This window comes from Rousettus aegyptiacus, unplaced genomic scaffold (genome assembly GCF_014176215.1).
Source record: "Rousettus aegyptiacus isolate mRouAeg1 unplaced genomic scaffold, mRouAeg1.p scaffold_m13_p_14, whole genome shotgun sequence".
NCBI classification, from domain to species: Eukaryota; Metazoa; Chordata; class Mammalia; order Chiroptera; family Pteropodidae; genus Rousettus; species Rousettus aegyptiacus.
In genome coordinates, this window is record NW_023416289.1 from 38201903 (window position 1) to 38273991 (window position 72089).

Here is a 72089-nt window from a genome sequence, read left to right on the forward strand (position 1 = left end):
AGAGATGTGAAACAGGTTGGCTCTGTGCCCACATGTGATGGGTGAGAATCAGTAGGAATATCTCAGCTGCAGAAATCCCTTCTGAATATTGAGGGGTCCCAGCCCCATACCAGTCTTGCCAGCTTGGAGCACCAGTGCCAGGAATATCAGCCTTACAACATCTGGCTCTGAAAATCGGCTAAGATTCATTCCATTTGTCTAGGTGAAACAGAAGATGGCTGGAAACCCAAGCATCCTCTTAAAGGGCCTGAGCACAGACTTTCTCACTTTCAGGCACTCGCCCTGGGCAGTGGGGAAAGGAGAGCAGCTAGGGAGGTGCCAAAGATATACAAGGAGAGACTGAGTTGTGTGACTTCAGTGAGAGGGCTGGAGGGACAGCTGCTATTTTCCCTGTGTTGAGCCTTCCTCCAGCGTAGAAGGGAAGCCAATGCCATCTGTCCTGTGTTGAGCCCTCTGGATTCATGGCACATCTGAATTTTCATTGGTCTGGTGAGCCATGCTCACTCTACTCTAGTGACTCCCTGGGACTCCACCCATACCACTTGTGTAATGCTAGAGGCTTTTTCACATCTGGCAGACAGCCATTGTTGCCCCATACTACAGTTTTTCTTGGACAACTCTCAGGGGTTCATGGGCCCTTAGGAGGGTGGTGGCTGTCCTAGGTGGCTCTGAGGCTTTTGCAGAATGATCCCAGGCTCAAAATAGGCACCAAATCTGAATCTACATTAGCCTATTGAACATGACTTACCCCATGCTGATGACTCCCTGAAACCCTGCCCAACTCCCAGACCACCCATATCACCTGAGGCTCTTTTAGCCAGCTAAGCCTTATAAACAATTGGCAGGCAGCAGCAGGCCTAGGTGTTCCCTGGGCTTTTTTTTGTGCTGACCCAAGCTTGGTACTGGTGACGACTCATCTTTATTTACAGTGTGGCCTCTCCCACACACCTCAAGGCCCACCAGGCAGTGACCAACTGCGGATTGTTTGAAGCATCTACCACGTAGCCCCAAACCAGTCACAGGCAGTGGCTGACCTTGGCCTGCACAGGAGCCCCTTCCAATAGGACTCAGAACCAGCACACTTAGCAGCTAGCTTCAAACCATAAAAGAACACCACAAGATTAGCTCCACTAGTGGCATACCCAAAGGGTTGTCTTGGCAGGCACCTGAGCCCACTGGGGCAAATCCAGCTTTGTGGGATCAGCCCCCTCACAGCAGCTCATATGCTGTAGCTGTGACCAGTCCTCACAGCCAGTAAGCCTGAGAGTCAATCCCATCTGCTGATGTGTCAACACAATCAAGGCTCAACTAAAACAGTAGGGAACACACAACCTACACAAGGAGCACTCCTGGAGCATTGAGCCCAAGTGACCAGGGAGACTGCATCACTGGGTCCCACAGGATACCTAATACACATAAGACTGCTCTGCCAAGACTAGGAGATATAGCAGATCTACCTAATACATAGAAATAAACACAGAGAGGCAGCCAAAATAAAGAAACAAACAAAAAATGTCCCAAATCAAAGACAGGAGAAAACTCCAGTAAAAGAACTAAACAAAATTAAGGTATGAAATCTACCAGACACAGAGTTCAAAACAATAGTTATAAGGATACTTAAGGAATGTAGTGAGAACATCCACAAAGAGATAGCAACCTTAAAAAAGGATATAGAAACCATAAAAAATAACCAGTCAGAAATGAATACAATAGCTGAAACAAAGAATACACTGGAAGGATGCAACAACAGATTATATAAAGTAGAGGATCAAATCAGAGGTTTGGAAGACAAGGTAGCAAAAAACACCCAATTGAAACAGCAAAAAGGAAAAAGAACTTAAAAAATGAGGATAGTTTAAGGGACCTCTGGGGCAAGACAAAAAGCATAACACCAGAATGAAAAGAAAGAGAAGAGGGATTGAGAACCTATTTGAAGAAATAATGACTGAAAATTTCCCTAACCTGGAGAAGGAAATAGACATACAAGTCAGGGAGCTCAGAGAGTCCTACTAAACAAGGTGAACCCAAAGAAGCCCACACCAAGACACATCATAATTAAAATGTGAAAGGTTAGAGACAAAGAGAGAATCTTAAAAGCAGCAAGAGAAATGCGTTAGTTATCTACAAGGGAGAGCACATAATTCTATCAGCTGATTTCTCAACTGAAACTTTGCAGGCCAAAAGGGACCAGCAGGGAATATTCAAAGTGAGGAAAAGCAAGGAACTACAACCAAAACTACTCTAAGTAAAACAAAGCTATCATTCAGAATCAAAGGACAGATAAAGAGCTTCCCAAATAAGAAAAAGCTAAAGGAATTCATTACCACTAAACCACCATTACTGGAAATGTTAAAGAGATTTCTTCAAGGAGGAGAAATAAATTTCAAAAGAAACATAAATATGAATAATAAAACGGCAACAACTATGTACCTATCAATAATCACTTTAAATGTAAATGAAGTAAATGTTCCAGTCAAAAGACATAGGGTAGCTGAATGGATAAGAACAAGATCCATACATATGCTGTCTACAAGAGACCTACTTAGAATTAATAGATACACACAGACTGAAAATAAAGGGATGGAAAAAGATGCCACACAAATGGAACCCCTCCCCCCCCCAAAAAAAAAGCTGGGGTAGCAATACTAATATCAGAAAAAATAGACTTTAAAACAAAAGCTATATATAGTGATAAAGGGGTCAATCCAACAAGAGAATATAACCCTTAGAAACATTTATGCACCAAACACAGAAGCACCTACATACATAGAGCAAATATTAACCAACATAAAGGGAGAGATCGACAGCAATATAGTCATAGTAGGGGACTTTAAGACTCTATTGACATCAATGAATCATCTTCCAGACGGAAAATCAACATGGACTCAGCAGCCTTAAATGACACATTAAATCAGAAGGATTTAATTGATGTTTTTGAGCATTTCTCCCCAAAGCAGCAGAATATACATTCTTTTCAAGTGCACATGGAACATTTTCCAAGATAGACCACAAAACAAGTCCCAATAAATTTAAGAAGACTGAAATCATACCAAGCTTCTTTTCTGATCACAATGGTATGAAATCAGAAATCAACAACAACAACAACATAAACTGAAAAACACAAAAATACATGGAAACTAAATAACATGCTACTAAACAATGAATGGGTAAACACTGAAATCAAAAGATACATTGAGACAAAGATACATGGCTGAAGTAGTCCTAAAAGGGAAATTCATAGCAATACAGGTCTACCACCAAAAAAAAAGAAAAATCTCAAATAAGCAATCTAACCTTACACCTAAAGGAACTAGAAAAAAAAAAACAAAGCCCAAAGTTATTAGAAGGAAGGAAATAATAAAGATCAGAGTGGAAATTTAAAAAATAGAGCCTAAAAACACAATACAAAAGATCAATAAAACCAAGAACTGGTCCTCTGAAAAGATAAACAACATTGATAAAGCTTTAACAAGACTAATCAAAAATAAAAGAGAGGACCCAAATAAATAAAATCAGAAATGGAAGAAGAGAAGTGAGAAAAAACATAACAGAAATACAAAGAATTAAAAAAAATACTATCAACAATTATATGTTAACAAATTCAACAATCTGGAAGAAATGGCTACACTCCCAGAAATGTACAATCTTCTAAGAATAAATCAAAGAGACACAGACTGATTGCTACTAATAAAATCAATTCAGTAATCAAAAAACTTTCCACAAACAAGTCTTCGACCAGATGGCTTCACAGGGAATTTTACCAAACATTCAAAGAATTAACGCCTATCCTTCCAATCTATTGCAAAAAAATTCAAGAGGATGGAAGGCTCACAACCTCATTTTTGAGGCCACCATTACTCTGATTCCAAAACCAGACAAAGATATTACAAAAAAAAATATATCGTAGGCCATTGTCCTTCATGAACATAGATGCAAAAATTCTCAACAAAATATTAGCAAACCAAATTCAGCAATACATTAAAAATATCCTACCCATGATCAAGTGGCATTTATTCCTGGAATACGAGGCTTGTTGAATATCCAGAAATCAATTAACGTGATATACCACAGAAACAAAATGAAAGATAAAAATTATATAATAATATCAATAGATGCACAAAAAGCATTTGAGAAAATCCAGCATCAATTTATAATAAAAATTGTCAGCAAAGTGGAAACAGAGGAAACATACCTCTACATAATATAGTCAGTCCATTTATGACAAACACATAGCTAACATCATACTCAATGGTAAAAACTTAAAGGATTTTCCATACATTCAGGAATGAGACAAGAATATCCACTTTCACCACTTCTACCGACATAGTATTGGAAGTCCTAGCCACAGCAATCAGACAAGAAAAAGAAATAAAAGGCATCTGAATTAGAAAGGAAGAAGTAAAACTGTCATTATTTGCAGATGACATATAGAGAATCCTAAATATTCCACCAAAAAACTATTAGAGCAAATGAATTCAGTAAATTAACATGATAAAAATTATAGTCAGAAGTCGGTTGCATTTCTAACACCAATAATGAATTATCAGAAAGAGAAATTAAGAAAATAATCCCACTTACAATTGCATAAAAAAAAATACCTAGGAATAAATTTAACCAAAGGGACAAAAGACTTTCACTTGGGAGATTATAAGACACTGAAGGAAGAAATTGAAGAAGATACAAATAAATGGAAGCATATACTGTCCTAATGGGTAGGAAGAATCAACATTGTTAAAATGTCCATACTACCCAATACAATCTATAGATTTAATGTAATTCCTATCAAAATACCAATGGCATTTTTCACAGAAATTGAACAAATAATCCTAAAATTTATATGGAGCCAAAAAAGACCCTGAATAGCCTCAGCAATCTTAAGAAAATAGTACAAAGTTAGAGGTATCATGCTACCTGATTATCAAACTATATTACCAGGATATAGTAATCAAAACGGCATGGTGCTGGAATAAAAACAGACATGGATCAATAGAACAGAATAGAGAGAACAGAAATAAACACCTATAGGGTCAATTAATCTATGGAAAAGGAGGCAAGAATATACAATGGGATTAAGACAATTTATTAAATAAATGGTGTTGGGAAAACTGGACAGATACATGCAAAACAAAAAAAGAAAGATAAGAAACTAGACCATCTTCTTACACCATATACAAAAATAAACTCGAAATGGTTTAACGGCTTAAATGTAAGATCCAAAACCATAAAACTCCTAGAAGAAAACATAAGCAGTTAAATCTCTGACATTGCTTTTAGTTAACATTTTTCTGACATGTTGCCTTGGGCAAAGGAAACAGAAGGGGAAATAAACAAATAGGACCATATTATACCAAAAAGCTTTTGCACAGCAAGAGAAATCATCAACGAAACAGAAAAATAACCTGCCAAATGGGAGAAGGTACTCTCCAATGACATATCAAATAAGGGGTTAATATCCCAAATTTATAAAGAACTCGCACAACTTGACACCAAAGAGCTGACAATGGACAGAAGATTTAAGTAAACATATCTCTAAAGAGGACATACAGATGCTAACAGACACATGAAAAGATGCTCAATGCATCAGGAAAATGCAAGTTAAAACCACAATGAGATATCACCCAAAACCTGTCAAAATGTCTATCATCAACAAACAAGTAAGCAAGAATGTGGCGAAAAAGGGAACCTTCTTGCACTGTTGGTGGGATTGCAAACTGGTGCAGTCACTAAGGAAAACGGTATAGAGGTTCCTCGAAAGATTAAAAATACAACTACCATATGACTCAGCAATTCCAGTTCTTGGTATTTATCTGAAGAAACTCAAAACACTAATTTGAAAAGATATATGTGTTCATTGCAGCATTATTTACAATAGCCAAGGTATGGAAGCAACCTAAGAGCCCATCAATGGATGACAGAATAAAGAAATTGTGTTACATGTATATAATGGAACATTAGCCATAAAAGAGAATGAAATTTTACCATTTGCAACATGGATGGAACTGGAAAGTTTTACGCTAAGTGAAATAAATCAGACAAAGAAAAATACCAATCGATCTCACTTATATGGAATCTAAAGAACAAAATTAAAAAAAAAAAAACTAGCAACAGACTCATAGATGCAGGGAACAAGCTGGTGGTTGCCAGATGGGAGGATGGTTGAGTCTCTGAGCGAGAAACTAATACAATATTGTATGTTCACTGTATTTTAATAAAAATTATTAATAAAAAGGAAATAAATCTTTGCTGGATTTCTGAAAGCACTCAGAAACAGAAAACAAAAAGATAGGTTAAAAGATCTAATTTAATTTCCAAGTTGAAAATACTCTTCCAAATAACTGAGACTAAAGGCTTTAAAAATTAGCATTGCAATTATATTTAGTAATTAATGACAAGCACATCACAGAATGCCATTCAGTGTGTCTCAAAGGTATCTGGATTATTTAATCTGAGAAAGTATGGATTAGGATAACAAATTTAAAGAAAAATTAATTTATATTTACGCAAGCACAAATTTTTATTTTTTTAAAGCAATGTCTTAGCCTTCCCCTACGGTATTGTCTCCGTCTCGCAAGTGAACGGGGGACAGAAATGGAAATTATGTTCTGGTTTAAAGTTAGTATGAATTTTTAGACTTCGCATTTCACATTCTAGTTTCCAAAACCTGCACAGACAACTCCAGACCTTGCTTGATTAAATGAGGAACTGTAACTGCCTGAGTCAGGAGTTCCAGAGCCAACCACCACCCTCCACGGTCACCACCCACAACGACCTTCACCCCCAGGTCCCAGCGCTCCTCCCTCCTCGCTCCCAGGACTCTCACACCTATCCCCTGGCCTAGATAATTTTCACCCAAACCGTTTTCACCTTGTTAAGGGGAAACATCTCCATTTGCAATATAAGTGACCCACGCACCTATAACTCTGTACCTAGCCCGGCGCCAAAGGCCACCAGACAGATTCAAAGAAACCCCAAAGCGGAAAATAATTTCCTGCGCAGGAAGACAAAGAAATCTGGGATGGGGACCCAGCGCCAGCCCCTACCCGCCCAAACCCCGCCCAGACCCCGCCCATACGTGGATCACGGCCCCACCTCCAACTGTCCTCGACTAGTGTCTCCGAGGCATCGCTCTTGACACTCTCCTGTACGTTTTGCAGGCCCGGAAGCGGATAGCTCAGAGAAACGGAGACAGTGAGGTGAGGAGGCTGGGTTTTTCTGATTCAAACCTGCACTTCGCTATCCTCAGGGCTCCATCCACCACACTCGGGTTTGAGGGCACCCCGTGAATTAAACCTGAACCCGCTCGTCCCGCCAGCTGTTCTTCCCTTTGGATTATCGCAGGGACGCCATAAGGCCTCACAGACTGCTTGTGCACTCTGAGAGTCTGCGTTGGAATCCGGTTAAAATCGCTCTGAGGTAGGTATTAGACCCAACCTTTGTGCCTTCCGTCCACGTAGGCACTGACTGCCTACCCCGTGGTTTTCCTGCTAGAAATCTTTCTCGGAGTCTGGACTCAACTCCCTCTAGCCCAACCATAGGGCGAAGTCTCTCAGGAGGTGGATACATGCCCTCCCCTCCCTCTTCCAGGAGAGCGGGAGGGGAAACAGATGGAGAATGAGGCAGAAATATATGGACATAGAGGCTCAATAGAAAGTTTCGGGAGAAGGAAGGGCAAGGATTGATACAGGTTGCAACTGTGGGGCCTGTGGGCAGAAAAGGGGCTTATAAGGGAAGCAACCTCACAGGGTGATCTGATTATAAACGCCTAACTGGGCAGGTCTCGTTGAGTAATCAAGCCCCAGGCAGATAACTTCTTTAGTAAAAGTGAAACCAGAAAGAAACTAAGTCTGGGCTCCTGCTACCTGCTCCACTCATAGCTAGAAGCCTAACACAGGTGTTGGGCTAAATAGAATAATTGTTTGTTAGAGGGTTGCAACTCCCAGGAGACACCTGACGATTATTGCTCCAAAAGCCTCGCTCCCCCCAGTGTCTTGGGACTACCGTTTATATAGGGAAATCAGTAGTCATGGAAACTAAGGGAGTGAGGGCGACTAACGCCATCTACCTTGGCTTTTTAGTCTGGGCTTGTTTCCAGGCCACCTGGAGGGGAGGCAAGAAGAACTGAGTGTCTGGTCCTGGAGTCAACCTCTGCGTCATCGTTTGACGTTCCTTGGCAAAACTAACTCAGGGGAGTAACTAACTGCTTTCCCAAGCGAGAGCAAAATGTGCTGCTTAGTTGGAGCAGATAGCGTTTTTGAGAACAGCAAGCCAGCTGCCTTCTCTAGAGGAGCAGGCAAATAACGTCCATGCGAGCGGCTGAAGGACCATAGTGCCCACAGGAAACAGCAGAAAATGTCCTTGGGAGCGGGTATTACCCAGAGTCCTTTGTTTATTGTCTTCCTTGGGGCTGCTGACCAAACAGCCCTTTTTGTCTTCTGAGGTCAAGGAAGGGCTGTGCTTGGGTTAACCCGACATTCTATTCCAACATAACTTCTTTATGTCACATTCTTCCTCTCAGGTCTTCCAGATAGGGGGTCCTTGTATCAGGTGCTTCTTCAATAGGATTATCTTCGCTTTAAGCCCTGTCCATTGTTAACACCCCTGAGAAAGGTCTCTTTTTAATCACCCTCTTTCTTAAAGCCTGACCATCCTCAAGAGAACACATAATCGTGTAAACTATCTTGTAATCCAATCCCCACTTTGCTTTCTCTCACCTTCATGTAATCTTCCTCACTTTCCTTAATTCCAAATGCATATAAGCATCAGCAAACTGTCACTTTTTGGGGATGCATTTTTTTAAGTCTTGAGATCTTGCTTCCAGGTATTTCCTCTGTTTGGCTCAAATACATTTTTATAAAAACTTAATACAGGTTTGGAAGTTCTTACATAAACAAGAATATACACGATCTATAATGAAGGTTCAGGGCCCTTCGGTGCCATTCAAAGGTATATACACTGGACTCTCTTAGCATATTTGTTTTTGTTATTATTTGTCTAAGATTTTAATATTTCTTTTTTTCCTAATATGACATTTGTATTTATTACTTTTGTTTTGACCTCTGCTTGGTGTCATAATTGGTAGTGACCATATTGAACTTTCTTTGAGCCTTATAATCCTGGAACAAGCAAAGTTTAAATTCTCCCAACCCCTTGTGTTCACAGAAACAGCATACTGTAAAGTAGCACTCTTTCTGATTACCCTGGTAGGACTTGGGGATAATCCCCTTGTTTACCTGGAACACACCCAGACCCAAACACAAATTCCCATTTTTTGTCTTATAAATAATTAGCTGAACTTTTTGTCCCCACTGATCAATCCGAACAAAATCTTTGTATAACGACTTATAAAAACTTTAGTTAATCTCCTCAGGTCACTGAACTGTGGGTCACCCTTGAGCAGTGTAATTAGGAAATACCTTTCCTCTTAACAGTCTTTCCTAAGACTAGGGGCCCTCAGGGTAAAACACTCCCTGATCTACTGTAGATCATCTACCTGCTCATCCAGTCCCCCACCCCCTGCTCCTTCCAGTCTTGTCAACCCCTCCCTATAAAAAAAAAAAGCGCCCTTTTCTGTCTGAACTTAGACCCTGTAGGTCTTGAGATCATACCATTCTCTCTAGTGTAATAATCTTTTGTATAAAGCCTCTCTTTGCAACAGTCTTTTTGTTTTATTTGATAGGGGTAAATATTATGTGTTCTGAAAGGAAACAGAGTTTGCCACCCAAAATATGCCTTTTGAAATAGCGATTTTAAACTAGTTATTAAGGAACAAAAGACTCTGAAAGAACCATTGACCCTCCCTCTTTATCTGCTTAAATTTACATAGAGGATCTGCTCTGGTAATGGAAATATCCTCAGAGATAACTATAATTCAGTATAAACAAGTGTGTGATAAGAAGAATCTGTCAAGGCCCATTTGCTCACAGTCCTCTCTATCCTAGTTTTAAAGATGGTCCAGTAAACATGTATTTACCAAAATTTGTTTTTCCTTCTCCATGTGAATTATCTTCCTGCCTTTTTAAGTCCCAAACCACAACCCTGCCCTCCTTCACCTTTGATCCAGAATGGTATATAAATGCCAACTGCCCAGTACCTGTTTGAGTCTCCTATCTTATGGCACCCTGGCATGTACATCCATAATAAACTAGTGACATTTTCTTCTGTTAATCTGTCTCTATAAAATTTGGGTATTAGCCAAGCCAGAAGAAGTTAGAAGGTGGTAGGGAAATTATTTTGGGGACCCTCCCCCCAGTTCCATGTGTGCTTAAAACATATAGTCTCTATTTTTGATAAAGTTTAATTCAGTAGGTCAAACTAGTTCCCGTTTTTGAAAACTTTGGAATCTTTTAAATAATATTTAATAATATGCATGTTTTATAATATTACAGGCAGACATATGTCAAAGAAAACTGCTATGATTGAGGAAACATTTGTGTGAATGTTCATTTCACTCCCCTGTAAATTTTACAAACAACAGAACTCCCCATAAACAAAATGGATTCATGACTTTCACCTATAATTGACTTCCCTCCCACTATTCTGAGTTTGATGAAAAGTTCCAGTCACTTACTTACCTCATAGTAAACATGGGAGTCCATGCTGATTCCTTTCCTGCCAAAATGGGTGGTTGGCAATATTTTATAATACCGTATAATCTACTTAAGCCGCCATTTAAAGACCCCCAAATCTATCTCTAACACTATTTTTTAAAAGAAAATGTGCGGTAAACAAATTCATGGTATGATAATGGCATTGAATTCCAGTTACATCTGGGTGAACTGTAGAGTTAAAACAGGATGCATGTTATAAATGTAATCCAGTTAAATCTATCAAAGTGGTTCCCTAGTTTCACTGCTTGAAAGAATCCTTTGCAGTGTCAAAATCAACATTTACAACTGAGGTGGGAAAAATCTGATTCATTCTTCGCAGATAAGAAAATGTCACAGTTACACATATTAGAAAAAACCTCAAATATAATTAATATACAAATGCACTTTTGACTATGACCGTTTTTAACCTGTTAAAACGTAGACATCTTAGCGTTCAATTTAAGTGGCCCACAGAACTCTAAGCTTTTACTTTCAACTGTTGAAAACATCAATTTAAAATAGGCAGGAAGCAGCCCTGCTCCACAAGGATACTAAAGCCCAACGTGAGCCCAAATCAGAAGGTAGTGGGCGCCTTGAGAGGGAGGCGGAGGCGGAGGCGGAGGGGAGTTCAGGCCCACCCTGGCTCTGACTCTGCAACAGCCTCGCCGGGTCTCCGCCCGGGCCTGGCCGCTAAGCCCCGCCCACTACCCCACACAGAGTGGGGTCCGGAAGCGCTCTGCCCCTAACCCCTCCTTTTCCTGTCGGCAGACCCGGAAGCGGCTAGAGCAGGTTGAAGGTCGTAGAGGCTTCGGTAGTTTCGGTTTCTTTGGTTTGAACCTAAGTGTCCGCAGTCCTACACACTGAAGCCTGGGCGTAGCCGAGGCTCCTACAGAGGTAAGTCCTAGCGTCCCGCTGAGATGTCTGGAGACCTGAGCGCTTCGCCGCCGGGTGGAGGGTCCACGTTCGTTTCCTGTTAAACTTTCTGAAGCTTCCTTGCCTGTGGTCTTTCCACCTTCGGTCCACTAGAAACAGCTTGCTGCGTTGTTTTCCTGCTTTAAACCCTTCGCTGGCCAGCCTTCTCAACCCTCGCGATTTTGTTTTGGGAGATGGATTCAAATCCTTTGCAGCTCTACCCCTAGCTTCGGCCCCTAGAGGTCCTGAGTCCTCCCTGGCCTGGTATTCTGAAGACGCCCCTCGCCCCCAAGGTACCCCCCCCCCATTTAATAAGAGGCCCGATGCCCAGTAAGGACTTTCAGTGGGGTGGGATTTAGGAGGGAAGAAAATGGGGTGTCACAAGAACACGTCACCTCCTCCACGCCGGGAGGGGCTTTGTGGAAGCAGTAACTACGAAGGAGAGGCCAGGAGAGCGGCAGAACGAAGGTGTGAGGGCGATCACAGGTGACAGAGAAGCAGACAAGTGCGAGGGAGAAATGGTCAATGAGGTGGTCCACAAAGAGATGGCAAAACTGAGGATGTGGGGTATGGAGGGGGGACTTTTAAAGAGGTAGGGTGAAAGAGTCGGGAAAGTAGCAAGAAGAGAAAGAAATATAGAGAAAAGGTAGAGAGGGGCCTGGGAGAGGGGGCCTTGGTTAGCAGGAGTGGGGGCCACACAGGGCAAGGCACTACAGTCGGAGAGCGTGGTTAGGGGAAAAAGTTGGAGGAGCCGAGTGCTGAAACAAAATGGGGGTAGAGATGACCTCAGAGGGAGACGTGACACAGCTTAGCCAACTGGGAGTGTCAGTGAGTCGGAGCGGAAGGTCTGTGAAAGGACAGGCAGAATATAAACGTGGAACAGACTGGACACAGGGATTGGGGGGAGGAGAGATGCAGAAAGATTAGGGAGAAGGAGCAACTGAAGGTGAAACAGGTTTCAAGAGTTTCACGGAATAGGTGTGTAGGGAAAGGAATAGAAAAAAGGGTTCGAGAAAGTGGAGAAAACAGTGAAAGAAAACAATGGAGAGAAACAGAAGAGAGAGACATAAACAGATTGATAGAAATGCATAGTAGCTGAAGAAGAAGGGGAACCCAGATCTGATGACTGGTGAGTTGATGAATGTGGATGATTAAGTTGTGATATATTGACTTGTGGCTTTAAAATCTATTTAATTTAAAATTTTCTAAGTTGTTTTAATTATACATAGGAGAATGAGAATTACAAAACTCCATTTTATAAGGCTTGTGCCTTTTATAATTATTTGTATCAGCAAATAGCTTCCGTTTACAACCCTTACTTGGCCAGAGGGGACAGACTTAATCATGGGTCTCTTCTCCTAGCCTGGGATGGCATGAGGGAGGTGAACTGGGACAAGAAGTGACTTAGTCTGTTACTACATGATGCTTTTTCAAGGAATATTAAAAGCATTTTATCTTTTTTCTTTTAAGCATTTTCTTTTTTTCTTTCTACCTCATATTTAATTCATTTTTTAAAAAGCATAACGGGATAAATAGTAGTCTTATTGAATTTGTTTTTTCATAAATAATCATTAACTTCTGAAATAAATTTTGGGGACATCTCATAACCAGCTCATTCTTTTCTAAATATGTGGTAGTCATAATTTTTTTAAAAACACTTCTACCCAACAAGTTACTACATTAAAAAAATTCCTAATTATTTTCCTTTTTCAATATATTGTGTCTAGTTTAGATTTTAAGCTTTGCAGTCTTTTTACTCTTTATCATATGTTGAAAAATCCATTGGTATTTACTAAGCTATTTCAGTGTGTACTAGGTTAAGGATGTCTGTGATCTTAAGTGAGGACCTAGTTTAGTGAGCTAGTCTAATATTTAGCAGCTTTGTTCTTCCTTTTATGTGATTTGTGAACACCTACAAAGTAGGTGTTCCCAAGTCCCCCTTGTCCATTCTCAAAATGTTGAAGCATGGACTGAATCTACTTGAAATTTTGTTTTAACAAAGCCCATCTATTCATGAAGTTTTGATCAGCATATTTACATAGCAAACCCTTTTTTAAAGTTTTCAGCACCAAAATTTGTTCATCTCTTTATGTTTTTAAAAATACTTTGTTGTGATTTGTTGGAAAAGAGTTAGGAAATCCTCGTTTATGTGGGGGAGGAAGAAACTTTCTTCTACCTTTAAGGGTTTTTTGGCTAGTCTAATAATCATGTAGACATGAGACAGATTAGCAAGAGAAAATAACCAAATTTAAAACTGTGGGAATCCTGCACACATGAGAGAGTCAGAGACTCAACATACATGAGAGCTTCAGAGACAAAGCGAAAGTGGATGTAAGACATTCTGGCTAAGGATGAGATAGGTGCTTCAGTTGCTCTAAAGCAGCGGTCCCCAACATTTTTGGCACCAGGGATGGTGCTCCTATGAGAATCTATGGTCCAATGATCTGAGACAGAGCTGAGGTGGTGATGCTGGCGCTGGGGAACAGCTGCAAATACGGATGAAGCTTTACTCACTCGCCTCTTGCTGTGTGACCCAGTTCCTAACAGGCCATAGACCAGTACTGGTCTGTGGCCCAGGGTTTGGAGACCCCTGCTCTAAAGGGTCCATGGCTTTAGCTCAGAACATTCCACATACCTTAGAGGCATATCTTGGGGTAAGTCATTTTGTGCCCCCACATGTCTCTTCACTTGACCTGGCGACAGACAGCTCTCTGGTAAAAGGACTATTAGTAGAATCTTTTGGATAGATAAAGAAACTGAGGCAGAAGAGTGAAAGACAGATACTGGAACCAGAAGGCCCAGAGTCAAATCTTTGTTCTGTTACTCACGAGCTGTGTGAATTTTGGCAAATTGTTTACTGCTCTTTCCTTGCTTGGTCCAACCTATGTGAAACGGGGATAATGGTGGCACCAGCTTTTCAATTAAGTAAGTGAATTTGGAGAAAGCCCCAGCACAAGGCCTGTGTCACTGAGGCACTTATATGTGCAAGAGATGACTGCAAAGTGTTTGTTAGATCTCCCTGCGCCTGTCAGGAACCCCCTGGGGCTGCCCTTCTTCTTCCTGCCTCACCCACCTGTTCCAGGTACTTTTCTCCATCACAGGCCTCCCTTGGCTTGCTGCTGCCCTGGGCAGAAAGTTCCAACTCATGCCTGACATTTTTTCAAACCCCACCCACAGAAGTTACTGGAACACCCTGAGCTTCTTCACACCAGGAGGGCTTTGCAAAGGGGTCTCTTCCACATGCTCTAGGAGACCACTCTCTCCTGACTTTTAGACGCTTGTGTTAAAAATATCTCCCCTGGTGCCCCTCAGACCCACAGGCCCCCCACTGAGCTCACTGTGCTTCCCTAAACAACTTCCTTTCCCAGGTTCCCCACTGTCCACCCAGTCAAAAGGCCAGACCCAGAGTCATCTGTGCTACCCTCTAACTCCTCAAGCCTGTCTGTCTCTAGTCCTGTCCCTCCTGATCCCTGACCCCTAACTACCAGTCCCCTCCTCTCCATCCCTGCGGTCCCAGCCTGGCTTAGTGCCTGTCCTCTCTCCCTGGGACCACACCCAGCATCTTTGGCTTCCAGTCTCCTCTCTCTTCCAGTCTGTCCCCCTCATGGCTCCAGAGGGGTCTCCTTTCGTCCAGAGCTGACCCACCCCTACCCTGTTCACAACTCTTCCACGGCTCCCCATGTCACCCTCCCCTCAACAAAGTCCAGGGTCCTCAGTTTAGTGAAGGACTCACCAAAACAAGTCAGTGCCCAACAAGCCACAGGAACAACACATGTTGGGGACTGGAGGTGGGGACCACCTGAGGCCCCCCACAGTGTCAGCCACAGTCAGGTGGCTGGGGCCTCTGTCCACAGTCCTCAGCCCTTCCCACCCTGCTGCCTCACCTCCCCAGGGAAGGGCATCTCCACTTCTTTGTCAGCACCAGGAGGAACAGCAGCAGGGTCTGAGGGGCTGTCAGGAGCTGTCATCCCCAAGGCCCTGGGACTCCTTGTGGGCATCAGCGTGGAGGAGTCTGGGGGAAAAAGAAAGGAGATGACTAGGGAGAAGGTTCAGGACAGGGAAGGAAAGAAAGGCCTGGCTGGTGCTGTCTGAGTGACCTTGGTTGGGCAGCTGGCCTCTGAGCCTCAGTCTCCTCATCTGTAAAATGGCAACAATCATACCTACCTCATAAGGTTGTCACAAAAATTAAATAAGTGACTATACAGAGAGTTTGAAACAGTGTCTGGCACATAGGAAGGTTGTATTTTATTTCATAATTGGACAAATAGGTATCTTTCTCCAGTAGTCTGTGAGCTCCATGTGGGTGACATGACCCTTGTTTAATTTGTTGCCAGAACCTACTACTTGAGCTCATTAAATAATAATATGATAGATTAATATAAGTAAATTAAATATTTGTATTGATGGACAGACAATAAAACAATAAAAAGCAATGTATGAAGCTATGATGGACCACAAGGCCTCATACCATCTGGCCCCATTTGCTCCCTCTGTACCCTCATATCCCACTCAGCCACTCCTTGGCTAGGCTCCAGGCACAGGGAAATCCTCACTGTTCCTTAAATTCATAGGCCGGTTTCTGCCTTGGGGCCTTTATGCTGGCTGTTCCCTTGTTCCTAACTTTCAGTGACCTTCCAGTTTACCAGCTCAGACTACATTCCTTTATTATTTTAATTAGACCACATAGGGCTTGTTGTACTCAGATGTTTTTCTGTTTATTTGCTTGTTTGCATGGTTACTGTCTGTCTCTTGCTTAGCATGTCCACTCCACATATGCACAGACTTGGTCTTGTTTTGTCCTTTGTCTCCAGTGTTAGACACCAAGGAGATGGTTAATAAAACTTGGTCGAGTCAATGTATAATCATAAATGTAGATACAAATGACAGACGAAGCTAAATATAAATGACAAAACAATTGGAAATGCAGGGAGAAATTGAGAAAAATAGTTTTTTGTTTTCATAATCTGATATATATTTTTAATTTAAAAAATTTTAAGTGTAATTGGTATACAATATATTGGTTAATTTCAGGTATACAGTATAGTGATTTGACATTTTTATGCCTTACGATGTGATCATTGCTCCAACTCTAGTAACCATCTGTTACTGTGCAAACTTATCACAGTATTATTGACTATATTCCCCTTCCCCTTTAACCCATCCTCCCAATCTCTCCCTTTTGGTAACCATCCCTTTGGTCTGTTTCTTTGAGTCTATTTCCGTTTTGTTTATTTGTATTGTTTTTTTAGATTCTACTATCAGTGAAACCATAAGAAATTTGCCTTTCTTCACCTGACTTATTTCACAGTATGGAGATTCGTCAAAAAACTAAAAATAAATATACCATATCACCCAGCAATTCCATTTCTGGGTATTTATCCAAAGAAAATGAGAACATTAATTTGAAAAGATATATGCAGCATCATTTACAATGGCCAAGATATAGAAGGAACCTAGGCATATACACACAATGGAATATTACGCCATTTGTGACAAAGTGGATGTATCTTAGAGGGTATTATGCTTAGAAAGTTTATTCCTCTCAGAACTTGACAGATCTAGTAGACAATTATTACAGGAACAGAAAGACTGTATAATACCATAAGAATGATAGAATATATACAGATTAAACTGTGATCCTTCAAAAAAAAAATAATCTGTTCTTTTTCTAAGACCATGTTCAGTTACAAAACTAATTATAAACTTGGCCACAAAGAAATCCTTAATAAACTGAAAAGGTTGAATTTTCACAGGGTCACATTCCAGTAAAATTATTATGTGTTAGTGTAGGTTCATCTGTTGTACTCTTGCCCTACCCAAAGGAGGGATTGGATAATATAAGACTAGAAAAAGCTTGACAAATTTTGTTGTTTTAAAGGTACTTAGAAATGCATGTTACTTAATTTCGTAAATGTAAAAAATTTCCATTTTAAAGGATTTAAAGAAATCAAGGCATTCATGCATTACTGGGAAAATATGTTTACAGTAAAACCATTGTTGGTTACATTTTGATCAAAATTTACTATTTGGCAGCTATATTTGTACATAAATATGGTTGTGAGTTGTTCTTCAATAAAATTCAGGTGTTCCATATCCCAGAGAGTCTTTTCTCTTGTCGGGAAGAGCCACTGAGTAAAGGGCACATCTTGGTTATTGGTTCTCATATCTGTAGAGAATGAAAATACACTTGATTTTTAAAAATTTCTCTTTGGCTTTATTTTCAATGAAATGATCTGAAGGAAGTGATTGTTTATTTTTAAATTTAATGAGGTTTAAAATTATTTTCCCGAGTCTTAGTAACATACATAATTCACATATAATATTGAATAAGTTTAACGATTTGATATCTGTATATATTGTGAAATGATTCCCATTATAAGGTTAGTTAACATCTATCACCTTATGTAGTTAGGATTTTTTTCCTGCTGATGAGACCTTTTAAGGTCTACTTTCTTAGAAACTTCAAATTTACCATACCATAAGTAGTCCCATTTATCAGCAGGAGATATGTTCCAGAACCCCAGTGGATGAACAAAACTGCAGATCACACCAAAGCCTATATATACTATCATTTTTTCTATAAGTACATACTTGTGATTAAGTTTAACTTATTAATCATCACAATAAGAGATTAATCAGTAACTAACAATAAAGTAGAACAATTATAACAATATACTGTAATCAGATTTTTGTGAATGTAGTCTCTCAAAATATCTTTTGAAGTGTTTATTTATGAAAATCTACATTTAACATTTTCAGATCTTGGTTTGAGGGCATGTATCTGAAGCCAGGGAAAACGAAACCAAGGCTAAGGGGGGAATAAATAAAGTACAGTGTTAATAACTGCAGTTGTCATGCTGTACATTACATCCCTTGAACTTTTCTATCTTTTAACTAGAAGTTTGTACCTTAGACCACCAGTACTCAGTCACCCCCCGGACCTGTCAGGAAACTCATATTACATCTGTTTCTGATATGGTGTTTTTAGATTCCACATACGTGATATCAAACAGTATGTGTCTTTCTCTGTCTGACTGATTTAACTTAGCATAATGACCTAGTGTCCATCCATGTTGTTGTAGACAGCAGGTTATCTTTTTATGGCTGAATAGTATTCCAACATTTAGGTCATATCCATGTCTTGGCTATTGTGTGAATAATGCTGCACTGAACATGGGGGTGCAGGTGTCTCTCAGGATAGTGATTTCATTTCTGAAGGAAACATTTTTTAAAAGTGTACTTCCTTTCACTGTGACTAGTCATTGTAACCCTGTTGTGGCATGTTCAAATCCAAGAACCATGGAGCCAATTGAGATTAATTATGAGCCTTTATTAGCTGGCTGGCAACTGACTCTCTCCACCACGCAGGGTCAGAGAATCAGCCCCAAGCTTTCAGAGGGGACAGCTTATAAAGCCTGAAACTACATCCTGGTGGGCTTTAATCAAGCAAGCAAGCAGATTACAAAAGCAGAAGTTGGCTGCTAGCATCTAGTACGCAGATATGTTGTTTCTGGGGGACTCCTAACTCTTATAGCAAACAGGGCCTGGTAGACAGTTGTGTTATCTGCACCCTGGCGGCGATGTTGTTTTTCTTGGGACCTGGTGCCTGAAGATATCCTTCCCTGTCTTGTCCTTGTGACTAGCTTACTGGATAATTTTTCACTTTTACAACCCTTGTGGTTCAACCCTTTGGGGAGCTCTCATTTATCATTTTATGGTAGAGAAAGAAACAGAACCTCGGGCATATTGGTGAAATTTAGCTGTGGTTTCTTACCTTTCCTGAGAAATCTCTAGGGCAAGAGGCCACATGAAGCAGACCCTGACTTCAGAGTGGTGGGAAGTAACTTAGTCCCAGATTTAACAGGACAGACATGGACAGTACTGGAGAGAGTTCTTATTGGTTGGTTATCCACCCTGTCCAAGTTGCCCACCTGGCTGGGAAAACTGGCAGTGGTTTTTCTGTCTCAGAATCTCTGCCCCTCATTTGCGTGTAATTTCTCTGACCCATTGTGTGCCTGTCACCTGCTCTGCAGTGGACACAGGGACACTGCCTAGCCTACTCTCCTTTGGGCACGTACAGGCACAGGTAGGTCCTCACAGATACTGGAGAGGCTAGAGGTGCCAGGGAGTTTGTCCCTCTTCTACTTTGCCACCTAAATCAGTGCTGTGTCTTTGCCCAGATGATGGCCCTGGCTTCTGGGCTTCAGGAATACACCCTCCCCCACTGTCCCTTTAGTTAATTAGGATATGTAAAAATTGTGTTATAAAAGATTCTGCCTCATTTTATTTTGGATTGGCTTTGGAAAAATTTTTACTTATAATTTTGCTGTCAATTGAAAACTCTTAAAAAATTCAAAAAAAATTTAAACTACAGTGGTATGTGGAGTATTATACACTTGAGATAACATGTTAAAAGTTTCTAACATCTCAAAGAATATTTAAGAAGTAAATAGGCATTATAAAAAAATGTACCTTAATCAATGCACTTTAAAGATGTGAGAAAATACTAGTGCCTAAAGCAGGGGCAGAAGACAGTTTGTGTCACTACAATTCATAAAACACCTGTAAACTTACACTCACATGGACACTCAGGATAACAATGAAGAAAATTCCGATCTGTGAATTTAGTTATAATGTGCTTTGTTCCTGAACATTTATCATTACTTCCATCGTGTGTCATCAAACATGCATAGATGTTATCATTTTTCTGTATGGTCCCAGCACAAATTGCTAATCTGTACTCCATTGCTACTTTGGTTCATTTGAAACTAGGCTGTGATGTAAACACCTTCAGACTGCTAGTCTCTTCAGGATGGAGGCTCCACTCACTTGTGGACAAGGGTCACACCGCGTATTGTTATTCCACATGGCCTGTGGGACGGGAGGGGGCACAAGGACCTGAGGACTCTAGATAGTTTTAGGAAGAATTCTGAGGGCAGGTCCCTCACACAACTCTGACACCACCAGATGATTCCTGCCTGACCCTTGCACCTGCGCACTAGGCAGAGATGGCCACGTGCATTCCAGAACAAGTCAGACTCCTCAGAATCTGCCCAGGGAGTCTGCTGTTCTTCTAGAAGTGCCTTTCCCAGACCTTCACACTGCTCAGAGGTCTGAAGTGTGCTAGGTCTGGCATCTTAGCCTGGTGCTACTGAATACAGTATGGGGGAGCAACATCAGCACCACTAGGAGTTAGTTAAAGATGCCATTTCATGGGCCCCACTGTAGACTTGCTGAATGGTAACTGAGTGGAATCCTGACCCCCAGGGGATCTGTATGCACTTTAAAGCTTCAGAAGAGAGGTGTAGCTAAATAATTCCCTTCTGGTTTCCTGTTAGGATTGCCTGAGGAGTTGTAAGAAATAATGTCACCTCCATTCAGACCGAGTTGCTCTCTGCTGGTCTGGGTGGAGCATCATTTTTTTAAACAAGTGCTCCAGGTGATTCTGAGGCTAGTGGGGATGGAGCGGAGCTGGAGGACGGGGTATGAGAGTTGAGAGCAGACTGTGTGTGTGTTGGGGGGTGGGTTGAGTAGCTGGTTCTCTTTTGGGGTTGCGAGGGGCGGGAGAATAGCCCACATTCTCATTGCTGTAGCAGAATTTGTACACGTGGGGGGCGAAGGGGCAGTGACGGTGGCGAGCATGTGGAGACAGGAAAGAAAAACCTCACAGTTTGGTCTTCATGTAGGAGCTTGTTGTTCCTGCTTCTCTCCTGTGACAAAGGACTAGAGAGGCTGGCCTTTTCAGCATTTCCAGGTCCTTCTGCCTGAGAGTGTGGTGGAAGCAGATGAAGGGGCTGTGCTGACATCAGTGAAGGCAGATTCTCAAGATGCAGATGTGATTCCTCAACACGACATCCCTTGAGAAAACAGCCCAGAGCTGAAGGACAAGGACACAATGGCTGCTTCACAGGTAAATGTTCTGTCCTTGGTCAGAGGCTGCATCTACTTTTCCTCCTAAAATCCATTGATGTAGAATCTGCAAACCTTTAATTCTCTACTTGTGATTTTCTTGCTTTGTTGGGTTTTTTTCAACTGCTTTTTTTTTTGATGATTGTCCAGGTCAGCTCTTTAGAGTACTTCTCTCCTTTGTCCCAGAGCCTAGTCTCCATTGTATTCATCCAGGCTTCCTACTGGGCTTCAAGAATTCTCACTGCGAATTAATTACCAACTATTGAAAACATTGTGACAGATTACTCTTGGGATGTGGTCATATCTTCCCGTATCTGTGAAGAAGGGATATGTCCATTTTAGAATCAAGTGGATGCAAGGATAGCTTTGTAGAACAGAATTAAGAAAATGCTCATTTAACCAGGATGGCTTGAGTGGTTAGAATCGTTCAGCAAATTGTGACAAATGAGTAACTTGTTCACTACATTGGCAAGAAAGACTAAGTGCATTTATTTGATTTACAGAATATGGGAGGTATATATGGGTTGAAATTTACATAAAACATATTAGCAGTAGTGAGGTGTTATTCTCTGTGCTTCAATCACCTGACCTCACTTCCATACACCTGATTTTTACTTGGTTTAGGTGCATTCTTCCAGGTTTCTGCCCATTAAAGTTAATACTTTTTCTTATGTTTTAATACAGGTCTTGGAGGGATTTATTGAGAGAAAGGTATAAAACATCCCATTTCATCTGGGAACTAACTCTCTTCCTAGTTTGCTTGTAGGTTGCTTTGCAAAATGAAGGCTCTCCCTTTTGTTTACTGGAGATACTGGCTTTTTGCAAGCGAAGGCTGTAATCAGTCAGATCTTGGACCTGCCAATTTTCATTATATTCTACAGTCATGTCACAAACATACACTTCTTTATCACTTTGTATTTTCGAAAAAGCTTACAGGAATCATCTTATTAATGTATATTCAAATGTTAAGTATTTAAAATATAGCTCAGCACAAATGATAAAAATTTTCAAAGAAATTAAGACAGAATAGCTCTAACTTATATTTTATGTCATTGTGTGTTCATCACCTTTGCGTGTTCATAAAATACAAAGAGTATCATCCACAGAGATTTATAAGATTAACGCAATTGAAAATAATCTTGATTTTTCATCTCTGTCACTTAATGTGTATATACTTCCCATATTTTGTCTATCTTTGTGCATAAAATGTTAACATTTTAGTTTTTCTTAATCTTCTTACCTTCTCGTTTCTATTCTCAGTTACGAGCTATAAACATTCATGAGGGTCATCTGTGCATATTGATCTGTGTTTTGTGTTGTTGTTAAATTCTAGATAAAGTTCAGAGTAACGCCCAGGCTCTACCATTTACTGGATATTTCACCAAAAAAGACAAAGAATGTCATTGTTCCCAGATTACTTATGTGGATTATGAATTAATATATAAAAAACTGTTAGAACAATATATAGTAAATTTTTTAGGGCTGTGTTTGCTATGCTTTCTATTCTACGAGACTTATAAATTTCATAAAACTGTTTCAGTTCAAAGTCTTGTATAAAATATTTCCTTTGTTTTCTTCCTCTGTGGTATTCAAAGTGTAGCACGTGGACCAGAAAGATTGATGTTACTAGTTAAACATAAGCTTGTTAAAAATGGGGAAATTCAAGTCTGACCTCAGAACTGAGTCACAATCTGCATTTTTACACAATCTCCCAATTTTTTAATGTACATGTAAAAATTTGAGAAGTACTATAGCGTTCTCACCATGACTTTTCCACCTGAAAAATATACACCCTTTATCCTGCGTGATACAAATACAGCACTCAGAAGCAGATATGCCTGTGTTGGTGCCTTCATTTTTAAAATGTATCTTCAGAAAAGTGAAGTCTTTATAGTGGTTTTATGGATCATATGTCATCCTATTTTCTGAGTTAGAAAATACATTAGAGAATATTACCATTATTATAAAAAAATGATCTTATTAGTTAATCAGAATTACTCTCCCCGGTCAAAACCGATTCTATTTTCACAATGGGTCACATTATGAACTCTGCCCAAGGCCATTTGGTAAATGTCTTTTATTTCAGGGACTGTTGATATTCAGGGACGTGGCCATAGAATTCTCTCTGGAGGAGTGGGAATGCCTGGACACTGCTCAGAGGGCCTTGTACAGGGACGTGATGTCAGAGAACTACAGGAACCTGCTCTCCCTGGGTGAGGATGGCTTCCCTCCAGAATTCCTACTCCACCCACAGGGTTTTGTTTCCTTCATTAGGACAGTGCCTCTCGGGAGCTTCTACTTTGTGATAGAGATTCAGGTTCCTGCTCTCAAGGAACAGATTGGGGCCTTACCTATGTAGAACAGAAAGGTTTCATGATGTTCATGGAAATGGAACTCAGGATCTGAAAATTGTAAATGTCAAATATAGTAAAGGTGCAGTCAGAAAACGGTATTTTGGGAAATAATTTTCTAGAATATTTTAACATTCTACAATATCCTCTCTTCTCACTTGAGCACCGTACTGGATTGGAAATTAGAGAATCTCCTTCAAAATTCATGTTCCTTTTTCTAATAAACAGGTCTTACTGTCTCTAAGCCAGAGACCTGTTTATTAGACCCGGTCATCTTTTTGGAGCAAATGAAGGAACCCTGGGATTTGAAGAGAAAAAAGACGATATCCATCCACACAGGTAGGTGGGAATGACAGGTGACACAGGTGAGAGGGCCAAAGGTCACTGAGAAAGCCAGACCTTAATGTATGGTTAAGGAGACTCTACTTCAGTGGAAATGAGTTTGAGAGGGTGAAGTTTGCTTCTCATGTTGCCAGAGGGATGGCTCCCCTCTGGCACTGACTGCGATCTTCCGCCCTCTAATGACTCTCCTTCTGCCCCAGTGGTCTCCCGTCACATTCACAGTGAGAGCCAGAGTCATGCCCTTGGACTGTGAGGGCCGACGTGGTCTGGCTACTCTTCATTGCTTTTGGGGCCCGGGAAAGTCTGTGCACGATGCTGAGGAATGGTATGTTAAGCCAGTTTTAAGTTCTGTTTTGCCTCATGTAAGTAGTTTGTGAAGGAAGTGGTTGTGATCCTGAAATTTGGTTTAGAAATTCCAGGAACACTGGGGACAGATGTCATGTGTTCTGTATAATTTCCAGTCCTGTGGAGACTTCAAATGTGACCCTGCAAGTTCACACTCAGTAATGTCACAGCCCGGTGCACCTCCCTTAAATGAGAAAATCTATTTCTGTTTCACTTCAAACTGTCCTTTTGTTTTGTATTAAGTAACATTAGGTCTTTCAAGTCTGTATGCCTTCGTGTCTCAATGCTAAAACAGTTTAATGTACCCTTTTACTTCACAGAATTCTTAAATAAGTTAATGCCATAGGGGGGCTCAGAATATTACCCACCAGGAAGTAAAATCTTTGGTGTTTCTTTATTTCTAAATAACTATTATAATTCTGACTTGTTTAGAAAGTTTCCTGGAACTGTGTCCTGTGTTTTCACTGTCTGATTAGATCTCCATCAAATGTGTTCTTCTAGATCCACAAGTTCTTTTAGATTCACGTGCTCAAGTGTATACCATTGGTAAGAAGTTAGTTATAGAATTATTAGGCAGCCTGTCAAGGGAAAGGTTTGTTTCCCCGATTTAACTTTACAAAAATTAATCATTAGGTTTTTCATCTACTTTTCTAAACATGTCTTCATTGTGGTATACTTTACTCTCACATGTTTGTTTTATAGATCTGTGATTCCTGCATGTTTTATAACTTTCTTGTTCCTTCATTTAGAATTGAAGGTTTTTTTCCCTATGTAGAATGGATTGCATCCTATACATATTTTGTTAAAACAGCAGAAATATATTATTACCGTAATAAATTTCTTTAGTGTCATTTAAATGCTTATTAAAATTTTCCATCAGCTATTTATGAACGATTTTAATGCATTTTCTGTGAAAGTTTCCTGCCAGACAGCACATGCCAGGAATTCAAAATGTTTGCCGTTCAGGGTGCACAGTCATAATTGGAAATTCTAGTTATATAGAAGAATTCTTTTTTAATGCATCTATGCTGTATTAAAAATTCTTAGGTATAAATTTTTATTCTTGTTTTGCAATTTCATTGCAATGTTTTCTTTTTTATGGTGGGTTTTACAAATTTAGTTAATCCGTTTTTGGTATTTACTTATATATTATTAAATAACAGGTTTCAATTCACTACACTTGAAAACAATGTGGGGTTTTAATTCCAGTATGAATCAGCTATATGTCTCTTGCCATTAAAATTATGTGTATGTTTGTCTGTAAAATTTTATCCCTAGTTTGTTCATGACTTTTTTTATTTCTTTACTTGGTTAATTGCTAATGGTTGTTTTATCCTATTTAGTTAAGTAGTTATAGAAATGTCTTCATATCACATCTATTTACTGATGAATTTATATTTCTTTGTGTAAGAGAAACACTTTTTTTGAATAGAAGGTAATTTTTGAAAAGTTTTATAATTATCTCAGGTATAATTTTTAATTTTGGTAAAAAAACAGGATGACTACAAATCTACTATCTTAGCCATTTGTATCTGTACAGTTCATTCATGGGTCAGGTATGTTCAGATTGTTGTGTAACTGATCACTAGAAATTTTCATCTTGCAAAACTGTGTCAGTACCCATTAAACAACCACGTCCTCATATCCTGTTACCCCAAGGGCCTGGCAACAACCATTCTCCATTTTTATGAGGTAGACTACATTAGATTACTCACATAAGTGGAATTATATAACATCAGTCTGACTCACTTGTTTCACTTAAAAGATGTCTTCTAGATTTGTCTATGTTGTATCATGTGAAAAGATGTTTCTATTTCAAGGCTGAATGATATTTCATTGTATGTGTATGCCTACATTTTCTTCATCCAGTCATCTCTCCGTGGACATCTGGTTTGTTTCCCCCCCATATTACAGGCTTTCCTGAATAATGCTACAATGTATATAGGTGTACAAATGTCTCTTGCAGATTCTCCTTTGTATATTATATGCCCAGAAGTGGGATGGCTGCATCATAGGATAGTTCTGTTTTTAAATTTTTTGAGAAATCTTCCTACTGTCTTTCAGACTGCACCATTAACATTTCCTCCAGCCGTGCATACAGGTCTAATTTCTCCACATTTTTTTCTTTGTTTGATAGTGGTCGTTCTAATTGGAATGAGGTGATATTGTGGGTATTTTTTTTTTATAGAAAATGCACACATTAATTTTTTGTATGTGCATAAAAAACAGTGAAAGACTCATATAGACCTAAGAACAGATATTTCGGAGAAGTAGACCGAAGATGCCTTTTTTAAGAGCAATTTTAGGTTCACAGCCAAATTGAGTAAAATTACAGAGAATTCCCATTGACCTCTGCCCCCATATGCATAGCCTTCCTCTTCTCAGTGCCCACCACAGTGGTACATTTGTTACTACAGATGAACCTGTATTGCCCATCATCACTTAAAGTTGATAGTTTACATTAGGGTTCACTGTTGGGTTGTACATTCTATGGATTTAGAAAAATGTAAGATGATGTGTCCACCATTCTAGTATCATGCAGACTAGTTTCACTGCTCTGAATGTTGTCTATGCGCCACCTTTTTGTTCCTCCCTCCCCAAACCTCAGCAGACTTGATCTTTTTCCTGTTTACATCATTTAGCCTTTTCTGGACTGTCATAGAATTAGAATCATATATTAAGTAGCCTTTTCAAATTGACTTCTTGTACTTACTATGTATTTAGGTTTCTTCCATGTCTTTTCATGGCATTACAGCTTATTTCTTTATAGCTGTGAATAAAACTCTGTTGTCTGTATGCACCACAGTTTATTTGTTCACCTCTTGACAGACATCTTGATTGTTTCCAAGTTTTGGAAATTATGAATAAAGTTGCTGTAGCCGTCCATGTGCAGGCTTTTGTATGGATAAAAGTTTTTAACTCTGGGTAAATACTAATGAGCACAGTTACTGGATTATATGGTAAGAGTTGTTTCGTTTTATAAGAACTACCAAACATACTCACAAGTGGCTGTAGTATTTTACAATTCCTTCACCAGCAATGAATGAGTGTTCTCATTTTTCTACGTCCACAGCAGCATTTGGTGTTGTCTGTGTTCTGGGGGGGGCCTAACCTTTATAACAGGTGTGTAGTATTATTTTAATTTGCTACTTATTTATTCTTGTCGTTTTTAATATGCTTTTCCCTGGTGACATTATGATGTGGAGCATCCTTGTGATTTACCACATATTTATCTTCTCTGGTGTGTTGTCTTTTAAGGTCTTTGGCCCAAATATTTTTCAGTCAGGTTGGTTAGTTTTTTCACTCTTGAATTTGAAGACGTCTTTGTATATTTTGGATAAAAGTCCTTTTCAGGGATGTCTTTTGCAAGTATTTTTTCCCAGTCTGTGGCTTCTCTTCTGTGAGCTTGATGAGGATGACTTGTTTGTTTTTGCTCCTTAATATATCTGATTTGCAGCATGGGAGTTCAAAACTTAATACTGGGGTTTAAACAAAACAAAAAAACTTGGTTAAGAATTTGCCTTGAAAAATCTGAAGTGTATGAAATTAAGTTTATATTTAATAACATTGAAGTTGTAATTGCAGATATGTATGTGCTCATTGGAGTAAACATAATGAGTTGTGTCGAGAGAGACGAGTTTGGGTATAAATTTTCTGAGAATATGTCAAGTATAATGACTATAGTTTAATTCATTCCTATTTGTACATCATCTTAAAAGTTGCCATTTTTCACAATTTTTTTATTTTTTGTGTTATAAAAGTAGTGATATTTGTTACAATAAATGAAAGAGTGGAAAAATTTATCAAAATTTTGTCATTCAAAATGGGACTAATTAATTGCTTACTTATTTATGTTTGTAGAGTATGGTTGACATGCAATATTAGCTTCAGTTATACTATGTAGTGATTCCTCATTCAGATATCTTACAAAGTGATCATCACACTAAGTCTAGTAACATTTGTCACCTTACAAATGTATTAAAATAACCTTTACTATATTCCCTATGCTGCACATTACATCTGTGCCTTACTCATTTTGTAACTAGAAGTCCCTACTTCTTGATTTGCTTCGCCTTTTTCATCTTTTCCCACACCCCTCCTCCTCTCTGGCAACCATCAGTTAATTCTTTGTATCTATCTTTTTTTATTTTTTTGTTTGTTTTTAGATTCACATATTATTGAAGTCGCATGTTATTTGTCCAACTTTTTTCACTTAGCGTAAAACCCTCTAAGTCTGTATGTGTTTCTTCTGGATGAATAATGTTCCATTACATACATTTATTACATATTCTTTAAACGATGCTTCTATATCTTGCCTATTGTAAATAAAGCTGCAGTAAACATAAGAGTGCATATATATGTTCACATTAGTGTATTCAAATTCTTTGCATAAATGCCCAGAAGTAGAATTGCTGGGTCACATGGTAATTCAGTTTGTAATTTTTTGAGGAATGTCCATACTGCTTTTCGTAGAGGCTGCAGCAGTTTATAGTCCTACCAACAATTCATGAGGGTTCTCATTTCTCTACACCCTCACCAGCACTTGTTATTTGTTGCCTTTTTTTTTTCCCCTACAGCATCTGGTCTTCCTAGATGGTCTCCCATCCAAGTACTAACTAGGCCCAACCCTGCTTAGCTTCCAGGATCAGACATCAGACTTGTTCAGGGTGGCATGGCTGTAGACCATGGACCATGGCTCCACTGGGGCGTGAACCCAGGACCTTCTGTGTGTAAAGCAGATGTGCTAACTGCTTCACTATGGAACCACGTCCATTTGTTGCCTTTTTGAATATAGCCATCTGACAGGTGTGAGGTGACTTCTTATTGTGGTATTGATTTGCATTTCCTGATGATTAGTGATGTTAGTCAAAAAAATTTTTGTTTTGATTCTGAGTTATATGTTTTTAAAAAATGTTTTGCATATTAACCTTTTATTGGATATATCATTTCCAAATATCTTCTCCATTCAGTAGGTTGCCTTGTTTTGTTGATGGTTTCCTTCACTGCTCAGAAGCTTTGTAGTTCAATGTAGTCCAATTTGTTTACTTTTGTTTTTGTTGCCCTTGCCCTAGGAGACTTATCCCCCAAAATATTGACCAGTGTCAACAACTTTACCACCTATGTTTTGGAGTTTATGGTTTCTTTAATCCATTTTGAGTTAATTTTTGTATGTGGTGTGGGAAAGTTGTCCAACTTCATTTTCTGTCACGTTTTCCTAGTACTTTATTGAAGAGACTCTTTTCCTCACCATATGGTCTTGCCTTCTCTGTCTTAGATTAATTGATCATATAAGTATGAGTTTGTTTCTGGGCTCCCTGTTCTGTTTCATTGATCTATGTGTCTGTTTGTGTTCCAGTACCATACTGTTTTGATGACTAGCTTTGTAGCATAGTTTGAAATCAGAGCCATGACTTCCAACTTTGTGCTTTAACTCTTTTGGGGATTTTTTGGGTCCATAGAAATTTTAGGATAATTTATTCTAGTTTTGTGAAAAATGACATTGGTGTTTTGATAGAGATTGTACAGTATCTGTAGATTGCTTTGGGTGGTATAGATATTTTAATCATATTAATGCTTCCAATTCACAAGGATGGTATAGCCTTTCATTTATTTGTGTTGTCTTTATTTTCTTTGATAATTACTTAATCATTTGTAGAATAAAGGCTTTTCACCTCCTTGGTTAATTTATTCCTGGGTATTCTTTTTGATGCAGCTGCAATTGGGATTGTTTTCAAAATTTCCCTTTTCTGTAGTTCATTATGAGTGTTCACAAATACAACAGATTTGTATTTTATTTTGTATTGTGCAACTTTGCTGAATACCTGTATTAGTTCTAGTAGTTTTTTGATGGATTCTTGAGGGTTTTCTAAATATAGCGTCATCATCTGCAGATAGTGACAGTTTTACATTGGAAATTGGGCACTGTTTTTTGATTGATTTTGTCTAAATCCTGTAGCTAGGACTGCCAATACTGTGTTAAATAGAAGTGATAACAGTGGATTTGGACATTTTTGTCGTGTTCCTGAAGTTAGAGAAAATCCTTATTACAATCGAATATATATTAGCTGAGGTTTGTCGTATTGTCCTTTATTATTTTGAGGTATGTTCCTTTTATATCTTTGTTGAGAGTTTTTATCATAAATAGGTGTTGAATTTTGTTAAATTATTTTCCCTCATTGTGGTTTTTATTTTCTTTGGTTAATGAGTAATGATTTTGAGCATCCTTCATGTTTGTCTGTATATGTTCTTTGAGTTAATGTCTATTTAATCCTTTGCCCATTTTTCATTTTGTTACTTGCCCTTCGATGGTGTTTTGTAAATGTTCTTTATATATTCTGGATATTAAGTACTTGTCAGATACATGCTTTGCAAAAGTTTTCTCCCATTCCGCAAGTTGTTTTTTCACCCCGCTGATTATTTCACCCACTGACATAATCCCATTTGACTATATGTATGTTTTGTTGCCTGAGATTTTGGTGTCATAACCAGGAAATCATTACCAAATCAAATGTTGTGAAACTTTTTCCCTACGTTTCCTTTTAAGAGAGTGCATTTTAAGTTTTGTAGTAAAACTCCCAGTTCATTTTGAGTTAATATTTTTATGTGGTGTGAGATAAGGGTCCAACTTCAATTTTTACATGTGGATATCCAGTTTTCTCAACACTGTTTGTTTAGGAGAATGTACTTATTGTGTGGTATTGGCATCCTTGTTGAAGATTATTTGACCTTATACATGAGAGCTTGTATGTGGGCTTTCTACTCTTCGTTTTTCTATGTCTGTCTAATTGTATTAAACTTTTTTGATAATAGTAGCTTTGGAATGTGTTTTACAATCTGGAGGCATGATGGCTCTAACTTCACATTTTCTCTTCAGATTGTTTGGGATATCTGGTGTTCTTTGACACTGCATATTAAATTTAGGAGTGTCATTCAGATTTTGATAGGGATTGCTTTGCATCTGTAGATTACCTGACAGCTTTTTATAAGCATTCCAATCAAGGATCACAGAATGTGTATTTATTTCTTTTTTTTTCTAATTACATCCAGCAATATTTTGTAGTTTTCATCTCCTTTCTTAACTCCTAAGAATTTTTTTCTCCTTAATGCTATTGTTAATGTAATTATATTTTTAAATAGTTTTTTGGCTTATTCTCTATTGCCATATAGAGCCACAACTGATTTTTATTTGTTGATTTTCTGTCCTGCATCCTGTTATATTTTTTGAAATTAGGTTTTTGTTTGTTTCATTCGTTCTTTGTTTTTATTGTGGGTTCTTTAGGGTATTCTAAGATTCTGTTACCTGGGAACAGATCATTTCACTTTCTTTTCAATTTGGATTTTTTTTCCTTGCCTAATTGTTTGGGCTAGGAAATCACATCAGAGTGGTAAGAGTGGGCATCCCTGCCTTTTCCCTGCTAACAGAGGAAGGATTTAAGTTTTCTACTATTATTTGTGATGTTAGCTCTGGGCTTTTCATATGACCTTTATTTTATTATATTCAGTTAGTTGCCTTTAATTCTTAGTTTGTTGATTGTTTTTATCTTTGAAGTTGTATTGAATATTTTCAGTTTATTTTCCTATCATTTGAGAATAATCATGTGGTTTTGACTGTCATTTCATTAAGGTGCTCTTACATTTTTTGATTTCTGTGTGTTGAAACACACTCGAATTCCAGGAATGATTACATCTGTTCATGGTGTATAATTCTTTTAATGTGCTTTTAAATTCAGTCTGCTAGTATTTAATTGAGAACTTGTCATCAGTATTAATCACAGATATTGGTTTGTAGTTTTCTTTGTTGTGTCTTTGTTTGGCTTTGCTGTTGTATAATGCTGGCTTCATAGAAAGTATTTTGATAATATCTTTGTTCTTTAATCTTTGGAAATGTTCTTGGAAAATTAGTGTTAATTTTCTTTTAATGTTGCTAGAATTAGCCACTGACTTCATCTGTTCCAGGGCTTTACTTTGTTGGGAATGGTTTTTTTTTTTTTTTTTATTGCTGTTTTGGTTTACTTACTAATTAAGTAGGTCACCTGTGGGGTTTGTTTGTTTGTTTGTTTGTTTGTTTTTGCTTTTTTTTCTTTTAAATTCATGCTAAACTCTAAATAGGTTGTGGCCTTATGGATATTCTTGAATTTTGATTTAGGTTTCTAATTTGTTGGCATGTAATTGTTTATAGTGGACTCTTTATTTCTATGGCATCACTTATAACATCTTTGCTTCCATCTTTGATTTTTTTTGTCCTCTCTTTTATTCTTAATTATCTAAGGGTTTGTCAGTTGTGTTTATATTTTCAAAAAACCTCAATGTTCCTTTTACCAATATTTTCCTATTTTTGCCATACTCTGGTTTATTTTTTCTCCATTTTTAAAAATTTCTTTTCCTACTTTTGGGCTTAGGTTGCTCTTTTTTCTCTAATTCCTTGACGTACAGAGTTATGCTGTTCATGTGATGTAAGCACTTATCTTTATAAACATCCCTTTTAGTGCTATTTTCCCTGAATCCCATTAGTTTGGGCATAATGTGTTTCATTTTGTTTGTCTCAAGTTGTATTCTGATTTCCTTTTGATTTCTTTTTGAACCACTGTTCTAGAGTTATTGACCATCCAGATATTTGAGGAATTTCCAAGTTTCTATGTGCTGTTAATTCTTAGTTTTATTTTATTGTGGTCTCAAAAACTATCTGTATGATTTAATCTTATTAAATTTGTTAAGACTTGATTTTGAACTAACAGATGGTCTGTACTAGAAAATATATCATGTGTGATTGAAGTATTCTGGATCTGTCTATTTTATCTAATTAGTGTAAATTATTGGTGCTCTTCTTGTTTTTATTGTTATCTAGGTAAAATCGGGTTATTGACCTTTCCTACTCTTATATGGCTTTCTGTTTCTTGTTTCAGTTCTGTCATGTGTACTTCCTTGGGAGCCCTGATATGTATATACATATTTGCAATTGGTTTAGGTTCCTAACGAATTTACCCATTTTTCATTATATAAGTACATCTTTGTGTCGGGATACTTTTCGATATTGTATTTGTCTGATGTTATTATCTCCACCCTTTTTTTGGTTACCATTTCCTTGGAACACCTATTCCCATAATTTTAGTTCCATCATATGTGTGTCCTCAAATCTAAAATGAGTCTCTTATACACAGGATATAGTTGGTTTTTTTTTTTAATCCATGTCACCAGTGTCGTCTTTTGATTAGGAAAATTTCATTTAAAGTGGTTACTAGAAGAGAAGGACTCTCTATAATTTTAAAATTTTTTCTGGAACTTTTTATTGCACTTTCGTCCCACTTTTCCTCTCTTGCCATCTTCCGTTGTGTTTCTTTGATGATGGTGATGATGATGATGATGATGATTTTTGGTTAGTGACATGCTTTCTTATTTGCTTTATGAGTGTCTGCTATAGGTATATTTTTTGTGGTTACCTTGGAGTTACTTAAAACTTTTAAAAGTTATAACAATCTATTTTAAACTGATAGTGTCACTTGCACACCCAAACTCTAGTACTTAACATCTCCCCCTCTGTACCCACTTTGTTATTGATAAAACATTATATCTTTTTATGTTGTATATTCTATATAACATCTGTTGTTTTAGTGCTTTGATTTTAAAATTCTATAGGAGAAACAAAAGTGAGTTTGCTTTATCATTACACTACTATAGATTTTTATATTTGTGTATATATTTACATTTACCAGAGCATTTTATATTTTCATATGGTTTTGTATTGTTGTTGAGAATCTTTATTTCATCTAGAAAAACTTTCTTTAGTGTTATTCCTAGGGCAGTTCTAATGTTGAGAAGATACTTGGGGTTTTTCATCTGGGTAAGCCTTCATTTCTCCATAGTCAAAGGGGACAGTTTTGCGTGATAAGGTATTCTTGGTTGATAGTTTTTATTCTTTCAGCACTTTGAATATTTTATCCCATGCTCTTCTTCCTACAAGGTTTCTGCTGAGAAATCAACTGGTAATCTTACAGGAGTAATCTTCTTCTACATGACAAGTCTTTTGTTTGTTTGTTTGTTTTGTGGCTGCATTCAAGATTTATTTTTTGTCTGATTCATGATAGTTTGAATATAATGTGTCTGTTGATATTTTTGCATTCTTCCTACTCAGAATTCAGTAAGGAGCTGGTATTTGCATGTCTCTTCAAATGTGGAAAATTTAAACCGTTGTTTTTCATAGAAGCTGTCTGCCCCTTTTCCCTCTTCTCTTTTTATGGAGTTCTCATAATGTGTATATTGGTCCACTTATCCTATGAGTCTCTTAAGCTCTCTTCACATTTCCACAATTTTTTTTGCTTCCCTAAATCAGTAATTTTAAATGAACTGTGTTTAAGTTGTCTTATTCTACTGCTTGATCAAGTCTGTTGTTGATGCTTCGGGTGGAGTTTTAAATTCAGATATCATAGCTCCCAATTTATGGTTTTTAAAAACACTTAATGTCTTTCTGACTTTTTATTTTGGTCACACATAGTTTTCCTTATATTTATTTGTCTGTTTTCTCTCTTTCCCTATTAAGCATTTTTAAGGTGATTATTTTGAGTTCTTTTACAGATAATTTAACAGATCTCCATTAATTTAGGGCCAATTTTGTTCCTCCTATTGGATCATGTTCTTCTTTTTCTCTGTATGCTTTATGATCTTTTGTTGAGATTTGAGATTATAAGAAACAGCCATGAGGCGTTAGGACTATGGTGGACTTGCTTCTCTACAGAACAACACAGATAAAAATGAGCTGGGGTAGAAATTCTGAAGCCAAACCTGTTTGGGGACGTTTATTCTTTATGGAGCTTTTGTGCGTGTATATTTTCTCAGTCTAAAATATTTTTTTTCTCCTTTAGAGTTCATGATATCTTTCTGTCCTGGATGTCTCTCTTCAGTACTAGAGTTTCTTTGGGGTTTGAAAAATTACATTTCTTCTTAGTGGTCAAAACAATGCATACTCAGTGTACTGCCACTCCTTTAGCACTGTCTCGCAAAACCGAAATAAGTCCTTCAAGCAGCTGCACCAAAAAAAAAAAACAAAAACAAAAACCCAGATCATTAAGCACACAGTACACTCATCTGTTTCTCTTCTGAGAAGAAACCAGAAATTGGCAGTTTTCTCAAATCATGCAGTGACATGGCAAGGAAAGTGAGCAAATATTATGGGTAAATGTTAGCAACTTTTCTTCTCTCTTCGATGTTAGTTAGTCTTCCTCATTTTGTGCTTCCCTGGGGGTGCTGTAATCTCCTTGCTGGCTTCTGGAGTACTCAGAAAGGCAACTAGGTCAGTAATTATTGGTTAGTTCATGCCTCCATGGAGGAGTGAAGTTTTGGTGCTTCCTGTTCTGCCATCTTGTTAAAGTGGTCTGATAGGTATTAATTTTCTACATTAGAATTTAAAGTATATTTATCTGAGTGTAGAAGTGTGATCATTTATTTGGTATCTTTCAGCTGTGTCTTCTCAAGAAATCCAGAGCTTGTTGCTGAAGCCAGGCCTAGAAGATTCATTTCACAACATGCTGCTGGTAAGATACGGAAGGTGTGGCTTTGAGAATTTACACTTAGTGAAAGGCTGAGAATGTGAGGGGGCATGCAAAGGGAAGAAAGGACATTATGATAGATATAGCCAAACTGGGGCAATTACCCAAAATAAGATCCTTTTTGCCAAAAAGATCAAGAATAAAAAACATCTTGGGAAAACTTCCCCTGTAAGTTAGTTATGTTTGTAGAGCAATGTGTTTCTGAACTGAAAGACCAAAACCAATTTTTAAAATATATACATTCTCTGAAAGGAAGTTTAAAAACCGAAGATGTCACCTAATTTGTGTTACGAATAATTATTTGAATTATTTAAAATGTGAGATTGAATTAAACATTCAGTTAAATGTTCTAAAAATCTAGAAATTTGAAAATGATAGAGATACTGAAAGTGATGCATTTGGGAAGCCCTTAATCAAGAATTCATTATTCTCCCACCAAGAATTAATCTCTTCTTGTTCCAAAGTCTGTAATTTTCGTAAACATGGGGCAGGGGATCTTTATGCAACCATCATGGTTCAATAGATATCATAGAATAGTTCATGGGGAACAACTTTACATGTGTAACAAAACTAGAGCCCTCACTAAAGGCTTTCCTATCTTCAATGATTACCAGAGTACATTTAATGGAGAGAGAAGTAATCAGTGCAACGAATCTTGGAAAAACTTTAACCAAGGGTCTAATCCCAATAAACATCAGAGAACTCGGCTTCCAGAGAACCATTATAAATGCGGGAAAGATTTTGATCAAAGCTCAAATCTTATACATCAGAATATTCATATCGTAGAGAAAATTGGCAAACATAGTGAAGGTGACAAATCTTTGAACCAACCTTTAAATTTTACTGAACATCAGAATAGTCATACTGGGGAGGAACCTTACAAATGTAATCAGTGTGGGAATGTCTTTCGTGCGTTATCCAATCTGAATAGACATAAGAAATTCCACACTGGAGAGAAACCTTACAAATGTAAAGACTGTGGGAAAGCCTTTAAGCGACGTTCACATCTTACTGAACACCAGAGAATTCATACTGGAGAGAAGCCTTACAAATGTAGAGAATGTGGCAAAGCATTTAACCAGTGCTCAAAACTTACTCAACATTTGAGAATTCATACTGGAGAAAAGCCTTACAAATGTATAGAATGTGGCAAAGCTTTTACCCAGTGTTCAAGCCTTACTCAACATCAGAGAATTCATACTGGTGAGAAGCCTTACAAATGTAGAGAATGTTGCAAAGCATTTAACCAATGCTCAAAACTTACTCAACACATGAGAATTCATACTGGAGTGAAGCCTTACAAATGTATAGAATGTGGCAAAGCCTTTACACAATGCTCAAGCCTTACTCGACATCAGAGAATTCATACTGGAGAGAAGCCTTATAAGTGTAGTGAATGTGGCAAAGCTTTTAACCAATACTCAAGCCTTGATCGACATCAAAGAATTCATTCTGGAGAGCAACAGTACCAATGTAATGAATGCAGCAAAGCCTTTATTCCGTGTTCACATCTTAATCAAAACATGAGAATTTATACTGGAGAGAATCTTTCAAACTAAAGAAAGTGGAAAACCCTTTAGATGAAACTACAGTCTTACTCAATGTCAGAGAATGCATACTGGAGAGAAGTTCTGCATTTTTAATAAATGATGAAAGACCCTTTTCCAGAATATATACTTCAGAAAACACAGATTTTATACTGAAAAGTGATTTTAAGGATGTAAAACACCTGAGGAAGTATATAATCTAAAATATCAGTAGCAAGTGGTAAGTCAATAGCGCTTTTGATGCTCAATCAATACTTATTATAGAACATAATTAAAAGTTAGTAAACTTGATAGTTTACTGGTTAGTATGCTTCAGAGTATCAAGTGGATGGTTGTTTAGACAAGTGTAATCACTTATATTGTATCCTTTATAGTATTTGAAATTTTTTTTGTAAAGGAAATGTTAATGTAGTTTCATTCTCAAATCTCTTTATGCTGTTCTTTACTACTAGTCTGTATGTGAATTATGGTGTTGATTGTTGCAGCCTTAAAGATCTGAGAGCTCTTGTATATTAGATGAGATTCACTTATATTTACTTTTCCATGGAAGATTAATTACACCGTCATGTACAATGTATGAAGAAAATCTAAATGAAGATGCTGATTGTAGTTGACATAGAACACTAATGTAAGTCACCATGAAGTAGGTGTTTAGGGCATCATTCTTTGCATTAATGTAAGACAGAGGCACATTCTGAATTTTAACTAGTTTGAACCAATTGCTCTTTAAGGAAAAAAGGTTGTATATTAAAATGTTGATGTATCTTCACAGTAGACATAGATACAAGTCATGAATATTTGATTGAAATAAATCTTGAGATTTCCCTAAATGTATAAAATTATTGTATGTCTATGTTTACTAAGTAATTTGCCTTCATCTTGAAAACCATAGAAAGCACAGTTCTCAGATCATCATATGAGAATAGGAATGCTGCTTCAGTGCTCACAATCCGTGGTTTTGACCATTGATTATACAGGGGGTTTGCAATGCTTTATTCAGACTTATGTTTGAACAATATATTTTTATTAATAAAGCTGAAGGGATATGAATGTGTTAACACTGGTGTAATGAATGAAGTGTTATCCTGCCACTGATGTTAACCTGTCCCACCTTATTTTAGGTCATAGGTAACACTATACTATTTGGTAATACAGTAAAATAACATCACTGCCAATCCCTCTCCCCATGGCTTTTAATCTCAAATAATATGAAAAAATTTTCCCCGTAATTTATATATAATATTTATTTATTTTTATTGTACCTACTGGGACATTATGTTGGTTACAATAAGGATGATATAGGAGTTCAGAGTCACAAGTAAATGTGGATTCATGATATGACTTCTCCAGCAGCCTGTGAGCAACAGTCTCTGTTGTATCTCACAGCCTTCACCTTGATGCCCCTTAGATAAGATATCTTCAGAGCTTACCAAAATTTTGGGGGGAGGGGTTTAATTGGACCCCCCAGAGTATACCCCCAGTGGACCCTAATAAAGGTATGCGCCCTGGTTTCTGCCACTCTGAATCCTGGCTTGCCCTCTGTGTGTAACCCTTCCTAGCATGCTGTATACTTCCTTCAGGACCTGTGAATAATAAACTTACCTATTCCAGTTTTGCTTGTGGCCTCCTGTTGAACTGATCACCATCCAACATCAGGGGCTCTGCTTAACAAATACTAATTTAAGAAAATCACAAGTATAATTAGAAGGCATATTTTGGGGTTTCTGAATTACATTTTGCCCTGTATTTCTTTTTACACATATACTTTTTCTGAGCGTACATGACACAGACAGTTAATGGTTTTGATAAATCTAAATGAGTATTAAGTAGGAAGGCCTACATATGTTTCTATACCTATCTTCAGAAGGACAGAGAAATATTGGATCAAGTAGGTTATTTCAAAATAGTTGATGATTAACAAGGCTAGAAACCTTAGAGATTCATGCTGTGAATCATATTTTTGTACATTACTCTGAATTTATTTCTCCCAAACCTCATGATTCTTGGTTGAGAATGTCCCTGTGAAATTCTTGTTTTGTTTTTTTTGTTGTTGTTGTTTAGTTTCTTGCTACCCATACAAGGCTTAATGTTTTCTTTCAACATTCTTGAAAAATATTGCTTATATAACTTGCTCAGTGATTTCAGTAAGGGTTTTTATTAAATTTTATGGTTTGTGGAAATAAACTTTAAAATGAGTGTAATTCTACCATGAGTATATTAAGGTGCATTTTGTTTAATATATTTCATTTCTTGGAGAAAAAAACTAAGTCAACTTTTTGTTAGTTATTCTCTCAGAAGTGACATCATCAGAGTTATTCACTTTCTGCCAGTTTGTTCAGGATAAACTTAGTGATGGCTACTTCGTTAGTCACAGGTTTGTCTTGACATTTACATTAAGTGAAAAAATATAGGACAGTGCTGGGTGCATAATAGATACTCTATAATTAGGAGCCAAATATTCATAAAGGAGTGATGTAGCTCCAGGTAAGAGAAGGAAATTTTCCAGGGTGAAAAATTGACATGAATTCTACATGTGGAGGGAGGACACCTGTTCCCAGACTGCACTACTGACTGAATTTAGGTAGAAAATTCTACTTGTTTCATTTCCTAATTCCAGTTCCTCTTTTTCATATTTCTTGGCCACGTATATATCCCAGTCATTTTTTGAAGTGTTTTGGCTACTGCATCTCTGCTCTCCCCATCCCACATCACCCATCCAGGCTGTTGTGGTTCTGATGAGCAGTTTGTAATTTTTCTGTTGCAAAGATATATTAGAATTTGATGAATTTGCATTGTTTTTCATTAAAAAGGTAGCCCACAACTCATTTTTTCAAGCTGAATCCTCTATTTTTGAATATGAATATTGACCTTTGGAAAATAACAGAATGGCCTCTGTATATTTTAAAATTGGAATGATCTTCCTGGTACAGATTAGAATCCTGAAGAATTTCTTCCTCTTACATCATTATCTTTTCCTTTACTGAAGTGGAACCAGGACAAGTTCAAGAGGTTTCATTTTCAGTCATTTGCATATAGTCAACTGTTTGTTCTTTTTAGAGGACTCTCAAGAAACCACAGCAGGTTTTGGTTTGAAACATTTTCTTCTTTATTCTGAGTGCAAACCTATTTTCTATGTTCACAGAGTGCGGCCAGAGGTATATTTGTTTATACCATCTGTCTGTCACTTGAGTGTCTTCCAGGTCATCACCATCAGCCCCAGAAATTCCAAGTGGGCAGAGTTTAATGTAAAAGCCCCAAAGTACATCGGCCCCTCTAGTGTCCTGAGCTGGATCTTGCACAAGTTGCTAAGTACCAGAATTCTCATGCACGTGCCTTCCTTATAGAACAATACAAACGTCACAAAAACTGTAGATATCAGATGATGTTCTACTACGCTTTGTAACATAGCTGTAGGTTTACAGTAAACCTGTTGCAGTTAGGATTCATCTACCTGGGCCAGTGGTTCCATCGTTATTATTCTGTACAGGCCAAAGAATGAATAATTCTTTGAATAATTCGGCTACATGGAAGTCGCTCCATTTCCTGGTCTTCTGGTGAGGAATACTGGAGGACTAGCAATGCAAATGGTAAATTTATTTTTTCCATTCCATATGGTCAGAAAGCAGATGTAACAATCATGGTCCCTAGGTTTATGGGGCATTTTGTCTTCATTTCAGCCAGTTTATTTTTTATGTTGTGTGAGATAGGATGTGACCTTTTGAAAGGCCATCAACACACAGAAGTGTTTATTAGTAATAGTGTGGGTTCTTTTATATTTGTCTTTAACCTAGTTAATAAAATCATTTTTAATATAATTGTCCCAGAAGACTTAAGTACAATGAAATTATACCAACAATAAAAGTTAAGTTTTTATGGGCAGGCTTAGGAAAGTCAGAGGTGGAAATAATTTAGAGGTATGGACTTAAGAAGTCAGGGCCAACTGTCTGCCCCAGACTTGCCCACATCCACCCCTTCCTAGGCTGTGTCCAAGTCTGACCCAATCCTGGGATCTCCTCTACTCAACAGTTTTGGTTGGTTGCCTCTCCCACTTCTAGGGCTAGTGTTCAAAATTTCTCCAAACCCAAAAGTATTAAATAGAAGCAAAAGACCTGTATGTTTTTGTGCCTTAATTTCTATCTCATTTCTCCTATGCTTTAAGAGCCATCCCATCCAGCATGGTGTTTTCCATTCCTGCAGTTCGAGGTGTTGCTCAAGTTACAAAATAAAATATATACGTGTTGTGAAATGATTACCCACCATCAAGTTAACATGTCTATCATCTCACACACTTTACCTTTTTCTTTTAATAACTTAAGATACACTCAGCAAATTTCAAGTATACAGTCCATCGTTATTACTTATGGGGCAGTAAATGAGAATTCTAGACAGTAAATGAGAATTCTAGAACATACTCATTCTGTATAACTGAAACTTAGTATCATTTCACAAGCATCTCCCCATTTCCCCCAGACCCTAGCAACCACCACTCTAACCCTTTTATAAGAGTTTTTAAAGATACCACTTACAGTATTTTCCTTTATGTGTCCGGCTTATTTCACTTAGCATAGTGTTCTCCAGGTTCATCTGTGTCATAAATGACTTTTTAAAAATTGTGTGTGTGTGTGTGTATGATAATATCAGTACAATTCTGGTCACCATGGCAAGCATAATGATGTACCAATTCATATTTATATTTTCTAGAATATCTAAAATTTTAAAAAGTCTGATAATATAAAATTCGAGAGTATTGGTAGCATTAGAATTCTCATATGTTGCTCATGGCTGAAGGAAACTTTGTCAGTTACTTATAAAATTCAACATTTATCTACCTATTACCAAAAAACAAATATAAACAATGACAAACTCTTCTGAACTGCCTCACCCTTCTATATTTCCCTCATCCAGCTCTATTTAGCTCCTATACTATAGAAGCATGTTGTGTTTTAAATCAACCACAGGAAAATAGAAGCGACAAAAAGGTGGGGCCCAATATCTACATTCTTACTTGAAATACAGAACCTTTGGTACCCAACTCTCAGTTTTATGAGGACGAATTCACATATGTGAGATTCCCAACACTGTAACCTACTTCTGAGCACATAGTAAGTGCTTAATAAACATTGCATTAATAAATATATATAACTAGTTTTCCAAATACACATTTGCTCAGATACTACTACCTTCTTTAGCTTTCTGTAAATTTCAAAGGCCAGCAAAGAATATGATCTCTCAAGGCAGTGATTGTTGGTGTTTACTGGGAACAGGCAGTATTTGTGTTGAGATGTTTGGTGTCAGGGTTCAGGTGTGCTGTGCCTGCTCTCTGTCATGTGCTACAGGTAGTGGGGTTCAGGGAGAGCAACACTGGCACTTAACTTGGAACTTGTTAAAGATGCCAGTTCATGGGCCCTTCTGCAAACCTGCAGAGTCACAGTGTTTAAGAAAGAGATCTGGAGAAAGTGATTTCTATGTGCATTAAAGCTTGAAAAGCAAGGCTTAAATAGTGTGGGTCTCAGCCCAGGTTTCCCAGTACAATCATGGAATTTTAAGGATAATCATCACTTGAGCTCTCCCCCACAGATTCTGTTTATAGGTCTGAGTTAAAACATAAGTGTTGTATTAAATGCTGCAGGTGATTCTAAAGGGAGGCCAGGCACTGATATCAGCCTGTCCCATTATAGCTGATGTTAACTTTGTTTACTTGGTTCAAGTCCTGTCTGCCAGATTTTTTGTCCATAATGTTAATCACTTTTTCCCATCATCAATAAGGATTTAGGAGGATTTACTAAATCTTGACACTTAAGTCTAGAAACTTTTGTTCTTGATTTGTCTTTGCTTGTTGTTTGCTTTGGAAAATAAAGGCTCTCTCTGTTTATTAGACATACTGGCTTTTACAAGTGTGCTTATTATCTGTAGCCTGTAAATGAAAGTTCACTCCTAGAACTATTCAGGTTGTTGGCAGAATTCATTTTTTTCTCATGTTTTCCATGTGTTCCCTCCATGGTCACATCTTGGAACTGAAGAAGAGATAACATTTGTGGCTCATTGCTCACAAAAATTTTACTTGTGGTCCTCTATATTCAAATGAAGGGACTTCCAGGGGCAATTTATATAAGTGAGGTTACTGACTCATGGACTGAAATTGAAATCTTCTCACCATTTAATTGTGTATCAGTTGCAAATCAAAACTAATGAATAGGAAAATAAATTAGTGACCTTTCATCTACCTGCTACTTACATCTGTTTCCCCACTTACATCTGTTTCCTCCCTTTATCTCTGTTCCTTATTATCACCTCTGGCCATCTACTAGACCTTACTCTTCCCTCCATATGGCTCTTTTTGACTTCTGTATTGCACCCCTTCCTTCATCCCGTGTACTTTAGACCTTCAGCCCTATGAAAGTCTATCACTGACTCCAGAGTCTTCAACCCAACCCATCTCACTTCCCCCAAACCTTCTATTGTCCATACCCTCCTTTTACCTTGACCTTTGTTATACTCCAATGCATTCGAATGACTTCAGCCAATTTCTTGTGTCTAACCACCCTCAAATGGATTCACCATAATGTCAGATGTCCACAGCTTCCCCATAATTTTGCAGCCATTACTCCAGACCCTACAATCTGTGACCCTTTCTCCAAAGCCTGTTATCCTACTGATGCCCATTGTCCTTCCCAGCTCATTTTATCTCCCTCTATGCGCTTCTATGGCTATTATGACCTATCCTTTATCTCTTTCTGGAACACTAAACACCTCCAAGACTCAAACCACAACCACATATCCTCCCTTTCACCTCTGTTCTCTAACCTCCATAGGCATAGAGGTTTTTGTATCTTTTACCCAAGCCAGCCTTGTACCCTCTTTTGCCAGTTACGCCCCTCCAATCTCCGTTATCCCCTTTATTCCCGTGATTTTCACTCCCCTATCCCCTCAACACTTGACTTCCCCCACATCCTTAAGTTTCTTGCACACTTCCCTTTGTACCCGTACACCCTGCAATGCACTTTAACCCCCCCCCACACACACACACGTCATACAACTATCATGTTCCTTTTAGCCCTGTTGTGCAGTAAGTTGTATTTCTCAGATAAATATGTTCAAATCCTAATGCCCAGTCAGTACCTGTACATGAAACCTAGGGCCTCTATAGATGTGATCAAGTTAAAATGAGGTCATACTGGACTAGAACAGGCCCTAACCCAGTAATTGGGGTCCCTCTAAGAGGAGGGAAGTTTGGACCCACAGAGATACACAAAACACCTTTGATGATTGGAGTGATGAGGGTACAAGCCATGGAAGGTCAAGGTGCTAACACCCACAGGGCATGAGGAAGAGGCAAGACTCCCCACCCCAGAGCCTTCAGATAGGGTGTGGCCCTGCCAGCAACCCCATTTCAGGCTTCTACTTCCAGACCTGTGAGAAAATACATTTCCACAGTTTGAAGCCACTATTCATGATATCTTCTTACGGCAGCCCTAGGAAATTCCTACAGATCATCTGCTTTCCCTTTCCTTGCACTATTGCTCCCCTGGGACCCTGACTCCATGCAGCCCCAATTTATACCTGTGCCCCCTTTTCCCATACTCTCTTTTTCATTGTGTTGTATTACCCACTCACTGTCACTTGTCTACACACACCAACTTTCCTACAATGTGCTTCTACCTAAAGTGGCCCTGCTCGCAGTACTTTTAATATTTCAGATGTTAAAAACAGTTTCTATGTGGGTTGAGCAGTGTTGGTGTGATAATGAATGACGAAAATGGCCTCCATATTCAGGCGCCCAGAGAACTGTACTTAACTACTGTGTATCCATACGTAAACACATTGAGCTATGCTCGCTCATGGGGACTGTTAGAGTGTGATTTTTAAGAACCTGAGTATAACTGTGTGAATTTCTGTTAATTGTACTTTTATTATGAGTGTGTATGAATGTGAGTATGAGTGTGTGTATGGCGAATACGTATTTTTGATTGGCTATGATCGAGTGTATATATTTGAGTGTGTTTGCATGTGAATGGGTGTGTTCACACATGTGTGTATTTGCATCTTTGTGTGAGTGAGTGTTTGTGCACAGAGTGTGAGTTATTCACCAGGTCTTATGTTCTTTCTTTTTGAATGTCTTTTAACTTAAATCTCATGCTTTGATACCATACGGAACTTAATTTTTTAGAAAGTTACATACACAAATACTTCTCCTTATTCTTTATATTGTTTTAGGACATATTCTTATAGTGCAATAACTTCAAGCATTAGTAAAACTTTAATTATATAAATAGCTGCATAATACATACACAACATTTAATTTAGAATCATTGTTACATTTTCCTTGTTTTCACTGGAGCAAAAGATCAGTCTGTCTTGGTCTCACCACTGGCTTATGATGTGACTGCTTTCAAATAGTGCTTACATTACAGAGAGATGAGAGAATAAACAAGTGAATATTGTAAAAACATACAATTTAGTGTTTTTCTGATAATTGCATGGGAATTTGTATCTTTTATTCAGGCAAAGCAGGGGCTGGACACACTGGAATCGTGGCTCATGAGAGTGTAGGAGCTGGCAGTAGGGAAAGATGCAGCAGTTAGTACAGACATGTTCACTAACCACAAACTGGGATTATTAGAAATAGCCAAATACTTGTAACCTATATGGTTTTATTAACCAATGTCACCCTTCCCCCTCCCCCAGTAAATTTAATTTTAAAAAAATAGCCAAGTAAATGTGAGAGATGGAGGAGAGGGTGTAAAAAGATACAAAGGTACTCATGAGGACAAGGATGTTCTAGGTGGCACTGGTCTCAGGGGAGGATCCGGGGAAACATTACTCTTAGGAATGTGTTGGACCCGTTGCTTGTGCCTGTACAGGATGAGAACCATGGAGCTGCTGGCCCAGAGTGTGAGTCCAAAGATGAAATATTAGGGGATGATTATAAATAAATTGTGATTTTGTCCAGAAATGCAGCAGAACAGTATCCAAAATCTCTTCACTTTATGATGTTTTTGCCAGTTACATATAGAGGAGAAACTCAGCTTATTAACAGGTATAACATCCAGCATAGCAAATTGGAGAACCTCATGTACCTGGGAGCTTTTACTTAATCTCTGCCCACCAGGGGTTCCTGGGGCTAATTGTGATGAACTTGAAGACATCCAAGAAGCCAGAGGTGCCTCTTGTCCATGGACACTGGACATGAAAAACATGTTTGTACCCACTATCACGGAGGAGATGGGCCATCCAAAAACTTCCATTCTATTGGTAACTCCCTAGAGAAAACAGGAGTTGGCTAAAGTCGGGTGTTGGAGAATGGAATTCGTGACCTCAACTTGCATCCAGTGAAGTGAAGGAAGATGTAATGGTAAAGAAGAGAGAAATTCCTCAGGATTCCAGCCACAGTCTGTAATAAAAAGATCATTCCTACCTCCATATTCCTGGAGGCTATTCTGCCTGTTTCTAGGGACTGATATTCATCTTCATGGCCAGAGGGTTCTACATAGGAATATGAGGCATGAGCTACATGTATCATATAAACTGTAACCCAATATTCTACATTTGCTATTAATTCCTATTGTTTGTTCACAACCAATGGTATGTGTTGAGAGAGAGTGTGTAGTCAAAACCTAGTTTAATGATATAGATAATGTTCAGCAGGTTCAAAATTTTTCAGAGGAGGACCAAGAAGGGCAAACCCTGCCTCTATCCCATCCAGGCTATCCCTTCCTGCCTGGCCAGTGCAGGTTACTGTCAACTGGCCTCACCTACTCACTTTCTTATCTGCTCCAATATACACATAGTCATAAGGCTGTTGAGAGAGGAGGGTCAAGCATTTTTCAAGTATCTCTCCAATGAGGAGTGGTGCTCGGCTCTAGGAAGGGAAAAGGAAAAGGAAAGGAAAGGCAGTTTGAGGATTAAGGCCCCATGTTTATGGAGACTGGGAAACTCGGGGACTGCAGAAAGGAAGAATGCTGCCCATCATCACCTGGTGACCCCATGACCAGCAGGTACTAAAAGGCTGTCAGGTCTGTACCTCAAGTGGAGGGTCAGTCTAGCCCATGTAACCCATGGCTGCCTGGTAACGTAGGATTCACTAGGAAGGAAGGACATTCTAAAAAACGGTAGAAAACTCACCTGTTGGTCTTCATGTAGGAATTAACTGTATGACTTCCTCCTGTATCGGTGGATGGCAGAGGCCTTCCCTGTCTGGGTAGCTGTAGCACAGAAATTAGGTATGATGATTTTGAGCTCCAAAAGGCATATTCTTATCTCAATACCTCTCAAGACTGGTCTTACCTGAGAAAGCCTGTAGGGGGAGGAAGAGATTGAAGGAATAGCTATTTCTCAGTAAGAGTCATGTTCTTGGTCAATTGTTCTGTCTTCCTTTTTAATTCTGTGAACATCTTTATTAGTTTAATAGGATAATGTTGACAGGCATATTCTTTAGAAGAGTTTACATCACAAAAAAAATGTTAATATGTTGAAAGAACTCATCTAAATTTTAGTCTTTGATGTTAAATTTATATACTAAAAATTTATAATTTTTAGTATATTGGTTAATCAATTTTTTTATCCTTATGTTTGAGTGAATATTTGTAACATTTTCTAGAAAATAATTTCTCCTAGGTATACAAAATTGTGAGATTGGTCAGCTGTTTTTCTTACATTTTAAATGGCTGCTTTTAAATGAATGGATGGTCTGCTTTAATTGCCAGTGTTGTTTTCTCATGTGTTCATTCCTTGATTTGACTTCCAAAACTTTTGCTTATTGAATTGATTTCTGTCTACGTGTTGTGAGAGATGCCCACAGTTATGGCAGGATGCCTGGTGCTTGGAGCTACAGGGAGGGCGCACATGCCTTACCTATTCTGGGACTTCTTGCTCTAGGCAGAAGGTTAAGAAGAGGGAGTAGCTGATAACACGGTGGTGGCCTTGAGGCTGAATTTGGGAGTTGACTGTAATCTGTAATTACTAATCTGATTGTAACTAATAATAATAACAAAAGCCAGCTTTGTGAGAGAGAGAATAAAAGGCCATGGAGACAGGGCTAGGGAAGCTAGCATTGCCGTTCATCCCCTCTCCTTTATCCATGTTAGTTAATGCATTTGCAGACTCCTCCTAACCGTCTCCGCGACACTAATGATCTGTGTTTTCACTTTATTCTTAAAAAACATTTCATGATACTATATATAGAAAAACCTAAAGATTCCACAAAAAAACTGTTAGAACTGATCAATGAATTCAGTAAAGTAGCAGTATACAACATAATATTTAGAAGTTAGTGGCATTTTTATACACCAATGATGAACTTTCAGAAATTTAAGAGAAATTTAAGAAAACAATCTCATTTACAATTGCATTGAAAATAATAAACTACCTGAGAATCAAATTAACCAAGGAGATAAAAGACCTGTTCTCAGAAAATTATAAGTCATTAAAAAAAAAATTGAAGAAGATACAAATAAATGGAAGCATGTACTTCCACTTATTTGTTGGTTGCTCATGGAAAGGAAAAATGAGCATCATTCAAATGGCCATACTACCCAAAGCAATCTAAAGATTCAGTGCACTTCTATCAAAATACCAATGGCATTTTTCAGAGAGCTAGAAGAGATAATCCTAAAATTTATATGGACCCATAAAAGTCCCCTAATAGCCACCGTAATCTTGAGAAAAAAGAACAAAGTTGGAGGTATCACTCTACCTGATATCAAACTATACTACAAGGATACAGTAATCAAAACAGCATAATATTGGCATAAAAACAGAAACATTGATCAATGGAACAGAATAGAGAGCCCAGAAATAAATCCACACCTATATACTCACTTAATGTATGACAAAGGAGGTAAGAATATACAATGGGGTAAAGACAGGTTCTTCAATAAATGGTGTTGAGAAAATTGGATGATACATGTTGGACCATCTTCTTACACCATATACAAGAATAGACTCAAAATGGATTAAAGACTTAAATGTAAGACCCAAAAGCACAAAACTTCTAGAAGAAAACATAAGCAGTAAACTCTCCAATATTACTAACAGGAATTCCTTTTCAGCTATATCTCCTTAGGCAAGGGAAACAAGAGAAAAAATAAACAAATGGGATACATCAAACTAAAAAGTTTTTGTACAGCAAAGGAAACCATCAGCAAAACAAAAAGACAACCAACTAATTGGGAGAAGGTATTCACTTATGATACATCTGATAAGAGGTTAATATCTAAAAATACAAAGAACTCATAGAACTCAACAAAAACAAGAACAAAAATACAATCCAATTAAAAATGGGCAGAAGACCTGAACAGATATTTCTCTGAAGAGGAAATACAGATGGCTAGTAGACATATGAAAAGATGTTCAAGGTCACTAATCATCAGAGAAATGAAAATTAAAACCACAATGAGGTATCACCACCTCACACCTGTCAGAATGGCTATCATCAATAAATCAAAAAACGAGGGTTGGCGAGAATGTAGAGAAAAGGGCACTCTCATACACTATTGATGGGATTACAAATTGGTACAGCCAGTATGAAAAACAGTCTGGAGGTTTCTCAAAAAACTAAAAATGGATATACCTTTTAACTCGTAATTGTACTTCTGGGTATTTATCCAAAGAAAACCAAAACACTAATTCGTAAAGAGCTATGCCACCCCTATGTTCATGGCAGCACAATTTACAATAGCCAACATATAAAAGCAACCTAAATGCCCATTCAACAGATGATTGGATGAAGAAGTTATGGTTCATCGATACAATGGTATACTACTCAGCCATTAAAAAAGTGAAATCCTATCATTTGCAACGACATGAATGGAGCTAGTGGTAATTATGCTGAGTGAAATAAGATTGTACTTATATGCAGAACTAAGGAACAAAAAGAACAAACTAATCAAAAACAGACTTACAAATATAGAGGACAATCTGGTGATAGCCAGAGGGGAGGAGGTTTGGGGGTCTGGAAGAATGGGGTGAAGGGTTAAAGAATTACAAATTAGTAGTTGATAGATGGTCACGGGGATGGGGAGCATGGCATAAGGAATGTAGTTAGCATTAATGTAACGGCTAGGTGTAGAGCTAGTGGAGAGAGAGCAATTTGGGGGATCATTTTATAAACTATGTAAAAGTCTAATGTATATTTGAAACTAATAAAATAAAAAATAAGATATTTTTTCAATATCTTTTTTAATTTATAACAATTTGAAACTACTTATCACTCATGTGTTCTTCTCTTGGTTTATAAAGTCAAAGAGTTGGTTCAGTCATTTTCCAATGAATGTAGTTACCTGTGAATCTACCTGTCCCCAAAATAAACAGCCAAAGCCTACATCTAACTCTGTTACCCTCAGACTGTACCCCACCGTCAGCCTGGGGATCATCATTCTTCACCCCTGCTCACCCTCTGTCATTGCACTGTCAAGAACCACTGTGAATGCAGGTGTGCTTACAACATAAATTTATCTCTATTTCTCTTGATAGTCATTTCTAGGTTTTTGTTTTGGGGAACAGTTCTGCTGTTAATGTTCATTTACATGTCTCTTGAAGTTTGTGTGTAAGCCTGTCAAGTATATACCTAGAATTGGAGTTGCTGGTTTATTCTTCTTTTCCAGTCAGGCTTTCAGAGGTCTTAGCATGATCATATTCACAGGTACTTGCACATGCAAGCTCTTCTTTCACACTGCCCTTCACTCCTGGGACTATCTTGTTCTTCTGGATACTGGTTCTGGCTTTTCTTGAGATTTTTCATCAACCCAGACATATTACACTATTTCCTCCCTTATTCAATTCCAGCATGTTAATTTTATACTGGATGTGCAGATTGTCACAGAACATCTTACATTCACATCCCATGGCACATATAAGGAAAGACCCCACCCCATCCAGAGCAATGTTGACTCAAGCCAGCACCACAGTATGATCAATGTGCTTATCCCCACATGTGAAGAGTGATAACACAGATTTCTTTGTCCAGGAAAGAGGATCATTCACACTCTTGACAACATACTGAAGTCTTTCTCCATACTGAAGCATTTCTCCCTACACTTCTCGGTTTTGATGGGCCGGGTCATAATCTATACTGCCTGGAGCGCGGTGGTGCTCATGATTAAGAATGTTTGAAAAGAAGTTGATGGAGTAGGTAAATACTGTCCTTGCCACCTCTCACAAACACATCCATCATTGGGAATTGCATGAAGTCTAGCTAAACAGAAGTCCTACATCTGGGGACATACAAAAGAGCCACTTAGAGACTGGTAGGAGGGGTAAAGACGTGAAATGTACTGGTCACACATTTGCATATGACAATTAAGAATCGGGAGGGATATGTCAGCTGTGGAGGTCCACCTAGAGGAGCGAGGAGTCTCAGCTCCAACATGGACTTCCCAACCCAGGGTTCTAGTTCCAGAAAGAGAAGTCCTTGCAACTTCTAGTTGTAAAAACCAGCAGAGATTGAGGTTGAGTGTGATGCAGGGCTGCTGGAGTCGCAGACATTCTTTTTAAGAGGCCTACATGCATGGATTTAGTTGCTGACATACTCATTTTCCCTGAGCCTCAGCTCTGGTACAGCAGCTTGAAAGGCACCAGGGATGTACAGGGAGGACCTGATTTGTCTGGCTTCAGGGATAATGCTGGAGGGGCAGCTTTCTGCCAGACAGAAGTACTGGCAGAGGGCATTGTTCCTTTGTTGATTCCTCCCCTGCCCAGCATGCAGGTGTAGGAGGCCACCATATCAGAGTCTCCATCAACCTAACTAACACTTGTTTCCCTGCCCTGGTGATTTCCTGAGACCCTGCTAACTCGCGAGCCCACCCAAGCCACTTCCAGTGGCTCATGCTTCGAACTTCCCTAAAATCCCTCAAATGTTCACAAAACCTAAATAAGTAGCACCTGTTCTTGGTATGCCCTGTATCCCTTGCTGATCAGCCTCAAGCCCATCACTAGAGGCAGCTGGCCTTGGTTTGTGGCTTGGGCCCAGTGGAGGCAGTGTCCATCTGTGGACTGTTTGGTGGCTCATGGCAGGTGGCCCCGGGCAGGGTACAGGTTTGTGGCTTAACTTGGTCTGCAGCAGGGCCCCTCTCAGAAGACCCTGGCCTGCATGCCTGGTGGTTGGCTTCAGTCTAAGCCATAGCACAACCTGGGACCACATCCAAAGATGATACACACAAGTCAGACTGGGCAGGCACCAGAGTTCTGCTAAAGTGGATCCTGCTCTGTACAGTCAACCCCCTGCACAACAGCTTCACTGTAGTCACTTGCCAACCCTTACAACCAATGAGACTGAGGGTCAGTCCCACCCATTGATGTACAAACAGCTACCAAGGCCAAACTACTATAGGAGGGCCCACACAACCCATAAAAAAGACATACCTAGAGCATCCAGCTCAGATGACTAGTGAGACTGTGTCTCTGGGCCCTATAGGATACCTACTACATAAGGCTTTTATGCTGAGACCAGAAGACATAGCAGCCTTACCTAATACATAGTAATAACCACAGGAAGACAGCCAAAAAGGGGAGACAGAAACATGTCCCAAATGAAAGAACAGAACAAAGCTCCAGAAAAAAAGAACTAAACAAGATGGAGACAAGCAAACAAGCAATCTACCAGATGCAAAATCCAAAACACTTGTTATAAGGATGCTCAGTGAACTTAGGGTAACAGTAGATGAACTCAGAACTTAACCAAGAGAAAACAAAAATGGAGATAGAAAATATTAAAAAGGACCAGTCAGAAATAAAGGATATGATAAGTGAAATAAAGAATACCTTAAGAGGAATCAACAGTAGGTTAGATGAAGCAGATGATCGAATCAGCAATTTAGAAGATAAGGTAGCAGAGAACACCCAATCAGAAGAGCAATAAGAAAAAAGAATCCAAAAAACTAAGGATAGTTTAATGGGTCTCTGGGACAACATCAAGCTTAACAACGTTTGCATCATGGGGGTACCAGAAGGAAAGAGCAAGGAATTGAAAACCTATTTGAAGAAATAATGATGGAGAACTTTTCTAAGGAAATAGACACACAAGCCCAGGAAGCACAGAGTCCCAAACAAGATGAAACACGAGAGGCCCACCCCAAGATACATCATAATTAAAATGCCAAAGATTAATGACAAAGACTTAAAATCATCCAGTTACCTACAAGGGGGGTCCCATAAGACTGTCAGCTGATTTCTCAACAGAAACTTTGCAGACCAGAAGGGATTGGCAGGAAATATTCAAAGTGATGAAAAGCAAGGACATACAATCAAGATTACTCTACCTAGCAAGGTTCTCATTTAATAATGACGGAGATATAAACAGCTTACCAGACAAGAAAAAGTTTAAGAATTCATCACTATCAAACCAGCATTCCAAGAAATGTTAAAGGGTGTTACTTTACAAAGAGAAAGAAAAAAGGAACAAATATGAATAATAAAATTATAACTATAACTATTATTAATCACTTTAAATATAAATGATCTAAATGCTCCAATCAAAATACATAGTGTAGCTGAATGGATAAGAAAACAAGACCCATATGTGTGCTGTCTATAAGAGATGCACTTTAGATTGAAACACCCAAACTGAAAGGGATGGAAGAAGATATTTAATGTAAATGGAAATGAATAAAACTCCGGGGTAGCAATACTTATGTCAGACAAAGTAGACTTTAAAACAAAGGCTATAATAGACAATGAGGGATGTTACATAATGATAAAGGAATCAATCCAACAAGATGACACAACCCTTGTAAACAATTATGCACCCAACATAGGAGCACCTAAGGCAAATATTAAGTAACAGAGAGAGACTGACAGCAATACACTCATAGTAGGAGACTTGCATCGAGAGAGCTCTAACAGACAGAAAATCAAAAAAGGATACAGCAGCTTTAACACATTAGATCACATGAAGTTAATTGGTATTTGTAGAGCATTTCACCCCAAAGCAGCAGAATAAACATTCTTTTCATGGAACATTCTTTCCATGCACATGGAACATTTTCCAGGATAGACCACACATTAGGTCACAAAACATGTCTCAATAAATTTCAGAAGTTTGAAATCATATCAAGCATCTTTTCTGATCACAATGGTATAAAACTAGAAATCAATTATAAGGAAAAAAACAAACAAACAATAGGGGCTAAATAACATGTTTCTACACAAGGAATGGTTTAACAGTGAGATCAAGGAAGATGTGAAAGGATACCTTGGGGCAAATGAAAATCAAAACACAATGAACCAACATCTATGGGATACAGTAAAAGGAGTCCTGAGAGGAAAATTTATAACAATACAGTCTTGCCTCAGTACAGCCCAACCTCAAGAAACACACAAAAAATCTCAAGTAAATGATATAACTTTATGCCTAAAGGAACTAGAAAAAGAAAAACAAAGCCTAAAGTGGGTAGAAAGAAGGAAATGATAAAGATCACAATGGAAATAAATGAAATAGAGTCTACAAAAACAATTTTAAAATCAACAAAACCAAGAGCTAGTCCTTTGAAAAGATAAACAATACACCTTTAAGCAGACTCACCAAGAAAAAAGAGAGAACCCAAAATCAATAAAATCAGAAATAAAAGAGTGATGACAACTGACACTACAGAAAAATACAAAGGAATATTTAAAAAGTACTACAAACAATTATATGCCAAAAAATTGAACAACCTGGAAGAATGTGATAAATTCCTAGAAACACAGTCTTTTATGACTGAATCAAGAAGAAACAGAAAATCAATAATCAAAAAACTCCCCACAAATAGGAGTACTGGCCCAAATGGCTTCACCAGTGACTTTTACCAAACATCAAAAAAATTAACACATGTCCTTCTCAAACTATTTTTAAAAATTCAAGAGGATGGAAGGTTCTCAATTTCATTTTAAGTGCCCACCATTAATTACCCTAATTCCAAAGCCAAAGACATTACAAAAAAAAAAAATTAGGTCGATGTTCCTAATGAATACTGATGCAAAAATTGTCAACAAAAATATTAGCAAACCGAATTCAGCAATATGTTAAAAAGATTATACACTATGATCAAGTGGCATTTATTCATTGGATGCAATGTTGGTTCAATGTCCACTAATCAATTAATGTCATACACCACAGAAAATAAGAATAAAAATTACATGATCATTCCAATAAATGCAGAAAAAGTGCTTGACAAAATCCAGCATGCATTTATACTCTCAACAAAGTGCAATTATTAATTACATTCTCTTACAGAATACCACATTGCCATGACTTATTTGCTTTATACCTGGAAATTTGAACCTCTTATTCCCTTTCAATTTGTCTCCCCTTTTTGATTTTTCAATTACCCTTGACAGTTAGTATTATTTTATATTAGTTTCAGGTGTACAGCATAGTGGTTAGACATTTATATAATTTACAGAGTGATCCCCCAACTAGTCCAACACCCACCTGACACCAGACATGGTTATTACCATATTATTGACTATATTCTCTATGCTATACTTTACATTCCCATGATTATTTCATAACAACCAATTTGTACTTCTTAACCCCTTCACCTTTTTCTTCTCACATCTGGCAACCATCAGCTTGTTCCCTGCATCTATGAGTCTGTTTGTTTTTTTTTTGTTCTTTTAGAGTTCACATGTAAGTGAAATTATACGGTATTTGCCTTTCTCTGTCTGATTTACTTCACTCAGCCAAATACCTTCCAGGTCCACCCATGTCTTTGCAAATGGTAAGATTTCATGGTCGAGTAATATTTGATTATAAATATGTACCACAATTTCTTATCCAGTTGTCTATTGATGGTCACTTAGGTTACTTCTATATTGGCTATTATAAATAATGCTGCAGTGAACATAGGGATACATATAACTTTTTGAATTATTGTTTTGGATTTCTTAGGATGAATACCTAGAAATGGAATTGCTGGGTCATTTGGCAGTTCTATTTTTAATTTTTTGAGGAAACTCCATACTGTTTTCCACAGCAGCTGCACCAATTTACAATCTCCCTAACAGTGCATGAGGGTTCCCTTTTCTCTACATCTTCACCAACCTTGTTAATTTATTGATGATGGCCATTCAGGAGTGAGGTGATATCTGATTGTGGTTTTAATTTGCATTTTCCTGATTATTAGTGACCTTGAGCATCTTTTTATATGGCTGTTGGCATCTGTATGTTCTCTTCGGAGAAATGTGTATTTGGGTCCTCTGCCTCTTTTTTTAAAAAATTGATTTGTTAGTTTTTTTGGTGTTAAATTGCATGAATGCTTTATAAATTTTTGATACTAACCCCTTATTGGATGTATCATTGGCAAATACCTTCTCCCATTTGGTAGGTTGTCTTTGTTTTGTTGATTGTTTCCTTTGCTGTGCAAAACCTTCTTAGTTTGATGTAGTCCTATTTATTCTTTTTTTCTCTTGCCTGAGGAGATATAACAAAAAATAAAAATGACTAAGAGCGATCTCAGAGATTATACTGCCTATGTTTTCTTCTGGGAGTTTTACAGTTTCAGGTCTTCCATTTAAGTCTTTAATTAATTTTGAGTTTATTCTTGAATAGGATGTAAGAAGGTGGTCTAGTTTTATTATTTTTTTTGCATGTATCTGTCTAGTTTTTCCAACACCATTTCTTGAAGAGACTGTTTCTTCTCATGGTATATTCTTGCCTCCTTTACAATAGATTAATGGACCATATAGGTGTGGTTTTATTTCTGGACTCTCTATTCTGTTCCATTGATCTATGTGTGTGTTTTATGCCAATTCCATGCTGTTTTGATTAAAACAGCCTTGCAATATAGTTTGATAACAGGTTGAAAGGTAACTCCAACTTTTCTTTCTCAAGATTGCTGTGGATATTTGGGATCTTTTGTGGCTCCATACAAATTTTCGGATAATTTGTTTGAGTTCTGTGAGAAATACCATTGGTACTTTGATAGGAATTGTATTGAATCTATGGATTACTTTGGGTAGTATGAACATTTTAATGATATTAATTCTTCCTATCCATGAGCACACTATATATGCTTCCATTTATTTGTATACTCTTGACTTTTTTTGATGTCTTATAACTTTCCAAGTACAGATTTTTTTTTTATCTTTGGTTAAATTTATTCTTAAGTATTTTTTGTTTGTTTGATATAATTATAAATGTGATGGTTTTCTTAATATTTCTTTCTGATTGTTATTGGTTTATAAAAATGTAACCAATTGATGAATATTTTGTGTCCTCTGCTTTAATGGATTCATTTATCAGTTCTGATAGTTTCTTTGGTGGACTCTTTAGGGCCCTCTCTATATAATATCACATCATCTACAAATAATCGCAGTTTTACTTCTTCCTTTCCAATTTGGATTTTTAAAATTTCATTTTCTTGTCTGATTGCTGTAGCTGGAACTTCCAATACTATGTTGAATAAAACTGGTGGAAGTGTGCATCTTTGTCTTGTTTTTGATCATAAGCTTTTCACCATTGAATATTATGTTAGCTATCAGTTTGTCATATATGGTTTGTCGTATATTAATAATATACGATGTCAGATGGTTGTTGGATTTATCATAGTGATCACTTCTTAAGGTATATCAATAACTAGTGTACACTTAAAAATTATTAATTGAATTTTATCAGTGTTTGATTTTCATTTGTATTTTATGTGTAATTTTGGTTTTTTAGTTGAAATAGAATATAGACAGATTATATGTAATTTGTGAATAGTAAAGTTATAATAATTTTATTCTAGGTATATGCTAGAATTTGTTTTTCCTCTTTTAGAAGGGATTATTTCATTACTTATATTTGAAAAACACTGTTGTAAACATCATGCAGATTTTTTTCTTTTTTATAAAGTTATTAATAACCAGGATGAAATAAACAAGGAAGAAACACGGTGCATATGCAGTCATAAGAACAGCTGCACTGCCTTTTGGGAACTAGAGTGATAACTAACTTTTGTATGACATAGTAGTCTTAAATATAAGAGATCATCCTTTAATTTCAACCTAGAAAATTACACTTCGTAAATGATACATCTCACAAAACATCAGGGCTAAGTGTTTAAGCTCAAAATTTTCTGGAGTTCGCCATAGGGACAAATTTTCTTCTTTTTTCTTCCTCCCCCCGCCCCTTGACCCCAGGCATGGGCAACTAATCTTGTCTTCCCCCCTCCACCACCTTAATTGGTTTTCTTGGATGAAAGAGATGGATTTTGGAGGAAGGGAGGTGATATCTGAATCACGCCAATTGATTATAACACCAGTTCACATAATAATTGATCAACTTTGCCTTTACTTTTTACTTAATAGATCTGACATGAATCTTAAAGTTCTTATATAATAAAAAGGAAAAGTATTATTTAAAATTTTTTATCATTATGAAAACAAACAACTAAATGTAAGATGGATAAGAAAACAAGACCCTTACATATGCTGCTTACAAGAGACTCACTTCATATCAAAGGACCCACACAGAGTAAAAGTAAAGGGATAGAAAAGATATCTTATAAAAATGGCAACAAATAAAAAAGCTGGTGTAGCAATACTTATATCAAATAAAATAGACTTTACAATGAAGGATATAACGAGAGACAAAGAAGGACCTAGTAATCCCACTTCTGGGTACTTATCTGAGGAAACCCAAAACACTATTTCAAAGAGACAGGTACACCCATAAGTTCATTGCAGCATTATTTATGTTAGCCAAGACATGGAGGCAACCTAGGTGTCCACCAATAAATCAATAGGTAAAGAAGAGGTGGCACATATACACAATGAAATACTACTTAGCCATAAAAAAAGAGTGAAATCTTGCCATCTGCTACATGGATGGACCTAGAGGATATTGTGCTGAGTGGAGGAAGTCAGAGAAAGATAAATGCCATAAGATTTCACTTGTATGTGGAATCTAAAGAACAAAATAAACAAAACAGAAACAAACCTGTAGATACAGAGAACATTTTGATGGTTGCTAGATGAGAGGGGGTTGGGTGTAAAAGAGGAAGGTATTAAGAAGTACAAATTGGTATAGTTACCAAAATAGTCATGGGGTTGCGAAGTATAGCATATGGAATATAGTTAATATTGTAATAACTATGTATGGTGTCAGATGGGTACTAGATTTATTGGGATGATCACTTCATAAAATACATAAATACCTAATTACTATTTTGTATGAGACTAATATAATGTATATCAACTGAAATTGAAAAATAAAAAGTAAAAAAAAAAAAAGCCATCAGGGATTGGCGTAAGTCTAGAAGCTCCAATTCTCTCTACTTGCTTAGCTCATGCCTCAAGAATTTTCTACATTCTTGTGTAGCTTTGGGAGTGGAGTGCTTCCCTCACCAGAGAATTTTTTTTACTGACATGATCACTTACCCAGACTCCTGATATCCCTCCTCTTACACACTCTGTCCCCAAGGCTGAAACAGAAAACAGGTGATGTTTATCTTCTGCCAGGAAAGTAGAGTCAGTGTGAAGATTGCAACAGCCATTGCACATGTGAAAGGGAGGCAAGGCAGCTAGACTGTAAGATACGGGTTTGTGAGTCTATTACCTAACCTTACTTCTGAAGTGAGGCTTGGAGACCTAAGAACATATATGAAAAAAAGAAATATTGCAGTTGCTAATAACTAAGAACAATTACAACCTAATTAGCATCTACAGAGAGACCATTATCAAGTTTAAAAAAGGCTCTTCCTTTTCTATGATCCCTGGAGGCAGATAGGTTCTCATATAGAGGAAGCAAGAAATATCGATATCTGACATGATCGACTGATAGTAAAGCTTATTGTTCTCTATTTCACTGAGTTGTTCTGTCTAAAAATTTTTTTTTACTAATTTTCACTGAGATGCACCATTTCTTAATTTATTAGCAGAGATGTAGAATCTGACAAAGCACTTGATTAAGGACACTCAATGAGATATAACTAAAAAGAAGAACATGAAGCCACTGATGTGCAAGAAAAACTATTGCATTTGTTTATACAACTCAATGACAATGAATTTGAAAGTTAGATGACATGAAATTTTTATAGGAAAAACACGAGTAATGATAGAAAGTACTAACAAATAGGAGCCATAGGAGACATTTATGAATAAACAAATGAAAGCACCATCATCATATGGTTTAACAGGCAGTGTCTACTCTTTTCTAAATATCAGGTAATTTGATTCTCCTTACTCAGTTCAAGAGCATTGAATAATTACCACAATCCTTTATACTTGTCTTTGTTGTTTTTGAAATATTTATATATTTTGTACACATAAACCAATCTATACGTGTCTAATAAACCAAAGTTTGATCCCTGTTCACCATCTAGTCATTCTGGATTTCTAAGTCAGGGATTCGAGTCATAATGGTGGATAAATCACACTTATATTACACAGACAAACCACCATGTGCATGCATACTCATACAGTCACAGTCACAAACTCACACACATGACCATCCCCTGTAACAGGCACCCTCATCCACATAGGCACCACAAACTCAATGCAATTCATTTACACTGATAACACAGAAATTCATACAATCACACTTATGTTTATGTGAACACATTCCACAATCACAATGCATGTATATATCAGTTTAGCATGTTCATATGTGAAAGAATAGTAGTGTTTCCAACCTCAGGGTAATAGGAAAATGGGACATTTTGCACATTTTATACTCCTTCCAAATCTCCAAACACCAGTACAGTATTTGCAATGTGCATCATTTTGTAAATGCTGTGAGCACTGCCTCTTTAGGGTGAGGTATGCAGTAGGAAAGCTGAAGTGTTTGTTGGAGCAACAGTGTGGGTGTAAATAGAGACGGGTAAGAAAGACAGCATAGACAAAGGGGAGCATAGTCATAATATAGTGGTGCAGAATTAAGAGTCCAAAAATAAACCCATGTATATATGGGCCAATATCTTTTGACAAAGGAGCCAAAAACATACAATGGAGAAAGGAAAGCCTCTTCAGTAAATGGTGCTGAGAAAATTGGAAAGCAAACAAATGAAACTAGACTTTTATCTCTCACAATACACAAAAATTAACTCAAAATGGACCAAAGACCTAAATATAAGACCAGAATCAATAAATTGCATAGAAGTTAACATAGGTACTGAACTCATGGACCTTGGATTTAGAGAGGATTTTATGAATTTGATCTTAAAGACAAGGGAAGTACAAGCAAAAATAAATGAATGGGACTATATAAAACCAAAAAGTTTCTGCATAGCAAAAGAAGTCAACAAGACAAAGAGGCAATCAACTGAAAAAGAGAAGATATTTGCAAACAATGCCTCCAATAAGAGACTAATATCCAAAATACAAAGAACTAATAAAAGTTCAACAATAAAAAAAACAAACAATCCAATTAAAAAATGGGCACACCCTTCTCCAAAGAAGACAGATGGCCAACAGAAAAATGAAAAGATGCTCAGCTTCACTAGCTATTAGAGAAATGCAAACCAAAACCACAGTGAGATACCATCTCACACCTGTTAGAATGGCTATTATCAAGAAGACAAGTAAAAAGTGTTGGAGAGATTCTGGGGGAAAAGGAACTTTGTACATGGCTGGTGGGAATGTAAACTGGTACAGCCACTATGGAAAACAGTATGAAGCTTCCTCAGAAACTTAAGAATAGAATTGCCATATGATCCAGCAATTCCTCTTATGGGTATCTACCCCAAAAGTTTGAAAACATTTATCTGTAAAGATATATGCACCTCGATATTCATACCAGCATTATTCAGTGGCCAAGATGTGGAAACAACTGAAGTGCCCTTTAATAGATAATTGGATAAAAAAAGATGTGGTACATATAGACAATGGAATATTACTCAGCCACAAGATAAAATACTGCCATTTGTGACAACATGGATGGATCTTGAGATTATCATGTTCAGTGAAAAAGTCAGACAAAAAGTTGAAAGCCATATGATTACTTCATATGTTGGATGCAAAACTGAAAGCAACAACAAACAAGACAAACAGACTCATGGACACAAACTACAGTTTAGTAGTTACCAGAGGGAAGGAAAAGCAAAGGGGGAGGTACATAAGAGTAAAGGGGCTCTAATATATGGTGAGAAAGGAAATTTAATTTTGGGATGGTGAACACACAATCCAATATACATATGACATATTGTACACTTGAATCCTATATAATTTTATTAACCAGTGTCACACCAATAAATTTAATTAAAAATAGTTGTATGTAACTCATAAAGTTATATTTTTCTTAAGGCTGCATCCATAAATTTATGTAGGGGAAGTTTCTACATAATCTATAGAGATGCATTTATTAAAATTATTAATCACTTAATAAACCCAGAGTTAGAGAAACATTTCTACTCCAGAAGCTACTATTAGATGCACTTTTTGCACAGGAGTAGTTGATTCCTACAGATTCATCCTACTCCTTATTACAAGCATGAAGCTATTACAGGTGCACGTCTAGAAACTTTTAGTATGTCTGCACTTCCTGCCACATATGCTGAACAGCAGATTGACTCTGGAACTTCAGTCTCTAAGCATGTTAAAAATCAGGTTTCATGATCACTGGATTAAACCACTACCATCATTATCAGTGAGGATTATACTACATCACATTAGGAGTTATCAGGGATTGGTGAAGGTCTAGGACCCATCTCTTTACCAGATCAGCTCAAACCTCAGGAATCTTTCACCTTCCTACATAGCGTTGGTACTGGATCAAGATCATTCACAGAAGATCCCCTTTGGCCAATATATTCACTTACCTAGACAACTGATAAAACTCTTTCCCTTACAGATTCTACCTTGCAGGGTGATGTAGAGAATATCCACCCACTCCTTCCTGCTGCCAGGATGCTACTTCATCATGGAGTCAAGACAACCAGTGTGGGAGGGAGGCAGCTGGACCCTGAGATATGAGTTGTGATTCTGTGACCTTGCCTCCCTCAGAACTGCAATTATCATTCACCTGTAGTCGCAATGGCAGTAACAGGCTTGGGAGGTGAGACTATTTTCAAAAACTTTCCTCGTTGTTAAATACCAAGAACAACTACAGATGTTTAGTCAGCATCTCCTAAGAGACTGTTGGAGTGTTTATGAGAAACTTACTTTTTTAAGGCCTCATGTGGAGAAGGGTGGGAAATGCTGGGGTCTGACTTGTGAGGAACTGGGGTGAGTCTCTATGTCTCAGTGGATATTCTGCTTCATTGAGATGTTCTTCTCTAAGTGTGTTATTTCCTAGTCTTCATACAAGTGAGCTGCACCACCATTTATGGTTTCAGCAAAGAAATAAAGCAAATATCTGAGAAGGATTAAAAAGAGGGACAAGTAACAGAAAAAAAAAACGTGTCAAGAATGTCTATTTTTATCATTGCACTCATTGGCTTAAGTCAATGTCAATTCATGTGGAAATTTAGTGAGAAAATATACATTACTCACATAGACTCCCAATAGTGATAGGAAGCAGAGCAGAATAATATCCATAGAAGAGAAAAGTTTTAAAAAGTCCCACCCAAATAAAGCAGCAGAATGAGACAGTTTAACAGGTAGATTTTACCATTCCTGTTACTGTCTGATAAGCCAGTGCTGCTTAGTTAATTCAAGACCATCAAATGGTCAACACAGTTTGCTGTATTTCTAGTAAAATATGGTTACTTTCATAATTAATTAAATATAAATTACAAGTTGTTTTCCTACAAACAAATCCACACTTTGCTCCACGTTCATGATACAATAACCACCAATTTTCAAGTCAGTGGTAGAGCCATGATGGTGGTAGACAACCCATACTGTGAATGCATGCAAACTCATTTACACACACATGCATGCACTCACACAAATACTCACATTCTTACACATAGGCATATAGTCACTCATGTACTAACACAATTTCAGTTGCACACTCATAAACATTTATACACATACACGACACAGGCAAACACACAGTCATATACACTAATAATGATAGCATATTTGTACAAACTTATATTTACAATCTTTCATAAAGTCACACTCATACAGTCATTGTATTCACACAGACACCATGCATGTATCATACATGGGATAATAAGTTCTATCTCCAGATTTCTGAATGCCCTTTTGGACATCTGAAAAGAAGAAGCTCTTTATTTTCCAGGATCTCCAGGAGCAAACAGGGTCTCACGTGCAGGAGAAAAGGACACATGAGGAATAAGCAGTGAGGTATGTGTGTCTCACTGGACACACATTTGCTTTGCTTCCCTAGAAGTTTTTCTACCCAGATCCAGTTCTTTCCCAATCTTCATTCCCTTGAGCTGAGCCATCATTTATCAGCAAGGAAATGAAATGAAACATAATACCTGACTATGAGACATAATTTTCAAAGAAATACAAGTAAAAGGAAGGACATGATCCCAATAATTTACATTAAAAATTATTGGATTCATTTGCACATTTCAGTGCCATTGATAGTGAATTTTGTAGGATAATATACTTTACCATCATTGACTTCTGCTAGCAATTAGAAGTATGAACTATACGCATAGAAGAAAGAGAAAGTTCTGAGTCCTTTACAAATAAAGCACCAAATCAAATGGTTTAACAGGCAGATTCTACCATTCTTATAGCTGTCAGACAAGCCAGTGCTACTTACCAAATTCAAGAGCATCGTTCTTTACATTTACTTTTCACAAAATTTTAGTAATGAGCACTTGTTTTTGGTAATTAACAAACAAATTAGGAGTTCTTTGTTTTTTTCCTACAAACTCACAATTTGATTTAGTTTCTTAATCCAGTTGACCTGGAATTTCAAGTCAAGGGGTAGAGGCATAATGGTGGGCCATCCAGACCACACACTCACAGAAATCACTTATAGACTTACAGATACATGCACACATGTGCATGCATGCTCACTCAGATACACTCACACACATACTTATGCACATACACTTATACTCACAATTTTAATTGTACATTCACACACACTCACCATATACAAACTCACCCATTCATAAAAACTCATGACAAACTCACCCACCCAGCCAGTCCAGCTTTGAAGTACATTAATTTATATGTCCTTGCATAAACTCAACTTATACTGTCACTATGGGTCTCTCTTTATGACATGTTCATTTAGGAAAGAATCATTGTATCTCCAGACCTCCGGATGCTAGAAATGGGGCTCTTTTCCTACTTTGTAATCCTTCCAACCCTGCAACAACCCACACAGACAATATTCACAATACACAGGCTTAAAACTGCTGTGAGCATTACCACCATAGTTAGAAACATCTATAGAGAAATTAGTGTTTGGGGAGTGACATTATATATGTGTGCAATAACGGGGGGAGGGCGGTTAAAGAGGCCACAGGGAAAGGGCCTAGGGATAAGATGGTGGTGCAGAGGCGCATAAGTGTGGAAGATGAGAGAATACAGGAGAGAACGGGATGGGGATTAAAGGGAAAATGGTGTCAAATGTCACAGAGGGGATAAAATCCATTACCAGGTTTGAGGATTCACCAGGGCAACGTGTCTGGGGAAATTATGGAATGGTGTACAGGCCATACTGGGTTCTGGAAGTGGGTGCAGAGTTTCAAGGAAATGATGGACAGAGAGTAATTGGAGCAAAAGCAGTAAAGTTAGTGGTTAGTAAAAGTAACAGGAGATTTAATGTCTATGAGGGGTTAAAAATGTTGTGGAGGGAGAAGGGGAATACATGTGTGGTGGCAGATTCTGGAAGTAGCTCTGGAGTGTAGGAAGTGGATCAGAGCCGGGGAAGATAACAATGGGCAAGAATGCAAAATGGGTACCAGACATGAAGGAGCTGGGGGGGTGGAGTGAGGGGTAGTGGGCAAGAATGACCCGCAGAGCCCAAGAGAAGGGGACAGGGATGCCAGAGAAGGCAGATACTCGCAGCAACCTCCGTCCCCGCGGGAGCACCGCGGAAGGGGTATAGGTGGGGCCATGTTGCGTTCGCGGGATGGGCGGGGCTGTCACCCTGCGCGCATGTGCGCCGCGCCCGGGTTTAGGTCCTCTCGCGAGTTTTCTGGAGTAGTCAACAATTTAGAGACTCCCAGTAAGGGTGAGAGGCGGAGTTAGAGCCAAAATTTTCATGGGCGGGTACTTTTGAGGGACTCTGGGATGACAATGCTCGCTTAAGACCTCCAGACCTAAAGAGGTAGTGTATCACTTCCCGGATGCAGATTCCGGTGCAACTGCGATCTGTGCTCACACTTACGGTCATGCTGCACGCGTGAGACGGGGATCCCACATCATCTCTGGGACCGAGCTGGAGTAAGTTCTGCCGGCGGGCTTATCTTTTTCGCTAATATTCAGAGTCCAGTACCAAGAACCAGATGCTGCCCTGGAGGACATCTGGACTTTAGGAGGCGCTAAATGCAGGTTCCCAAAGGGATGTCCGGGTCACTCTGTGCCTATGCGCGAGAGTTGGGCTGGCCCAAGGAATTGAAATTGAGAGCAAACCGGGGTGGGAGGTGTAAGTATTTATAAGAATTGGTTTGTGCTACAGATCCTAGTTCAGGTAGAGATGAAATCAGCTCACGGCTCTCGGCTTGCGGAGAGAGGTTTCTGGACGGATGGTCCTTGGGCCCTGGGTGGTGGAGGGATCAGGTTGCTGCTGCTGATGATTCTGGGCTGGGAGGGGCTGGCATGTGCCGAGACACCTTTGGGCACATGTGCGGGATTGGGGAGGGAGCACCTCTGGTAGAAGAGGCCCTGCTGGGTGCAGAATGTGGTTCTCCGAGCCACGCTAGAGGCCCTGGTGCAGGACCCATTGTTGCCAGGGACTGGGATATGTGTCCTAGAGCAAAGCATGCCGCTTTCAGGAATCATCTTCCACGTCAAGCCCAGCACTCAGGTCCAGCCACTGCTGGAGGAGACACAGCCTAACAAACAGCTTCTATGAAGATGCACGGACCTCCTGTCCCTGTCTCCCGCCAGTGACCGTGATGTGCTTCTTCCCTCCACTGAGTTTCTTTCTTAGGAGACACTAGGCTCAGTATCAAGAGGTCTTACAACCACAACTCTCCTGCCCAGTAATTTTCTCAAGCTTTGTCATCAGGGATTATTCCTGTAGGCATTGAAAGTGTTTTCATCACAAATTTGTTTGAAAAGGATCAAGTGAAAATATTTAAAACAGGCAACCATGGAAGATGTTTGAATAATTTGTGAGATAAACAAACCTCTGATGATATTGTCTTAAGTACATACTTGATGATATACTAAGGCATTTATGACCCATGTTAAGCAATAAAGCTGGTTCTTACAGAGCATCTGGAGATTGTCAGATCATCGTCATCTTTTCAATGCAAGATATATATCTTACGTGCATTGGGAATAGAATATAATGTGCGAAGAACATATGTATACATATGAAAAGATTAAGCGTGCTTTTCACTGAGTTATGGTACCACAGACTTTATTCAATTTACTTAATAGTTTCTTGGTTTGTAAGCTGTATTAAGATAAAGTTTTAAAATGTAATCATTTCCATTTTTCAGATGTGTTTAAGAACATGTTGTCTTTTAAATGTTCCAAGAATTTTTATTAAGCAGTTTTTAGAAATTTTGGGTCTAAGAATGATTCTCGACTGGGAGTGATTTCTCCCCCAGAGATCATTTGGCAATGTTTAGAGACTTTGATTTTTTGTTGGGGGTGGGGTGTAGGTTGCTCTTGGCATCAAATGATTAGTATTCGAGGTGCTGGTAAACACCCTAGACTACAGTGAACCCGGGCCCTGCATTTAGGGGAATTTCAGAGGATTGGGGTTCCTAGTGCTAGAGTTTTTGCTAAAGTGCGGAGCTTAAAATTTCCTCCAAAGAGTTAGGTACCACTTGTTCTTTTAAAGCCAAGATGTTGCTGAGGCCAGTCTAGTTTCGTTCTTGAATATGTACTCTTTATTAGACCCAGAATTTTCCTGGCCCTCCTTATGTTGTTAGTAGTGATTCCAGTTTATACTGTCCAAAACTAAATATCGAGCAGGAGAGCCACAAGTTTTCTAAGAGTTGTGCTTCAGTTTTGAGGAGAACTCACTGGCAAGCTAATTTCTTCTTATACCTATAGGTTGTGTCAGGGTGGCCCTGAGTTCATACACCCAGGGGGGCTTCTAGGAAGAGGCTGCTTCCCTTCGCCAGATGCTCTTTGTGACAAAATCATCAGTCACAGAGACTTTTGCTGTTTCCCATATCCTAGAAGGCTGGGCCCATTTTGATTATAAAGAGGTAAAGTGACAACCGTTGTTCCTTCACTGCTAGAAGGATTGAGCGCTGTACATCTGCCCATAGAGTGCCAATAAATTTTCATTGGAAAACAAGACTCTGAATTAAGTTAGGTTATATCAGCCACTCTCACTGTCAGGGAGGTGATGACACCTTAAGCAGGACTATTGCGACTAAGGCCTCTAACCTGCCAACAATGAGAATATCATATATATAGTGAAAGTTTTGTTTATCAGAGGATAGTTGCTCTTGATCTAAAACAAACCCTCACCCACTCTCTGGTCGCAAGTGAAAGTGTAGTTTGCCTCACTAACACTTCTCTATTTGACCTACCTGACTGGTATAATCCCTTTTCACTCTTGTGGGATAGGGAAGCACAGGCGCACACACACAATTCCAATTATTTTCTGGTGTAGAAACAATAACAGGATGTCGAATTTTTCTAGAAGGTCCTGCTATGGTCTGTTTATGTCTCTTAAAATTCATGTATTGAAACCTAACCCCCATGGTGATGGTTTTAGAGGGTAGAGACTTGGGGGAAGTGATAAAAGAGAGTTCTCTTACCCCTTCCTCTTTGTAAAGATGCAAGGAGAAGTCTGCAGGCCAGGAGAGGGCCCTCACCTGACCATGCTGGCTCCCTGATATCAGACATCCAGTCTCCAGAACTAGGAGATATTGTTTATCAGCTATCTAGTCTGTGGAATTTTGTTATAGCAGTCCAAGCTGACTGAGATATGCCCCAACTACCTCATCAAGTTAGCATCCCTCTGCTGCTGTGATGATGAACAAAGGTTATCCATGTACAGCTCAATCCATTCTCATTGCAAAGAATGTCAAGAAATGTGAAAAAATATGAGTTCACCCCATTTGCAAACCAACAAGCTAGCCTGTCAGTTTCAGGATGCTGGCACAAGACAGACTTCTGAGACTGAGACAAAAGACATCATTCATGGCATAATAAGTAGCAGGAGCTTGATGTTCACATTTGTTCCTATTCTTCTCATAAGCATCATGGGGGCCATGCAAAAAGGACAAGGTAGATACTGCATATATAGTAGTTTTGTATCACAGCTAGAGAATATTAAGCTTAAGTCAACCCAGTCTTTTCACATGGGTTATAAGTACACCTGCCCAACCTTTGCCTACAAAGAAGGCATTATCTTTATCATATTGGTCAGGTAATTAAATAGTCCTTGCCCCCAAGATAGACACTATGCTCTTATATAAAAAACCTTGCAAGATCATTTAGAATAGAAGCTTATACAAGATATGAAAAGAATTTGAGAGGTCCATGGAGAATTGTTTCCCAATAGGGTGTATCTTTTCCTTTAAAATTTGGGAATAATTGATCAAGTAAAAAAGATCTACTGAAAATTCTGATACCAGGACTGACCTTGGTTGAGCAGTGCTGAGGGATTGTTAAAAAATGAAGGAGGAAGGAAGGGCACAGATTTACTAGGAGACTTCACAAGTGAGACAGATGCAAGGGAGAGGTGAGAGCAAATGAAAAGAGCATTTATTACATTTTTTGGAAAAAAAAAATCGTTAGTTTATTGGTGGGGGAAAGTATAATTCACTACCAAAATAAAGAAATAAATTCTGAATGGTTTGCTGATCTAAAATTTAAAGCTAATTAATCATAATAAAACAAAGAAATTCTCTGTGGTCCTAGAATAGGAAAACATTTCTTAAATAGAACAACAATCATTATCTACAACAAGGAAATGTCAAATCAGTTAAATTAAGAACATCTCTTTATCTAAAGGTACACAGATACTTGTGTAAACACACACACACATACACACACGAACGAAGGGAGGGAGAGATAATCTAGAGACCCATAAATCAATAAGAAAAAAAATATGTAACAATAGGAAAAATGGACAAAGTAAACTAATGTATGCTTCAAAAAGAGTTTTGCTTATTGTCTAATAAACATGGGAAAATTTGCTCAAGTTCCTCAGGAATCCCAGAAGTGGAAATAAAATCACTATTTGGTACCACCCAACTAGCAGGCTAAAATGAAAATGAAATAAAATTACAAGTGTTGACAAGAATGTGGATAAATCAAAAGTCACATGCTCCTGGTGGGTGGGAAAATGGTACAAACGTTTCCCAAGCCTCTCTGGCACTATCTCCTAAAGCTGAAGAGATGGAAACCTATGACCCAACAATTCCTCTACTCTCTGTATAGCCAACAAATGTGTCTGTCATCAAAAAGTGTTCTAGAATTTACATACCAGCATTTTCCCTAATAGTCACAATCTGAACCCACCCACATGCTTGTTAACACTCTAGTGAACACCCCACTTGGCCCCTAACACTCCCAGATCCAATTACTCTCATCGCTATTCAGGTTCCCAGTTCAGTGGCTGTAGTTTCCACTCTAAGTAAGATCTGACTAGTAAAAACAGTCTAGGAGTTCCTTGATGATGCAAAGGCTCCCCTTGCAGATTTATTTCTCAAAGTATTAGTGAAAGGTATGTCTCATGGATCCATCCAGTGTGGGTGAGTGGGTATTAAATGACAGATCCACACCAACATCCCATTCTCCCTAAGCCTCTCAATCTGTCCCTCTACATTGAATCACAGGAAGTCAGGGATTTCCACTTTGCTCAGGGTGGATCTTTTGATCCACATTTCAACCAACCAAACTGATGGTGTCTTTTCTAACTCCATGAGCTGAAAGATTACATGTAGAATCTCTACTAAGGGAGACCATATCAATAAGTTCATCTTAATCCAACTCTATGTTCCTTCTGCCATTACCCCCACCCTTAATATCCATTCCCACACATTTTCCCAGGATTTCTGCTTGTATGAGTTAGAAAACTCAAGTAGTTTTGGGTATAACTACCTCCTCAGGGATCACACTTTATACCTCACCTTTAGGGGTCTGCTGGGATTTGAGTCTAGTTATAGTTCTAGAAGCAAAGAGGGTGGTGGTGGTTGAAAGGCCACTGTGGGTGAGGAGACCACTTCCACTGGATTTGGGGAGACCTCTTCCACTGGTAGAGAAGACTCACCTGAATATAGGGGCTCCCAGCTTCATTAGGGTCTTCCCACACATCCCCATCCCAATTCACAGGATCCCATTCTTTCCTAATCAATGCCCTGACTTTAACAGTAGACACTCTAGGAGGGTGGGAGTGCAATTTGCAGTTATTATTCGGCCAGTGCCAGGATGAGAGTCTGCATTTGACTTTAAGCTGAGTGGCCACAAGAGATAAGGGTCTCCTTCAGGGTGCACACAGAAACCTTCAGGTCTTTAACACTGAACTTGATCTGCAAATTCAAATCCCGGAGCTCAACCTTTTCCATCACCTCTTTGTTGAGAAACATTAGGAGCAACCAGCCACTGTCATTATACTCATTAGTTTTCCAAAAATATTTGAGAGTA

General features: G+C 38.2%; 1 protein-coding gene and 2 pseudogenes across 1 annotated transcript; 2 read left to right on the forward strand and 1 right to left on the reverse strand.

Annotated features, from left to right (window-relative positions):
* The first annotated feature begins 11359 nt into the window (after nucleotides 1-11359).
* LOC107498786 (zinc finger protein 519) lies at nucleotides 11360-37625 on the forward strand. The gene is given in 7 exon segments (XM_016122298.2): nucleotides 11360-11480; nucleotides 21244-21408; nucleotides 23494-23620; nucleotides 23987-24097; nucleotides 35897-35970; nucleotides 36600-37423; nucleotides 37425-37625. Coding segments are annotated over 6 exon segments (1239 nt in total). The 5' UTR covers nucleotides 11360-11480; nucleotides 21244-21393; the 3' UTR covers nucleotides 37513-37625.
* A 105-nt stretch (nucleotides 37626-37730) lies between these two features.
* On the forward strand, nucleotides 37731-46931 carry LOC118611367 (annotated as a pseudogene).
* On the reverse strand, nucleotides 46239-46953 carry LOC118611484 (annotated as a pseudogene).
* Between the last annotated feature and the right edge of the window lie 25136 nt (nucleotides 46954-72089).